The sequence below is a fragment of the Pyrus communis genome, chromosome 16 (genome assembly GCF_963583255.1).
Source record: "Pyrus communis chromosome 16, drPyrComm1.1, whole genome shotgun sequence".
Classification (NCBI taxonomy): Eukaryota; Viridiplantae; Streptophyta; class Magnoliopsida; order Rosales; family Rosaceae; genus Pyrus; species Pyrus communis.
Window position 1 is genome coordinate 13482550 of NC_084818.1, and position 71801 is coordinate 13554350.

A 71801-nucleotide genomic window follows, 5' to 3' on the forward strand; every position below is an offset into this window, starting at 1 on the left:
CAGCCGTGAATCGTGTAGGTCTAGGAAAGTTATCAAGTTTCACCCCTACTACTTCGTGTTAGAGTTCACCTTTCCCATGCCTCAATTCTTCCAATAGGTGATTTGCTCCATGAAGTGTGCTTTTGCTCAGTGTTCTCCAAATGCGGTCCGCATTATGGTGGGGTTCCATAACTTGAGTAGGTTCTTTGACTTGGACCTAACTGCCAACGAGTTTTAGTACTTCTTTGACATAGGCCACATCGATGATGTTGGGCAGCTAAGGACCCGTCATAGGCTCTTCAATCACATGAGCAAAATGGATCATGATTAGGCTAGGGAAACCCTAGAAATCAGCGGAGAGTGGGAATTTGACTCATCGCTTGGGCTACGCGTTCCGACTGCTTTCATCAATGGTAAATACGTTGCTTGGTCTCTAAGCTACTTTATACTTTTGTTAAGTTGCCTTCTTATTTGTTCTCTTCTATTTATGTAGATTCGGAATTCAGTTCAACTCCCAAGACTTCTCCAGACATGAAGAATGTGCACATCGTTCTGGGGATCCCTGTTGAATATTGTAAGCGGCATTGGATGCTCAGTCATTATTATAAGGAGAAAGGTGAGCTACCCCCGCAAGAGGAGATTAGGAGGATCAAGGGTGAGGCGTTCACTCGTCCGATCATTACTGTGGAGCCTGTTACTAATGAAAGTGGGAGAAAAAGATCATTGTCGCCTGCTCGAGAGTCGTCAGTAGGGAAGAAGTCGAAGATTTCCTTTACTACTCGAGAAAGTCTGTGTGCTACTGGGAGGCTCGTGATTGACTTAACTTCTTCCAAAAGGAAGAAAAAGGTTGCTGGATTTGAGACTGTGAAGCTTGCTGCTCCGAGGGTTGCTAGAAAAGTCGTTGATAGGATTGTATAGCAAATGAGTTCCGTTGTGTCGTATCTGCCTGGTTTTATTTCGAGACAGCCTTTCGTGTCCAAGTCCGATCTGATTATGAAGGTGCATGCAGTGGCGAAGAGCGAGGATGGTGATTTTGTTGCCAGGGCTGACCGCTCCTGCTGAGAAGGAAATGTCTGCCTACGTGAGCAGTTGTGATTAGCTTGCCAAACCAGCCTTACGGGAGTTTTTTGAGATCCATGCACTGTTGAAGCCCAATTTGCTTAAAGACATGGAGGCATGTGCCAAGTTTATTGATGGTGTGAGCAAGGTTATTAACTCTAATTTCTTTGTGCGGCGTGAAACTCAGTCACGTAGGGGTTCCCTGCTTGCTCTGATGTATAAATATGTGATCTTGGCAACCGAGTACGCGCGTATGAAGCAGGATGACGCCAAGGCTACTAGGGAGATGCAGTAGCCATGGTATTTAAAGCTTGCTTGGTTGTTGAGAAAATTAAAGAGTTGGAGTCTAAACTTGCCTTTTTGAAGGGATTTGATGTCTTTACCCCCACTACTCTACAGCTTAAGACTACTCACCAAGAGATCAGTGACTTGAAGGCTCAGCTTGACACGATCCAGAGGGAATGCAGCATTGCAGAGAAAGTGATTAATGTCCAAGTGATGCTAGTGCAGGACCTCGAGCGTGCCATTTCAGAACTTCGCTCTGCCCATGATGCTAAGGACGTAAAGTTATTCACCATGCATAATGACGTGGTTCAACTCAAGAAGGCTGCTAGTAAACTTAAGTCCAAGGAAGTAAAGCTGTAATGAGCGATGTCTGCCAATGGGAACCTGAATAAGGAACTAGATGAGTTGTATAGTGCTCGTACTAACCTGTTTGAGGAGAATAAGCAACTGAAGAGTGAAAAGTCTAGTCTTGAGGTTGTTCTTGCCCAAGGTTAAGTTGACTTCTACAAGCTTGGCTATATAGATCATTTCCTTGGCATGCCGCCTGATTACACCTTTTCTAATAAGGATTTCGAGCTTTTTGCTATTTCTTCCGATGATTTGTTTAAGTTTTCCTTCGAGAGCGCCCATTAGTGGAGTAGTTGAAGATCAACCTGCCCAGATAAGTGCGGCCACATGTGATGCTGCCCAGGTAGGGATGGCTTGTGACAATGTTGCTCCTGATTGGGTAGCTGTAGATAAAGCGCGAAAGGTTGATGATGCTGGGAGTGATGCGGCTGTTGAAGATGTAGAAGCTTCTGAGGAGTAGTCTTTTCAAATAGACTTTAGTATTTACTTTCTTTTCCTTTTCTGCTTTGCCTTTTCCTTTCCTTGAACTGTGTTGGCCATCGTGCCAGTTTGCCAATTTGCTAGAAATTAATAAACTATTTTTCTTCGCTTTACTTCATGTCTCTTTGCCTTGCTTCAAGCTTTTGCCGTAGAATGAACAATTAAGCAGGCTATTTTGAATAAAGCAGTCAAGCCCATCTTTATTACTTTAGGCGCCAACTTCGGGTTGTCGGGTGTGAATTTTTGCTTGCTTGAGGCATCTTTTGAAACTTCTAACTTGCAAGGCCGAATGACCTTCGTAGTTGCATATTTCGTATCGATGGCCCATTAAATCTTTAATCACATGGTCGTTAGCAAAAGCATGCTACTTTTTAATAAGCAGATGGGCTTGCATGACCTATATGACTGTCGATCTAGGCTTAGGACTTCTGCTAAGTTGTTAACCAGAAAGTCAGTAACCAAGTGCCTTACTTACAAAAGCAAGCGAGTTTGTATGATTGCTCGATTGTTCACTTTGATCTTTTAGGGCGTTAAATTGATGAGCTTTATCTCGTGTTGCTACCTTTGACTATAGGTTGCTTAGCTGGTCGTCATTTCTCTAATCCTTTGAGCTGCGTGGCTTGCATCACAACATACTAAAAATTGCTGAGACACGAAATTCGCTACCCTTTCCCATCAAAAGCACGTGGTTATATGGAATTTCGTGGGTAGTGGTTTGAAAGAACGTTTTGCACTTTATGTAACCAATTGTCGTAGTCTATATAGCAAGTAGCACATCACTTTAGGAATCAATGTGAATCCAAGGGGTTGTTCTGCGCTAAGCAGTGCATATGTGAGCTAACCTGTTAACATTTCACAAGATTGTGCAATTGTATAAGTTTATGTGGCTAACTGCTCAAAGGGTGTACCATAGTAGTCTTCCAGAAATCGTAGGCTGCTCGTTAAATTGGCAACGACTTTAGGTTTCTAGGGATCTTCCAGAAATCGTATGATGCTCTTTAAATTGGCAACGACTTTAGGTTTTCAGGGATACATAGAAATCATTACTTGGTCACATACAAGATACTCAGCTACTTATGCTAGCTAGTCACATCAAGGATACTCAACCGCGTGGACCCCGTGCATGTAGCCGGAGCTAGAATTTCATACCTCGTAGATATCACTTATGTATTGCACCAGGGATGCTTAGCTACGAACGCTAGTTGGTCACATCGTGAATGCTAAAAAAGGATGTCCCTCTAACGGGTAGATGGAATACTATTTATAAACATGATCGCTAGTTGGTCACATACAGGATACTCAGCCGAGGGTTGCCAGTAGCCGATCACATCAAGGATGCTCAGCTGCAATCCACCTTCGTGGGTAGCCATCCAAAAGGTGAGCTGCGCAGAGTGTCTCCTCCATCTCTGAGGCCCGGGTCCCCACAGATTATGCCAAAGGCCTAAAATCCTTCAATCTAGCTAAGCCTTGAAAATACCCTTGTGGCTACTTTTGGGGATGATGATGTAGGCCATCGTACCCTAGTTACACTTGGGCAGCCTGACCTATCCACGTCTAGATATTTGGAGTGCACAATTTACCCTCTCCTAGGGGGAAGAACATGGTTGGTCCCCAATGGGGTGCAATTTATGTGATAGGTCCCTAATTGGACATGATCTTCAATGAGAATAGAACTAAGCAGTTGTTGCAGATACATAATTGAGCCAAATGATGAAAAACTTCAGAAATCTTCATTAAAAATGAGATGAAGGATATCAAACTTCACTAAAAGGTAGAAACCGCGTAACAATTGGATAGTCTTCGACTTGCAAGGTAGTGCTCGTCAAACTACTTGAGTCTTCGAGCTTTATTTCATCTGAGTAGTGCTCAGGGTGAAGTAGGAGGTCATGCATAGTACTTCCGCAGGTTGTAAGCATTCCACTGTTTGTCGATCGCTTTGCCGTTCCTAATGGTGAGGGTGTAGCTACCCTTGCCGCCTGCTCTACTAACTTTGTATGGACTTTCCCAAATAAGATTTATCTTTTTGGAGCCTTCTCTTCGAGTAATGATGAATGTTTTTCTTAGGACTAAATCTCCGGGTTGAAACTACCTGATCTTTGCCCTTTTGTTGTAGTTGGAAAGGAGTTGCTGCTGGTAGGCTGCAATGCAGGTGATAACCTTCTCACGTTCCTCCTTTGCCAGATCTAGATTTATGGCCATCTCACTCTGTTCTACTCTAAAGTTAACAGTATGGTGCTGATGTTCGGCACGATGACATTGGGAGGGATGATTACTTATGAACCAAATGCCAAGGAGAAATGAGTTTTATCAGTTGCTCGTCGTCTGGTTGTGTGATATGCTTATAAGACACCAAGAAGTTCGTCTGGCCACTTTCCATGCTTGTCTGTGAGAGATTTCTTGAGCCAGTCCAAGATTATCTTGTTAGATGCCTTCACCTGCCCGTTACCTTGCGGATATCTAGGTGTAAACATGTGCTACTTGATGCCTCATTTTTGGAAGAACTTGGCCAAGTCTTTGCCCTACGAATTACGGACTATTGTTGGTAACGATAGATTGTGGGATGCCAAATCGACAAATGATGTTCCTCTATATGAAGCGCTCTATGTCTAATTGAGTAGTGATGGTCATGGGCTCGACTTCTACCTAATTGGTGAAGTAGTTGATAGCCACGATCATCATACCCATGCCTCCAGTAACGGGCGGCATGGGCTTACCAAGTCGATTGCCCACTGCATGAATGGCCATAGACTTGTTTGCGGGTAGAGCTCGCTGGCAAGCAGTGCAGGTACAGGCTTGAAGCACTGGTAGCTGTCCCACTTTTAAACAAATTCATTAGCATATTGATGCATGATAGGCCAATAGTAGCTGGCGTTGAAGACCTTTTATGCTAAGGATCGACATCTTAAGTGGTTTTTACAAACTCTTTTGTGGATCGAGCTCAGAAATTTCAACTCATCGAGAGGCACTAGGCAGCGAAGATGTGGGCCTAAAAAAGATCTTCAAACGAGAATGCCATTCCACATGTAGTAGCATGTCGCCTTTATTTGGAACTTTTTAGCTTCCGATCTTTCTGCAGAGAATGTCCTATTGACTAGGTAGTCGATAATGGGGTCTTACCATCTTGGGGTTGCGTTGACTTATAACACCTCAGTTATCGATTTTTCCTCTATGCCCGACTTTCCCAAATAGTCAATTGGGATAAAGCGTCTGAATTGGTAATCCAAATCAGACCCTAAGGTGCAAATGCGTCTGTATGAACGTTGTCTGCTCGTGGCACCTGTGTAAAGGTGTAAGTCCGAACGCCTTAAGCTGCTTTTGTACCTTCTCGAGGTAAAGTACCATCCTTGGATCCTTTGCTACATACTCTTCGATAGTTTAGCTAATGATGAGTTAAGAATCAGAATAGATTGTGAGCTTCTTGACTGCCAGATCTTATGCCATTCGAAGGCCTGCCAATAAGGCCTTATACTATGTGGCCTGTCAAACTTGATCTCTCAGACTTCTCCTCATGAGATGCGGAATCATATTCTTTAGTACTCGATGGAGGTTGCGGCACCCAGTTTTACTAGCTAAGGTCCTCCTAAAATCCCGTTATAGGGAGACGGGTCGTTAACAATTGTGATCGTCTGCTTTAAGACTACTAGTGATGTTGTCACATCGAGTGTTATGTAGCCAATAACAGTTAAGGTGTATCTGTTGAATCCGGTGAGTACCTTTGCTCGGCGTATTATCATGTTTTCCAGACTTATCTTCTGAATGACGGATTAGCTGAAGTAGATTTATTGTGTTGCCGTTGTCTACCATCACTTTGTCCACTATCACGTGTGCCAATTGAACGGACACTACCAGAGCATCATTGTGTGGGAAGTCAACTCCCTCGGCATCCTGCTCAGTCAAACTAACGATGGGTCTAAGTTTGGCATCGACGGCTTGAACCTAGGAGATTGATATAGCCTACTGGACATTCCTCTTCTTGGTGTTGTGGCCCCCAAGTATTCAAACTCAACGAACATGTCGTTGATTATAATAGTCTTGGCAGACGGTTCTTTGTCTGCGTCTATTTCCTTCTAGATTGTGTAGTTGGCCTGTCCAAGTATCTATTGCATTTACCCTTCTTCACCAGCTTCTTTAGGTATTCTCTTTAAGTATAGAAGTTGTCAGTTGTGTGGCCAGGACCTAGGTAGAATGCACAGTATTTTGTGTGATCTAGCTTGGAGGTGTCTCATTTGAGTTGTCTTAGCAGCTTGAACCAAGGCTCACTCTTAAGGTCGCGGAGGATCTGGTTGATTGGGATCGAGAACTTGGTATAGTTCTTGGTAGCATGGCCTTCTTTTACCGGGGACCGGTCTCTGCGTTTGGCCTCTTGCCTGCTTCGATCGTTAAACTGCTTCTTGTCCACCTTATTCTGAGCTATCTCGAACTCCTTCTGAGGATGCTCAGGTGTCTTGTTCACTCGTCGGGCCTCATCCTAAAGCGCATGCTTCTCTGCTTGAGCAAACGAATCTACTAGAGTTAGGTATTCTTTCATGATCAATTCTCCAAATAGAAGATGATCTGCTGAAGTCACTTTTGGAAGGCTGTGCTGGCCATCGAGTCGTTGCAGCTGGCTATCTTTGCCTTCTCCACTTTGAACCTTTCCGGGTATGAAACCAATCCTACACCTTGTCTTGCAAAGTAGTGGCGCATATCTTGCATATTAAATCATCATTGGCTCTGTAGAGGATCATCATGTTGATGTAGTGCTTCAAGTGCCTTTCTAAGTCTTTGTCTCCCTTAAATAGGGTGAAATGTGGCGTATTGAACTTACACAAGGGCTCCGTCTGCTCGATCTCGTCCATGAAAGGTGATATTCTCATGTGTGCCACGTCCTTGCGAAGGGCATCATTTGTGGTCTCGATGCATTGGAATTCGTGCAATCGCTCAGTTATGAACCTCTCTACTTCTTCTTGAATTTGCCTCTGCAGGGGTAGCAGGGCTTTTGGCTGCCCCCGGTCATGACCTGCTGGTCTCGACTACTCTTCCATATGTTCGGCTCATCTATACTGTGGTTGCGGTGCATGTAGTACATTCCTGGCAAGGGAACAGATTAGTCATAGGTTGCCAGTTGAAGCCAAATTGAGTGACTACTCATCTCCGTCCGTCGTGCTGTCTACTTCGATGTGAGGTGGATGATGCTCCTTGCGAGCTTAGCTGGGAATGAACACTTCGCTTGGAAGATTGTCCATGTCGATTATCGAAGTGTGACCCCAATCGTGAATGTATGCTCATCCGGAGGCCTAACCTAGAATGCACGCTCATTCATGCGCTAAGACGAGAGTATACGCTATCTCAAGGGCCCAAGCGAAAGCATACATTGCCAAAACACTCGATTTGTGGTTGGAGAGAAACATCATCACATACCTTTATCCTACTTCGGGACACCTTGTCTGAGGCATGTTGCATCTCAATGCGCTATAGGAGCTGATTCACCAAGGTAGTCTACTGTGCAAGGGTGTTTGTCAACTCGGCGACCTGTCATGATAGGTGTTGTTCACCATTTGGAGTGGAAGAGCTGGGATGGTAGACACTTGAGTAGTGGAAGTGTAATGGACTCCAGGTGCAAAGCTTGAGCGAGGATGGGTCAGATCTGCAGTAAAATAGGGTGAAAATATCCTTGGTTCTACCGTTGGCCTCAAAATCTGGATATGGGTAGGTTAAATTGGTTTGGGACCATACTGAACCGTCTAGAGTGCGGCGGAAACAGGTTGGGCACATGGACGCTGGGCCGCCTCGGTTTGTTCTACTTGGCCTTAAGCTGGAGGCGCGTTGGGCTCATGTTAGGCTGAAACTTGAGTCGCGGTTAACGTAGCTTGGGCTTCCTCGATCTGGGCAGCTTGCGTCCAAGTGAATGTGGTAGACACCAAGGGTTGCTATGAGGGCGAGCAACTACCTGAGCCTGTGCCTGCTGGCTGCTTGTGCTATGGGCCTCCTGCACTAGGGTTTCCTCATGATGAGTGGAGGTTACCCTGTGGGCCATAGCAGTGACGGCTACCATTGTTGGCAGAGCCACAATACTTCGTTAAGGCAAATGAGCGGTCATTGCCATGGCAACCCTCGATAGGTGACGACGTAGAGCCATGTCACAATCTCCATCGGTGGTCCATGTCTTTCAACGTAGAGGGTCCCATGGGTTGTAGTTTCTAAATTTCCTGACATCGTATTTGTGGATCTACGAACGAAGAAAGTTGAAAGCAATAGTCTTTTTCAAGTCTTTGAATCAGAGCTCTCAATGAAAGCACCAATTTGTGGATGCAAATTTCTGCCTTCCTATGATTAATGAATATGCGCCTACAAAATAATGACACCTAAGATTAAGGCCAAAAGCCTCATGCACCCATGATGAATGGGAAATGGCTTTGTTGAAGAATCTCTGATGCCAAAGTTAGAATTCTAGAAAGAATGTGTTTAGAAGTTTGTGGGTAGCAAAAACCTCCAAAATTTTGGAGATAAATGGTGGATTTATGGGAGAGATGGAGGAGATGGGCCGGTCCTCTAAGGTTTAAGGGTGGTCGGCCCTAGGCTTGTGTTTAAGTGAGAATATTCCAAGATATTTGTGTAAATAAATATCTTAGAGTGATTTGGTAAATATCCTAAATAAATGGGATTATCATTACTTACTTGAAAGAAGCCTTCTTTGATTAGGAATGTATTTATGATAAGAATAAGGAATTATCTTATCATAAATACCTTTGACTTTTCCTATGCGCAAGTGTGCCTTGAACAGTTGTTGATCTCTACCTGCTTTACCTCAGCTGCGCATGGTGAATGAGACTGCTCTCTGCTTATTTAAGAGGGGCAGTCTTATCTTTCTTAGGGAATCATCCACGTGTCAACTCCATAATTTTTTGGATTATTTTTTGCTCCACACTCCTCGGTCCATAAATCCTCCATCGTTTGCTAAATGCTTGCTTTCGATTGAGAAGCCTCATATGGCCAATGTGTTTACTACCCACCTCGAGAGCGAGTCATCACTCACTCAAATAAAGGTGTGCAAAATTGCTCTGTTGTTGGTTTAGGTCTTCGTGCTACCTACTTCTACGGTTTTAATGGTGTTTTGTCTTCTTGCTTTGTTGGCATAAGAAGTTTTTCCTTGTTGGTCCTCGGGTGATGGATATGGTTATTGGGGTGGGTTGCTTATTTCTTTTGCTGAGTATTTTACAGGCAAAATTGTGTATTCTTTGTGCATCTTTGTTGTTGTGTAATTACGGATTAGATTTGTTCTTCAATTGGGACTTATTTGCATTTGTGGTTAATTTTTATGGCCTTTTTTTGTTAGTGCTGATCGCGTATCGGCTGATCCAAACAACGAATTGGTGAGGTACATAATGGTTCTGGCGATGACAACTCTTGTCAACTGACAGAGCCTAATTGGACCATCATGTGATTTGCTTGGGCTTCTTTGTCCACTTGGCCTACTAGCAGTTTTTATTTATTTATTTTTTTTAATTTTTAATTTATTTTAAGTTTATCCCATATAACTTTTTTTTTTTTTTATCAATGAAGATTATGTTTGACACAAAAGAAAAAAAAAAGTAAAGGTTCTTTTTGGACTATTGAAATCTTAATTTCCCTAATATTTCAAGTTTTTTAAGGTTGGTTCGTATTTCGAAATTGCATGCTTTTATATAGGTTTATTAATTTGCTGATTCAACTTAATTATGTGCCATTGATAGGTTTTGTTTGGGCTTTCTTTTTTACTTCCTTCGTTTTGTAATTTTTACAAGGATTTTACCTATGTAGATGTATCTAGTTACAAGTTATTATATGTGGATCGGTTGCGGGAAAGAGGTAACAAACGAGGTATTTTGTAGAGCTTGGTATTTTTTTTTTCTTTCGAACAAATGATAGATTATCTTAGATTAGTCATCAAAGAGGTTTAAACCCACGTCGTTATGCAATGGCTTAACACATTTTCATCACTGTGGTAAAGGACCACTTGTATTTTGTAAAGCTTGGTTTGCTAGCTTGACATGGTGAAAAATGTGGATCAGTTGCCACAGGAACAAAGAAAAGAATGGAACGTTATGTTTTCAATTAAGTATTTGACACTTCTTGTTAGTTATCAATGAATAAATTGATGTTAATTTAAATCGTGTTCGTTTTGAGTTTGGATATAATTATAGGTAGGTTATGTGAAATGAGCAAGGACATGATTCGGGAATAGAGGCATTTAGTAATCAAATTGAATTTGATTCTAATTTGTGTGAATTAGTAAACAATTTATATGATTCAATACTATTAGTACTCAGATTTTTAAAAATTTTAGTACACAATTTCAGCTGAAGTCTTACTCTAATTCCATTTCATTTCAACTCTTCCTCAATTCAATTCATTCTCAATTCCTGTCATTTGGATTACAAATTAGTATAAAGTAATTTTTTTAAATGTTGTTGGGGGTTTGTCTTTTTGTAGTTAGCTTCTGTACGATTTTTATTACTAAAGAATTGTATTCTTTTTAACAAATGAAACAATAATCGAAGTTCCAATCATTTTTCCTTCTTCTCCCTTTAATTTCTTAACATATCAAAGCATGGTTTTCAATACGTATAGAACTACAGACTTTGGTTTTCTGGAGAATACTCTCTTTTTAAAATAAAAGAAAATTAATGATCTCATGCTATAATGGGTTTCATGTTGTAAAAATAGTGTAAATGCCCGCTCTGAAAATTGTGTGAATTGAGACATGATGACTTTGGACATCGGATCATGGATTGGTAGGTATTGGTCGAGAGAGGGTTCTCGCCAGATTCTCTTTGTAAGGATTTCGGGAATCCTCAATTCACATCAGGTTGTAAATTTTTTTATTTAAAATTGAATATAAATAGTACCTGACGAAAATTGACCGCACAATGTACAATGAACGAATGTGATTGGAAGATCTCCGTGATCCTCACAAAGTGTGTGTGTGTGTGTGTATATATATATATATGTTTAGGCTAAATCACTCATGGGCAACCAAAACTACTTGATTTCCAATATTTCTGCCACTAAAAAGTCCCACAAGAGCTGCAGGAGCACTCTCAAGGCCTTCAGCTATGTCTTCCACATACACTATTTTCCCTTCTCTGATGTAGGGGATCACCATGTCCAGAAACTTGGGGTAGAGGTGGAAATAATCAAACACAACGAAGCCTTCGATGCGAATCCGATTGTAGATGATAGAGACGAGGTTGCTAAAGTCTTGCGGCTGTTTGAGATTGTAATATGAGATCAATCCACATACCGCAATTCGGCCATGACGTCTCATGTTAAGGAGCACAGCATCCAGCATTTTTCCTCCAACGTTCTCATAGTAAATGTCAATGCCTTCAGGGAAGTACCTTTTCAAAGCTGCCTCCAGGTCAGGCTCTTCCTTATAATTGAAAGCCTCATCAAATCCAAGCTTGTTCTTTAGTAGATCGACCTACAGCCATGAACGCAAATTGTGGACTTTATGATACACACACACACACACACACACACACACACACACAAATACAGTTATTGCTTATAACATGTCCGTTTTTTTTTTCCTTAAGGAATGGACTCGTTGAGAAAACCTTATTTCTTTCCAATTTTCTTCAGCCTTAGAGTGTATAATCACCTTTCAAAGTGTAGAACTTAAACTTTACGGGTTCTAATCTCGAGTTAGTTGATGGCTTCGATTATGCGTTTTAAGTAGTATCAAAGTTCAATAAACTTTATCATAAAGTGAGATTTTCTCAAAAGGTCCGTCCTTTATAAAAGAACGAACGTGCTACAAAAAGAATCTCTATTGCTTTAACTTGTTTTTGATACAGTAATATTTGACACTAAGTGGAAGGAGGATATGTACTTTATGGAGAGGGATTGGCAAGGCCACACAATGGCCCAACCGCTTACTAGATATCAAACTCAACACAAATATTATACATCCGCGCCATCCATTTAAATCGAACATGAGACCTCTCACTTACAAATGAAGATGAATGCTACTAGACAGTAACACTAGTTGGTTTAGTCGCTTGAACTTTGTTTGCTGAAACTTGCACTTAATGAGGGTTCTCCTTAATCATTAATTTTATCCCAAAATGACTATAAAGCTAATAACTCACCTTCTCTTTACTTCCAACACTTCCAACAACATAGCATCCCATCAGCTTTGCAAACTGCCCAACAAGCTGACCAACTGCACCAGCTGCGGCAGAAATGAAGACATAATCTCCCTTCTTCGGCGAACAGATTTCATGAAAACCGACGAAGGCAGTTATACCCGGCATACCTAAATGATTCAAAGAAATAAAAGATTAATATAGTGATTATACAGAGTATGAACATATATAACTCATAGTTTTGATGAAGAACTAACGCATACCAAGAAGTCCAGTATAGTAGGAAAGGGGAACATCAGTGTAGTGGATTTTAAAGAGCTGTTCTGGTTCTGTGATGATGCTGTACTCTTCCCATCCTGTTGTCCCCCAAACCAAGTCACCTTCCTTGAACTCCGGGTGCCCCGACTCCAAAATTTTAGCCACTCCAAACCCATTTAATGGCTGAAGAAATGCATCAACGAGTATTTATTTTCATATTTTTCATTTAGTGAATTCAGTTCTAACATGCTTAAGCCAGATGATTGAATCTCAACCCTCTAAAATGAGAAAGCATAGTGATTTCATACTCCGTCTTCTCCTTCCCCTATACTATTCTTTGATTTATACAATCCAAAAAAAGAGAGATGAGTGTATAGGAGATAAGGGAGAGTGAGAAAATAATTATCTGATAAAAAATACTTGGGTATGGTCATTCATGCTACGTCAGTCATCTGCCCATGAAAGGCAAGGGCGATTCCCTGCATTCAAGCCCTACAAAGGCCTATTTTGGTGCCCCTGAATGCAGGGGATCCCCTTATGCATGTCTTAGGCAGGACGTGGAACGTGGAACGGGTGGTTCTTGATCACCACTGCCTTGGAGTCCTACAATCTATAAATCACAAAAATACATAACCAAAACAGAACATTGATAATCATGGAACCAAACAGAAAATCAAGAAAGCCAAAGAGATTGCTCACAGAGCCAGGAGTGATTGAAGTGAAGACACTATTAGGAGGTTGAGTTCTATTCATACGAAGCCTCAAATAAGGGTCGCACGACAAGTAAAGGTTCTTGACCACCACTGCCTTGGAGTCCTGTGGAACCTTGAGCTTCAAGGTACTAACTGTCACGTGCATGTCGGACTCTTCGGCTTTTTCAGAGACATAGTTCTTCAGTATCACCTGCTTGTTCCTCACTTCCTCTGCGCCACTCGTCATTGCCATTGCCATTGCCGTTGCTCAACCAAAACCAAACTCTATATCTTTTCAGGTCCTCTGTTTCTTTGAAAAATATGTAGCATTTAATTTACGGGGTAATGCTACAGTGTCCAAAATTTTAAACCAAATTATATGATTGTTGATGATTGGATTAATATGTTGATTAAAGTGCTCATTTTTTTATTGGTAACATGTCATTTGGTTTACTTAGCATTATCTTTAATTTACGTATCAAAGTTTGCTTGATTTTGTTTGTCAACGAGTTTGAGGTGTTGTATGGTGGCACGTGTATGGTTGGATATATCTCCTTCCATTCCATTTCTGCTCAAGAAAGCTACGGTTATGTCATTATCTTAAGGAATCATAGATGGAACTAATACTATAGCTGTCAAGAAAAGTCCATGCTCCTAATCTTTAAGAGCATTCCACCACACGAATACACTGACGTTGCCACATGGGGTCCCTTGTCATTCAAGCAACATAACCAACATAAAGTTGTTCGCGAGACCAACTTACATGACATAAGTACACCGCCACTATAGTGTTTGGTGTCAATCATACAATGCCACGTGGAAATATACTTGCATGTAGCGTTGCCCACATGACACGAAACATCACGGTAACGATGTTGGTTAATACAAGATGCCACAGTTACTGTATAATCGTTCCATGGAAGTCTTTCTCGTCATTCATTCTCCGAAAAATCATCAACAAACTCCTTTTATGTCAATATAGTGAATGAATGTTAAACATTGTGCATATACTAGTTGAGTATTTGTAGGAGTTTCGTCATCTGGGAAAAACAGTAACATTCACAATTTCACACAGAAACATAGCTGCCTGTGTTTGATGTGTAAAGGATACTCTGTCCAGCAACAGCATGGGATTTCTAATCGCCAAAGCGTCGTCCATGAACCTTTACTAGGACATAAATTCTAGCTCATTCAACTGGGAAAAAATTAGTCGTTTTACGCCACAAAGACGACACTTCATTTTACGTCACTCCATATACCCTGAAAATAAATCAATCAAAAGGAGGAAGGCAACCGTTGATTTCGGCAACCCAAAAAGAAAATGTAGAGAACTGAACAAGATTACAAGGCAGAAGTAATGTGCTGCTGCGTACAAAAGCTGAATTAAGGAAGAAATTATATCATAAATATCAATACTGGTGTTTTTCTATTAGACAAGCTAGGAAACTATTGAATTGCATCTCAGACAACTTAATTACATCACAGTCGCCCGCTTGTTTCACCGAGTTAAGGCGAAAACTCTACATATTGATTTAAAAGGGTAACTATAAATAAGCAAACTTTTTTATAGAGAGGCCTAATCTGTTCCCAATAAAAATTTGTTGGAAAATAATTCGATAGAGAGGCCTAATCTGGAAACGGCGGAAGCAGCACTACAACTCTCACCTTGAAAGTTCTACAGATGAATTTTCGAATGGTTTTCAGCACTCTGGAGATGAATTTTGTTGCTCAATTGATCAGGTTACTGTTTAACTCTAGAATTTACTAACCACGAAGATCTTCGTGGAAAATTAACACTATTTACACATTTTCCCAGCATAAATGGTAACAGAGACATGCAAACAATTATCGCATCTGCATTACCTTATAGATGAAAAAAGCAACTTGCAAGCATTTACTATAGTAAATTTATGCTTCAACAGGGTCTTTCGCTCCCACAGTTCTGTTCTCTTCAAGTGGTTTTCTGACTGTCTCAACCGTGGAGACTTCTTCCTTACCATCTTCGTCAGAACTACCCTTGTTGCTAACGAAGATCCCTAAAAAAAGTAGTACAAGCTTATTAACCTGATGCCGCTCAAAAAAATTCACTCCTTTTAAATACCAGTTGAACAAATTATTATAACTAATTGTCCTTGACAAACCTATGAACCATATTCCAGACGCAAGAAACAGAACAGATGTCACAGCAAGAGTTGTTATCCTCCAATTTTTAACATGGTCCTACATATGAAAAGAACAAAACCCAAAACAGGAAAAACGAACACGGTGAGGATGCTAAACCGACAAGACAACCCTTCTATGAAAATTCACTCCAAACTGAACACTGGAATCAACTTCTTTCCCTTGCTGTCAGTATACCGCCTAGGAGCTGCTTCTCCAAATACCAACAGTAATAGAGTGACACAATTATATCATCTAAACATCAGCAGTAATCTCCACTTCTCAAACAAATTATATAGAAACAAACTTTGAAGGCGCACCTGGAGTATTCCAGCAAGAGGTGAGGAAGGAACATCACCAAAGATGTGGATTGAAACAGTTGAGACAGCCATAGCCAATGGCCTAAGACTTGGTGTCACGCACCGCAGAGACACATAATTAACTGGAGCCTGCCAAGGAAAAGTGATTAACAGGGCAAACGTTATATAAAACTGGAATAGTAGGTTATATTTATTATATATCAGTGAGCAGTCATTATCATATTATATGCTTCAGACCAACCACATATGTGTGGGTTTTCATCCCTACTGGTGGTGCTTATGTGCATAATCAAACATTGAGTTATGGCGTTAAAAGTTTAGTAGACAAGATCATACTCATCATATACTAATCCACTCATTATTATAAGCAGACTATTACAAATTCAAGTTTAGCGTGCACAGTATGCATTGAAACCACCAAAGTTCAACCCAAATCGGAGAATGTTAAGATTACCTGGGTTGCAAACACAAGGAGCTCCCCCAATGCGAAGAGAACTACAAAACCATACAAGTTCCTTACACAGAAGGCACTGAAGCAAAATATTGCGCCTAGAAATGTTGCAACAGAGAGAAGCTGTGAAAGAAGCAAAGGGTTTCAACAGCACATTCTAATAAAACATGTTAAAGAAGACCGTATTGTAAACGCTGGACACAGGCAGAACTCACCTTAAAAGCGTTATAAATTGTGGCAGTCACTGCATCAAGGATGAGCCCTCCAGCTAACGTCCCCAAAATTCCACAAACAATTGTAATACCTCCGAACCACATATCTGGCTTATTCTGTCCAAAGTTCCAATGAGCGAGAATACTGTCAGAATTGTTAGAATATTATTTCCTTTATGCTAGACTGCCGTTATTAATATAGTCTATTATATTCTGATAATGCATTTATAAGGTAAAAGAGCTGATCCCATAAGTAATATCACTGGGAGATCATCGATATACCAACGCTTTTGATAGTTAAGGTCAAAATTCAGTTTCCTTTTAGCAAAGAAAGCAGGATTACATGACAAAAAAAAAAAAAAAAAAAAAAAAGAGCAAAGGGCTATACCATATGATAAATGTCATAACCAGCCTTTGGTCCCCAGTACGAGTAGGCTCCAATGACAAAGTTATATGACACATAACCTGCCAGTCAATTAAATTGTGAGGAAAAAAATATAAAAAGTTTGTAAATAATAAATAGTAACCTTTGGTAGCACTCTATCAGTACTTTCTTCAGTTAAATTAGTGTAAGATTGCAAACATTACCACATTTTTTTTACCCAATACAGGTATACACACGTGTAAAAACATGATCAAGATCTATAAGATTAAGTACAATTGAAATTATATCTTACTATATTAGGATAAAATTTTAGAAGAACAAGTAGAGGATGAGGGAGTACCTAAGACATTAGCAACATAAACTTTATCGAGCAAAAGCGCTTTCATATCTCTTGAGAATCTTGAGAGTTGGCTCAAAGACTTTGTAGCAGGGCTTGGCCTGAAATACACAAAAAGAAGAACAATCTAACAGATAAGAAATACCATTTTAGGATGTTGGATGTGTAATAATCCTGTCCTACCCTCTCGATTGATTCTATCACGCTGACATTAATAAACTTTTTTTTTTTGTCAGTTGATTAGGGGGCTAGCGGCCGAAAGATCCAACAGCAGATTAAGAAGCAAGGTCTAGCCACATGAGACACAAGTAAAAAGAGAACAATGTATTTATTTAAACATGTTACTAATGTGCCCATATCTGAAATGGAACTGGCATTTGAATTGCAGATGCATTGCAACGGTTTTTGTTATTTGAGCACCCTACCTGGTAATGCTCAGCAGGTTTTCCCAGTTGACAGAGAGCATGGGAACACTTCTGAAGTGGGCTAATAATTCTATTTTTCTCATAATTACAAAGGACAGTGAAGATAACCAAGTAATAGGGAAAAAGATGGATGCAATCGTTACTTACCAAGAAGCTTTTTCTGTGACATCTGAATCTGCAGTTAGAAGCTAATCAGAATAAACATACAAATTTGGATAACAAATAACTTCTTGAAATTTAAAAAAAAAATATATCAAGCATCGGAGAACTGCTTCCACACTACCATTCATAATCATTACGTTGACCATCTTAGATCCACCCAAAGTTCCTGTCCTTACAAATGCATTTAAGGAAAAGGTACAATGTAACTGATTATATCGATAAAAATGATTGAAGCTGAACAAGGTTTCTCACACATTAATACTTTTTAAGATTAACGAGGGATATCTTTTAGAAATTAAAGAATGGAAAGTTCAAATGCCCCATTGTTATCCTACACTGCTAGTAAATGACAACACAAACTGTTCTTGGGACCATTTTCGAACTAAAAAATACAGAGTAATATTTGTTTTTTGAAACATGAAATCGACTTTGCAAAACAACAATAGAACATGAAATACCTTCAATTAAAGGACTAGTTGTTTCAATAGGTTCCAAAGTTTTTCTTGTGTCAGCAGGAGCAAGACCTAAAGTTACCAGTTAAGTTACATTACAACAAATCCGATGGATCATACATAAAACATAAGCTTCTTTATCACAGACGATGCATCACAGAGTCACAAAAAGAACGAAACGATAAAATTCACCTTTCAACTCCAATGGTTTCACCACAAAAGCCAATACACAAAATGGAAGCATACTTAATGCCTCTCCCCAGAATGCATAACGCCAACTGAAACTGGATCCCACCTAAACATTGATCCAAAGCAGAATATCATTACGACAAGACATCTAACCCAGTGCAAAATCACCATGATATACAAGGATGCTACCAATAGAGAAATTTGATTTATTCAATCTAATGACCACAAATAAAGAGAGGTGTATGAAGGCTAAATTGCAGTTGAAATCAATTGCCCTTACTACAAAGAACTAAGAAGTTGAACAAGCCATTACCTTAGTACAAGGAAAGAAACGCTTAATTTTAAAACACTAGGATACATTCCAAATTCAGAAGTGAAGGGGAACCTTCAAGAGCAGAGAGTATTGCATGTTGTTTCTTGCAACCAACAATTTAAGTTATCAAACTTTTTGATTGGTTTTGTAGATTGGGAGGAAGAGAAAGTGAGGGAAAGGCCAGCAATTGCCTAGATACGTGAACCGCTATCTCTATAATTACAGACCCTAAAATATTGAACTGATTTTGTCAATGATGTCATGGATATCCAACAATATCATGCGAGGTGATTGGTACCATGAGTAGAAGCAGATAGATGAGCCTACCCACAGTAAACCAATTAACAAGCTCCGATAGACCCACCCCCACCCAAAAACAAAACGGAATTTTGAAAATTCAACCAGCAGCCTTTATATATGTACAAATATGAAGTTAGCTTGCAAAATTTAAAACTTACAAATCCGCCGTAAACATAGCCCACGGCAATTCCAGTTGGTATACACATGTAAAACATAGCAAGCCATGCTGTTTTCTGGGCCCACAATTGATAAATATTCAGCATAATTGTGAAAATAATCATCAAATATTGTCTACCTCTGAAACATATTTGATTGTAAAGAACAATAGGGAGGGATGAAGAGAAGGGAAAGAAAACAAACCTGAGTTGCAGGAGCATGGTCATCGATGAATGGTGCTGCAAGACTAATGAAAGATGCCTCACCAACTCCAACCAGCCTAGAATGGTAAACCTCAGTTATAAACTCACAATCTAACACAGGAAGGTGATGCTGATGCAAAGAACAAAGCCAAAGTTGTAAAATCGGAGAATAGTACAGCATTGTTGCACTCACATGCGACAAATTGCAATGGTCCAAAAGTTAATTGAACCACCACACCCGGCTGTGGCAAATGTCCAAATAGATAATCCAACTCCAATCAGCCTAAAAGGATTGTGACTGAAAAGACAACAATGCTTATGAACTTGAAACCGCATCGAGCTGAGGATATCTCCATTGAAGAGATGAAAAAGTTAGCAACTCATCTCATGCATACTGTAAGTACTCACCTTTTTGCCAACGATGCAAAGATGGGTGAGGCCACAAGAAGCCCAACCATAAATGCAGATGACAGAGAGCCGTCTTCAAAATTGCTCAATTTAAAATCTCCCCTGTAAGAAACATGCCACCGTAAACCAAATACAACCAACAGATCAAGGGAATCGTGAAAAATAGTGCAAATTATTCAAACAAGTGACCCTAATTAGATGCTTCACGGATTTTCAAAAACTTATCGGAAATGAATCTAGTTTCTTGATAAACAAATGGATAATAAATGCATATGCCACAACAGCCACTGGATTAGACAGCACAATGCCAGATTAATATTGGCCTCTAAGGCTCCGAAACTCTCATAAGAAACTTTAAAAATCTTACTGAATTCCGGTACCCGCGGTGCAAATGCCGCTAGGATCACAAATCCCAATGCTACCGTTGACACCATTGCTGGCTATTGCTCCTCGATCGACATAATTAATCAAGTTAATCACACAGAACATCACGAGCAACCTGTTTTACATACGAAATAAACAAAATATTTGATCACATTCCACGAGCAACCTCTTCCCTTCAAATGCAGCTTCAAAATTTGAAAATTTACTGGCTCAATTACATTTCCAGATAAGAAAAGTGCAGAAAACCCAAGAATTTTTAATTCAAGAGTAATTTAAAGGAAACTGAGTTGGGAATGTTTACCTTTTGGGGGTGAACCATGATGGATATCGAGGTGAGTCTGAGATGGGGCTCTCCGACATATCTGGGTTGGGAGGATCGGACGGCGGAGTAGGGGTTGGAGGAGGCGGTTGATGGTGCTGCTGCTCTTGTTGCTTCTCTCGTTGTTGTGATTCCGCCATAATAATGATGAGATCATGAGAGAGAGGAGAGGAGAGGAGAGGGAGGCGTGGAGAAAGAGAGCCTTGTTCCGCAAGCAACCTCCAAAGTTTACAGCACCCTCTGCCTCTGCCCCCTCTCTCTCCTCTCTCTCAGGACACATCTTTAACCATGTTTTGAAACTCATTTTTATCTATTTATAGAAAATAATAACAAAAATTTGTTTTAGTAGTATGGTCTACGGGTATTTCTGTTCGAATGGCGAAAGTTAGTAGATTAATAATTATACCATAAAATAATACTTAAGCAAACAAACCATCAATATATATCATAAGGCCATAGTTAAGAGTATTTTTATTTATGAGTCACACTGCCATGTTGGGTTAGTACTGATCCACCTATACAATATTTGGTGAGCAATAAGATTAATGTTTTGTGAACCTAAATTATAGAATTAGTGAATAGAAAAACGACTGCAAGTAGTGGATTGCTTTGGTAGTTAGAACTTTCCTCTTTGTTCCTCGTGTCTCGGGTTCAAACCTTCCCTCACCCCTCCAGTGTAGAGAAATGTTGGTAATTCTTTCCCCCATTTGACTTCTTGTTTATTTATCATTTTTCAATTGAGATTAGAATAATAATGTAGATGTCTGCGTGGCCACATTAGTTAGAGCGTACGTGCTCTCCTTAGAGTTCAAGTCCACCTCATGACAATTTAGATTGGTTTAAAACGGTCCGGTTACAATTTCGTACTATATAACATAGAACTTGTTTTAGAAATGCTTTTAAAACTACTAAAAGCGCTATCGGAAAAAAATGTTTTTGGGTTTCAAAAGCACTTGAAGTGCATTTAGGAGAAGCACCAGTTATGTGCTTGAAGTTTAAAAAGCACTTCCAAACACACCCACAACAGAAGAAGAAAGTAGGTTTTGCAGTAGACAATTACATCCACACTCACCCAAATTGCGTAAATCTGTTTCCACTAACTAATTAAACTGTAACAACTTGACACCATTTTACACACATTAAACAGATACAGAAACCCAACTTTCTTATTCACCCGCTCATAACTACTCGGTTTCGAAACTGTACATCTCTAGAACCCAGCTCTCGGCAACGGAAAACCTGCATGGAGGAATAATCAAGCTCTAACATACGCGTTTATGTACACGTTCACAAATTTTTCAAGGCTGTATACGCAGAAGTATGGATGTCGCAGCACTCAGCATCCCACGAGAAGTCCATTTCCATGGCATCCGTTATCTTTCTCTTCCACTTCGACGGGTTGTTTTTCTTCAAATAACAGCAAATTTCAACAACTTTAGCATCTTGATAATAATTGGGAGTTTAGAAGATAATCTGAAAGTTTAATGACCAGGTAAAGAATCGCATACAATTTCATCCAGGGCTTGGCTTAGAGTCATATTTCCAAACGTAGAGCTGATGAAACGTGAGAAATTAGTGGTCTCGTAGTTATGCTCGACAAAGTTCCTGTTCAAAGTTATAGCCAATGAGACATTTATAATTATACTTTCAAATGAAATAACAGCACAAGAAAATATAAACATCTGTACGTTTTCATTCCGAATAAGAAAACTTACCCAAACCCCTCGTCGTTGGAGTTTACTGTAATTGGAGCAGCTCCGTATTTTAAAGCTTTTAGCTACATACAATGAATAATTGGACATCAGACAAGGAAAATTATTTCCGTAAGTACATTTCTCCGGAAATTTTAAAAAGTATTAAAATCAAAACTAAAAGGAAACTAATACTAGGGAGACGGAAAGAGAGAACTAACTGGAACTTGAAGGTCCGGGTCATGAAAAGATTGGCATAAGATAATATCAGATCCCGCGAAAACCAAATGTGATAACGCTTCATCATTCCCGTCTATCAATTGTACATTTGCCTCCTGCAGCCAAAGGAGAACACAAAATATGTATAGGTGACGCGAAAGGCATGCAAAGATCAAAATAGAAAAGCAATATTCTAAAATGATTTGCCACAAATGTCATTAACACAATGAACAAGAGGCAACCTGTACCTTCAAGGGTTCATGCAATGATCCCAACTTGTTTACACTTGATATTTTGCCAATCCCCATGACGATGAACTGTAACAAGACACTTAACCATCACATCCATGAGAAACAATCTAGAAAAACAACTTAAATACCAGGTTCTTTAAGGAAAGTTTTCCGGAAGAAATGGCTAGTTATTTCTTCCCTTGCTACCAAGCACACTGACCATTTTTTTTTTTTTTAAATTACCCTTTGCACATCGTAAAGGCGTTCAGCAAGTCTCGGCCACTAAGCCATACATTTTTCTGATGAGAAAAGAAAAAGGGGAAGTAACTACCTGTACATCAATCCTGCTATTTTTCGAAAATATTTCCCTCAGCTTCTCCAGATCAACATCTGATACTTTAGAGAAGACGCATCCAACCTGATAAAATATTCGTAATTTGTTGCATTTCCAGTAAAAATCAGAAAACAAGTATAAATCCTTCCATAAAAAACATAGGTAAAAGAAACATAAAATGAAAAGAAAATTAAGTTATTCTGAAGACAAGGCTTCCCTGAGCAAGCAGTCCCATACCATAGATTAATTAGATTAATTTCTGAAAGACAATCAAGGCTTAACTCGTAATGTGGATTTTGTCAGATAAGTTAACACACATCTAACCAAAGAATGTTAATTTTGTCCGTGTTTTCAAATTTTCACCCACCTAACATGGTTACCTAAGAAATAACAGGTCGTATCACACCAAGTACAAGCTAATGAAAACTAGGTGTTCACAGCTCAGATAACCTCAGATGCATACGTACAAGAAAAGTAGAAGCATGCTCGGATAACCCAAGGTGCTGCTGCAATGCAGCTTTGCAGACTGTTTTCCCTTTCATATCCTTCGCATTATACTGTACAGGAAGAAAGTTGTCCGTGGACGGATCCCAGGTGGAGTTGTCAAATCCACAAGGGGCAATAATCACTTTGTTTCTGAAAGAAAATGGGAACACTAGGTGAATTTTCTTTCAGTGTAAGAAACCAAAAGAATCTGCATGAATGTTTGAGTGAGCTACTTACTTGTGAATGTTCAAGGTAGGATCCAACCCATGACTCAGACTCTGAATAACCCTGCCTTTTGAAAGTATGGATGACATAATGACAACTTTATTGGAGTAAACAACTCCACCCTGCAAATTTATAGAAAATAAAACTTCCAGGGGAATCCATGCCGAATATCAAAGGAAACTAGGGCTTCCAATAAAGAAGGGACTTTGAAGTATGGGAAATAATATTGAATAACAAATGAAATGAGCTGGAAACCAGGACACCATAGCAATGCTCTTTTTATGTGTTCTCCAAACTTATAAATGGAAGCTGAAATTTGAGGGAATACAATGAAAAAGCAAGCACAAAAGAACTAGAGCCTATGTATTGCAACCGTTATAAATAAATATACTTAATTACCTTGGCCTCCTTCACAATTGTATCAAAACCAAGCCAATTTCCGTTCAGTTGAAAGTTGAAATGATATATTGATTCTCATTTGAATATTTTAAATTTTATGTATCTACAATCTGAATTAAACAGTAAATCATTCATAAAGTCACCACGTCAAGGCTGGAATGCATTCTTATTTCACATCATACTCAGGAAAAACGGAAACAATACTCAAATCCTAACCCATGTTGTTACATTGTCAAAATTGGAAAAATTGCGGGAAGTTTCTCAGACATAAGATAAAATAGTGACTTTAACGTCAGAAGGCTAATACATGCAGTCATTGAAAAATATCTATCCAACTGTGTATATTATGCGGTAGTTACATGACATAAGATATATAAAGGACGGTGAATTCCTGTATTATCTTGCAAAAAATTATCAAGAGAAGAGAGACAGAATAGCTATGGAATATACCTTCAAGATATTAACAAGATGTGCCTTGTTATTATCTTGCAAACGATCAGGACGGTGAAGTCTAGCAGGATCGAGTCCGCATAACTCTAGTTTCTCTGGATGCTCAAGACACTAAAGTATCGAAACACAAAGCATTATAAATTGGATCCATGTGAGCGTGTAAAGTTAAAAAGAAAAATATACAGCTACTTGCCTGTGAGTTGAGGTCATGGCATGTCAAAAGAATTCTTGTACCTTCAAGTCCCTGTACAGATGTGGAAAAAAAATTATACGGTGGCACGAATTCCATGCCAAAAATAAATAAATGTTTTTCTCTAACCTGCAACCACAAGTTGGGAAGGGGCAAGAAAAATACAACAAGATACATTAGAAAAATTGACCCTCATGTGACGGAAAACTAAAGCAGCCTGTGACATCAGTACTGTGATGGACATTTAAGGTACTTAGATTGGCTTCCATGTTGACCACATAAAGTTTTCTGCCTTTCCACATCCTTTACAAATTTCCTTAAGCAAGGTGCAAGTTGTATAATGCAGGACAGACATGTTACCACATAAGCAAGCTGTTAGCATCATACCATCTTCCCCACTACATATTTTCCATAATTCACACTGAGACATTGCCCTCAAATTATATCCATAGGAAAAAGAGCTTCCTTATTCGGTCCTCATTAAGTAGCTAATTAAGTTATAACATCTCAACCAGGAATCAAATTTTAAGTATGTATGGCTAAGTACACGATGGGCTGCGCACACTTAGCTACTTATTAGATCACTCTGTACACATGCATTATAAATTTGTGTAAATATATATTAAATAAGTCTTCCAAGTTGCATTGCATTAAGTTTCATCAAATGAAATGAATTACTTGCAAATTTATTCTTTGAAAATGAATATTAAAAGAAAGGTTCATGCTTGGGAGCAAGGAGAAGGATGCGGTAGTACTTATTTAATGGTATTCAATATAGAGCAAAGAAAATACAGTTTTAAGCTGTACCTGTTTAACAGTAATATCCCAGAAAAGTGGCCCAATAATAGCAGTCTCCCAGTTGTGGATATGTATCACATCAGGACGCTTTCCAGATTTTACAATATAATCCAATGAAGCACGGGAGAAATAGGTAAACCTGAATGCATCAAATACATGAACCATCATAGAAGAAATTGTTCATGGCAGAGCTAGATACCATATTAGATATAATCTACTAAATATGGAGATACGGCACCACAAAAGTTAGGCCTTTTCATGTATAGAGAGAGCAAGATACCCATGAGTATCTGAATTCATGATGGTTTTAAAAGCCCAAAGTGCTCAATATAATTTTATTTCTATGAGAGCACACTAGTTCAAAGTAACCCACTTTCAGTTCATAATACTTTAAGAAAAGGCCAATCTTACCAATCTTACAATCTTATGAATATGAGTGAAAATTATACTGACCTTTCAAAGTCATCTGAATAGCCATATAGCCTCTCACGATTGAAAAAGGATGAGTAGTATACTGGTTGAATTAAAGTAACTCCAATGCCATAGACAATGCTGCATAACAAGTAGATAAAGCTAGATAAATACAGATTTTCAAACATAACACTATAACAACACAGATGCTTTTCTAATAAAAGAGCTAGTTGGAAGTTAGTTGGTACTTTGGATCTAGAACACAGATGCGCACACGCACGCATGCACCCAAACAGACAGACAGACAGACACATGTGAAGGACCTCACCACCACACAGTCCAAGTTGATCAACGTACTAATCGGGGTTTCTTAATTTTCCCCTTTTAGTCTTATGATCCTCAGCAAGAGAGGGCCCATTTAAAAAATAAAAAACATAGCCACGATAGGCTCGTGATCATAATACCATGGCCAGTTAATGGGCAATACCCATGAGCCTGGTCAAGTCTGACATCATATGTTACTGTTAGAACTCAAGTTGTCACCCAAACGGGGTTAGCCAAATGTTGTCAGCGGTGTACCTTGAACCCAGATATATTCAACTATTCCAAACTGAATTTTCTAAAGCAGACATAAATATAGTGTACAAAGAAACAACTCAAGCTTACCCGGTCCAGATTTTGTTCCCATGCAACTGACCATTGTAATACGAATAACATTCTGCCTCAATTTCTTTTAGGCCTTGAACTTTGTTTAAGTCCAAGCTTGAAAACCTAATCACAAGGTACAGTCATGAACAAAATCATTAATAATTGTCTAGTTTTCTAGCAAAATTTATTAAAAGGTTTATAGGAACTCGTGTACAAAATAAAGTCCAACCTTTTCATTGAATGCACTTTTTCTCTATAAACCATCATTTTAAGAAACCATTAGATCCTTCTTTCCCAAAATTATATCTTCGGAAACAACAATTTGAACAAAGAAAAAGAGAATATTCACATTTTCCATATTCTGCAATCCTACAGTCTTTCTATCTTCATGACCGCACATTCTAATGAAATAAGTGGCAAGTCTAGAGTACTTCAGATCCCATGAGAAAATAACAGACCTAAGTGAACATACATGGTGTAACTATCTCTTCCATCAGCATCACTACATCAGACTCGGTTTCCTCTATCTCCCTTGGCCATTAGGAATGCGGCAGGCAACTGAATTAAGCAAGAGCTACCTAGTAGATTTCTTGGACTACACGAGGATATGTCAAAAGCATACTACTGCCACAGGGTACCTACAACAGGTTTCACTAAACCAATATTATAGTCACAGTTTCATCTTTTCTTCTAGTTACCAACTTATGATCATCCACGAATACTCATAAGAGCAATTTTTGTCTTAAAGTTCTCTATCAAAGAAAACAATATTTAGGTCTTCCATAGTTAAGCACTCTGAGTAAAGAGAAACAAAAATTACAAAGGAGGTCCCATAATTACTTTGGAAGTATCACCTCCACCAAATTCCCCTTCCTTTGTAGTGCACAAGACAAGCCTGTCACATATGAAGCCAAGGATCGGAAAGAGACCAGGGGTGCCATTTCCGTGCATACATGGACAATGTGAAAGCCATTCCTGAAAGTTTCAAAATAAAACATAACATCACTTTTTGAAAGAGAAAGAAGCGACAAAAAGAATGAGAGTAAACTGCCAATCTCCCCCCTGAACTTTCACCAAACTTTTGATTTACCCCCTAAATTTTTAAATTGGAAAATCAAGGACTTAAACTAATTTTTTTGGCCGATTCCCCAAAACCACCCCCCCCCTGCCGTTAGTTTTCCATAGATTCCAGCCAAATAAATGTTAACTCTTATTGCGTGCACACCACATGACTTTCCCTTGAGAACAAAAACGTCACTTCGCTAGACCTTCAGATGCAAAAGCTATAGAATCACACAGATTTGCACAGGTCAACATTTCAGAAATCTAGGGTTTTCAATTATTTTAAAGAATGAAGCGACCTAACTACCTAATATGTTGTGCATATGTTTTCATTTAACAGAAATTTGGATGGAAAAATGAAAAACTAACAGCAGGGGGATATCGGCCAAAAAGTTTCAATCCTTAATTTTCCAATTAAAAAGTTTTGTTTTTTTTTTTTTTTTTTGGGGGGGGTGGGGGTGGTGGAGGGGAATTGAAAGATTGGCATATTGTCTTCCAAGTGTTCAAAATGTAAAACTTTGTTTGTCAAATATGCAAACCACTACCTTTTGATTCTCTTGGAGAAGTGACGGAGTTCAGCTAGAATCTCAGTGTCTCCTTTCTGCAGCGTGTCACTAAATACTTCAGGTAAGCTAAATTTGTTATCCATAACCAGCCTTCTCAAATCAGATGCCTCCACGGTGGTAACCATTCCATTGAGGACCATTGAATCTATCCGAAACAGTAGCTCCCAACAGCTTACCCTATCTGGTTTACAGTACATCAACAGAAAGACATTATTAAACTAACCCTCATGAACTCTAAATACTTCTTTCACTTTCGAAGAATATGATCACCGACCATTGTCCAAAACAAGTAAAACAACAAAGATTTCATCACATAATAGTACATAAGCCTAAATTACACCTTTAGTTCCATAGTTTAGGCTCAATTCCACTGTACTTTTTATAATTCCAATTTCAATAAGTTCATTTGTATAGATTAGTTCCCCAACATTTTCAACGTGCTCCAAATTTACATTTCTGTCACATTGTTTGACAAAAACTTTCAAATTATAACCAAAGCATGTTCATCATGACCCGACTTCAAATTGTTAAAAACACCACACCAAATTCTTAGAGTTCAGAATACAAGAAATATTAATACTTATCAGGGATGATTAAGGTACCTTGAGGTCTTGCAATGGCAGCCTGCTTTTCCAGCTCCAGTTGCTCAATCCTATCCACCAACAGCTCTTTCTCTCTGGTGATTTTGTTGAGTTCTTCTACCGCCTTAACTCGTTGCTGGTTTAACTGCAGAATATCTGAATTTTCATTCCAAATTGCAATGGAATTAAGACAAGTTAAAAATAAATAAACAGAAAGAAAAAAAAACACAAATAACATGAATTGCAATCGAGGAGTTTGGTTTTGGCTTACTCTTCTGAGCTTCTCTGAAGAGTTTCCAAATGTCTTCGGCCCGAGAGACGGACTCCGCATTTCCATCGCCCTTAAACCTGAAATCAATTGAGATTGGAGTGATTAGATCAAAGTAAAGCAGAAAATTGAGGTTTTAGAAAATAATGATAACAATTAAGTGATTGACTGACTTCATTTCTGAGGAGGAGGAGGAGGAGGAGGAGGACGCATTGACGGCGGAGCAGCAAACTAGTGGAGTTGGAGGTTTCTGATGCGGTGGTTGCCACTGCCACGGGCGGAGGATCGAGCTGCTCATCAGCGCCTTCATTTTTGCAACCAAACTGTGCGAGTAATGGAGGAGGAGACGATAAAAGTCGTGATTTTTCTTTTCTGTAATTTATTAATTTTGACTTAATTAGATTTGAAATCACAACAACTTTTATTAAAATATTACTTACCTGCATCCGCAACCCAACCGTCTAACTTTACTGAATTCGTTCTTTTTTGTTTTTTTTTTTTTTTGAAACCCAACAGCCGATTATATAGAAGCCTACAGGAGGCAAGCAGCAGAACAATACCAGGCAGTGATAATGGAGATACCACAAGACCCCCCCCCCCCCCACCAAGTAGAGGCGTCATCCCCATCACCACCATACCCAAATTAGTGAGGACACGGTAGCCCATCATTGTTCAATACAAAGACCAACGAAGATGGAGGCCTTTCGACCCAAACAACATCACACATCTCCGGAAAATCAACCGACGCTAACTCATGCGCCACACAATTAGCTAATCTAGGCACCCAAGACCAACGGCACTCAATAAAATCCCTCCCCAATTGCTTAACCCGAGCCAACATAGGGAAAGCCTCCCAACTACCCACAGACATCGAACTAGAAAGACATTTTATAGCTTCCAGGGAGTCAGATTCCAAGATGACATACCTTAATCCCAAAGCCGCACCTAACTGGCATCCATGCATCAACGCTGTGGCCTCCGCAGCAGCCGCCGAAAGAGCCCTGATAGCGTACCTCGCGGCTGCCACCATCCTTCTATCCTGTCCTCGCGCAATTACACCGGCAAAACCCAATTTTGAGGCCTTGGACCAGCTAGCATCCACATTAATCTTCACAAAAGGATCGACCGGAGCACACCACCGCACAACCTGATTTTCCTTCCTCCCGTCGCCCACCTTTCTATATCCCGCCGCAGCCCTTGCACCAAAGAAAGAGCTCACCGCCATAGTGATCGCAGCCAACACTTTTGGAGGACATAAGGGCACCCCCTTGAACACAAAATCACATCAGGCCTTCCAAATACACCAACACGTAACCACAATGTAAGATCTCCTCCATTTCGTATCGCCCGTGGTGCACATGTTCGGGGAGAAGACCGCCTGGATCCAGTCCACCCAATCCGGGAGAGAAAGCCGATCCACTTTGTAACCCAACGCCCCACCAAACCATATGGGTTCCACCCAAGAACAGGAGAGGAACATATGCTCCGTGGTCTCATCGTGGCAGCAACATATAAGACAAGTGGAGGTCTGAGAGGATCTCCTGCGGAAAAGAGCATCCCGAGTAGGAAGACAACCATGCACAGTAAGCCACAAAAAATGCCGCAGCTTGGGAGGAACCTCCAACTTCCAAATATCTTTCCATAAACTCCTGGGGACCCCTCGGATAGAAGGCCGACGAGTATCTCTCAACTCTAACGATCTATCTTGCAGCCATTTATATCCCGACTTGACCGAGTAACACCCGTTCTTATTAAACTCCCAGACAAGCCGGTCTTTACGACTTAAATCCCCCAGAGGCGTCTCCTCAATAGCCTGCATATCCTCCCCCGAAATGATAGGTTGCAAAAATCCAAGGTTCCACCTCCCCGACTCCGGGCAAATAAGATCTCGAACACGTAAGCCAGGAGTGACCGCAACCGGTCCAAACGGCACCGGATGTCCAAGGGGCAAGGAAGGAAGCCATATGTCCTGCCACACCCGAACCTCCTGACCCCCCATAATCTGCCAGTGAGAGCCCTCCCTGATCAAGTCCCTACCACACAGAAGGCTACTCCACGCCCAAGACGCCCGACCACCCTTCTTCGCGTCCCATATCGTACAATGGGGAAAATACCGAGCCTTGATAACCTGAGCCCAGAGCGATTCAGGTTCAGTGATTAATCTCCAGCATTGCTTAGCAAGCAAAGCATCATTAAACTCCTGAAAGTTTCTGAATCCTAAGCCTCCCAACTCTTTCGGAATACCCAAAACCTCCTTAGACACCCAATGAATCTTATGGGCTCCCTCCTTACTTCCCCACCAAAATCCAGCCACCAACGCATCCAACTCATTACAAACAACTTTGGGGAATTTGAAGATACTCATAGGGTACGCCGGAATAGCTTGGATTACAGCCTTGATTAAAACCTCTTTACCGGCCCGGGAAAGCGAACTTTGTTTCCACCCTTGTAGTTTTTCCATAATTCTTCCCTTCACATAAGCAAGACCACGTTGCTTCGATCGGCCCCAAATAGCAGGAACCCCCAAGTAGGTCCCTGGATTATTAACCACAGCCATGCCAAGAGATCCCCCCAACTGATCAGCGATCCCCTTAGGCACATTTACTCCAAACCCTAAACCCTAATATATGTATATTATTTCTTTTGATAACGGGTTAAATAGTTAGTTGTAGAGATTATTTTCTGTCGGATTGGATCGGCAACAAATATTTCAATACTAATTTAGAAAAGTTTTGAACTCAAATATTAGTTTTAATTTTGAGTTATCATAATTTTTCAGAAATTTCGAAACATAATTTAGATGTCCTACAGTTTGCAAGACTTTGACCAATTCATACATGATATGCAATTCATGCTCATGGTTCATCTCAAACCATCATGTGAAGACCACTTCATGCACCTAAACTCGAAATTAATTTTGATGGCTCGATAGTGGGTTCTAAAACTGCTGCTGGGTTCGTCATTAGAGATGCTAATGGTTCACCGTTGTGGTTGGCGCCTACAATCTAAGAGAAGTTGCAATTTTTGTTGCTGAAGTTCTTACTCTTCGTGATGCTTTGAGATTTTCAATAGTCAAAGGTTTTAAGAAGGTGTGTGTTGAAGGAGATTCCAAACTTATTATTGATGTCATTTTGAACAAGTGTAGTACACCTTCTGACAATCATTGACGACATTATATCTCTTGCCAGTTCTTTTTCTTTTATCTCTTGGTCACATGTATTTGTGAGGTGAATTTTCTTGCTGATATCATTACTAGTGTTGACCACTTGATACAGGATACTTATATTTGGGATAGTCGTTTCCCATTACTACTACAAATACATTTTTGCTTGATTGTACTGGGAGCAGTTCTATACTAGAGGTTTTTCTCTTTAATTAAATTTCTTTTTAATAAAAAAAATTTAATAAAAAGGACTTCAAAAATCATCAAATAATTTTATTTAATTAAAAAAAACATAAAATATAAACATGTGTCAACGCACATCCCCCCAACCCCACCCTCCTCCAATATAATTAAATAAGAAAAATACATGAAAATATTATATTATGTATGAATTAGCTAACTATAACGACCATTTTTGGATCTTTCACAAAGCAAGATAACACAAACACACGTCAGGTACTATAATCTTGTAAGGTGTATTTTGATGCATATAATAAATAATATATAAGAATGATATATGTATATTTCACTTGTACCTACTTAAGGCAAAAGAAATAATATACATATATACAAAGTGTAATACCGTTAAGTTTCATAAATAATGTAGTATCATTATGTTTTCTAAACAGTGTGGTAAGTTTCATAAACAATGTAGTAAGTTTTAAAAACAGTGTAATAAATTTCATAAACACTATAGTAAGTTTCATAAACAGTGCAATAAGTTTCATAAACAATGTAATAAGTTTCATAAACGGTGCAATACCGTTAAGTTTTATAAACAGTGTAATAAGTTTTATAAACAATATGTGTGAGGGCACGAGGGTCACGTGCGTCATTTTCTTTTTAATCTTTTTAATAAAAAAATTATGTCTTTTTTAATTAAAAGTTAAGTTCTTTTGTTATTTTTATTAAATTTAAGTCTTTTTCATTAAATAAGTTATAGCATGATTTTTTTTAATTAATAAACTTGACCCAAACCTTTTTCATGAAAATTTCTCAAAAAAAAAAAAAAAGCTTTAAAATTTTTCATGCAATCTTGCACTTGATGTACTCTTGAAATTTTTGTTTAAGAATGCAAGTGCTGCTGCAGGCAAAAACGTATTAATGAACTTGAATGCCTCCTGGAGGATGTAAATGGCGCAATGTGAACTGCAATGGGAAATTTACCCGACTTTCAGGATGACAGTTTTGCGGACAGGTTGAATGAAGAAGCATGCAACGGTGATAAGGTAGTCTTTATCCTTCTTTTCTCTTATCCTAAGGAATATCTTGATGCTGTTAGTACATTCAGTTCTGATATGTTTCTCATCTTGTTTGTTCATTCTCCTAGTAGAACTCTGTTCTAACCTTTGCACTCGTATGCTAATACTTCTCTGTATTACTAAATACCAATGTTTACAAAATCACAAATCACCTTGCATTGCACGGATGACAAGTATTAATACCTGACTCGCAAGCTAAGGTTAGCCATAACAGCTATAACCAACTCCTAATATCCATCTAACAAACACTAAACAACTAAACCAATGACTACATGACACTTGGCAATCAATATCGACAGATTATTTTTACAATTATCAGCATCGTATCATCTACCCTCCCTGCCTTCGAGTTCAGTAATTATCGTTGCCCATCATTGGACTTCTGTCCAATTGTCCGTACATTTCTGTTGTATTTGTACCCGTATACGCACAGACACATGTATCAGTGGTAATCACTGATTTGAATGTATTACTAAATTACTCTGATAATTGCATGCTTGGAATTTTGTTAGGGTTTTAGGCTTTTAGCTGTGCCTCTTTGTAGCTTTGGTGTTTAAGGAGTTATTGTCTTTGTTATTTTATCGGGTTGGAGATTTTTGGCAATCTTTACTGTTATTGAAAATCAGAGTGCCTGCACTTGCCTATAAGCATGGTTTAATCTGCAGAGTTTCGGTCAAAGTTATATGATCCGTCATTCACATGTCTCCTTTCACTAGAAAATTCTTAGTACAACATTTATACTGTGTATCCAGCTTAAATATCCTCCTTTCTTTACAGTTTTGATTTCACTGCTTGCCTATTTTGAAGGTGAACCCTTAATATCTCAGATTGCCAGATTATCCTTTATTTTACAAGTTTTTCTATTCATTTCCTTATCGAGTTTGCTATGGTTGGAAAATAGGAAGAGGAGCGGTACATAGAGTGTTGAATGCATATTTCTGTCGCAAAATACTATGATTAAGAACGTGTAAAATTTTTCGGGAATGAGGGAGCTATATCTTTGAGTTCTAAGATATTTGGCTGATCTTTCCATCACCTAATTTTCTCTTCTTTTTTCTTTTCTTCCTGAATGTTCATTCCACACTAAGTATTCCGTTCCTAGTTCAGATTTGCATACTGCTCAGTAAAATTGTTACGCCAATTCTGATTTCTTATGGTTGATGATAAATTCGAAACACCTCATAGTGATGCCTAACTTCTATATGAGGAATTTACGTCATCATTAACCATCCCAAAACCCATCTGACAAAATTAGGTGATATTTTACACTTCTGTTAGCTTGTTTTCCTCACCAATCCGATAGTGAAGGTCTCAAAGTTGTTCTTGAATAGACCAGCCAACTTCATCGGTGTCTAATTGTATGCATTCTTGTCCGACCACTGCGAAACCCGAAAAAAAAAATGAGAGAGAGAGTGAGAGAGGCAAGTCGGATTGGAACTTCCTATTCTTACCAATTCCAATTTGAAAGTCATTGAGTTTGGAACACCCAAATCAAATTAGACATTTGAAATTGGGTTCGGAGTTGGACTATTAGTATTAGGAATACGTTGTTCTGAATTTTTTTGAAAATTCTGAGAATTCATGTAAGGGTGCTACTGTACCCACCAACTTGGCAAATTTGCGCACCCACCTTATATTCATTTGTTACGAACATTTGCACTATTGGATAGGTGGGAAAGTAAGACTGGTGAGTACGAACATCAGCACTTTTCTGAAATTGGAGTCAATGTTGAATTCAAGTAGTGTCGGCTTAGAATTGGAAAGCAATTATCATTCAATTTTTTTGGATCCGAATTGAAACCCTTTGTTCGATCTGACTGTCCAAAATTCAGGCCTTGTTATGAAGATATTTGAAAGTGTATTCATACCTTCCACCAAACCAGTCAGTGTTGACGAGCCATCCAGTACTTGCACCATGCTTCTGTGTCTTCTCAGTCAACATTGCTGCATACTTAGTAGGATGCAACATAAAAATGATGCCCCAAAGCAAGCTGAGAATGTTGCCTATGGCTCCTTAATACCCTTTTCGGTTCTAGCAACCTTGTAATTACTCAATAATACAGATAATAATAATGTATTTGATGGGGTAGGCTGCACGATCGGATATGAGAAATGATTTTCACACTCTCTCGTTACCTGTAAGATATTTGTTTGAATAACCCACCACCCGGGCACGGTCGTGTTCATTTGTTTGAATAATCCACCACCCGGGCATGCTCGTCGAACACGACATTTTCCAACACTGCCCCAAACTTGATGGCATTGAAAATGTCAGGCTCCTTCTCCCTTGAGAGGTCAATGCACTTGGTATAGCAAGCACCTTCGATGTTCGACACACCAGTCTCACTCCAACAGTGCTCATCGTCTCCAATTAAGAACCTATTGTGATCCGTTGACGGAGTTGCCTTTCTTGTACCTAATTATTCAAACATGCTAGCAAACATTTATCAGAACCAACTAGCCTCTTAGCATGCATCTACGATCAAACATCAGTTGGTTCTATATCCCGACAATCCAAACAAGAGCACGACATCTCCGTCTTTCCCCATATTGCAACCAGAAGGTAGGGAGAGGATCTGTCGCTTAGGGATGAGATAATGCATAAAACTGAAGAGGCCCTGCGTCCATGGATCCGAGGATGACCATTTCTTTCCTAGCAAGATTGATGTCTATGCTGGTGGAGGATGTCACGTGTTGAGTGTAACGATTGCAGGGAAACTGTCCGGCACTGTAGATGGTGAAGTCCGAAGTTCCAAATTCTCCGGCTCTTCAGGAGTGGGTGGGATGCACCTGCAAACGTACACTAATGAAGCTCATGCACGAGTTTTACGATGACATCAAAATCAATCGTTCGTGAGTCTTATGTATCTTCGTGCAGGTTTCCGACGTGGAACATGCCTCAAAACTTGCATGTTGTGCATGAACAATGAATGGAAAGCCCTGGCAGACATGATCCGCACTTTGATTTTGTTTTGTAGATCGCATCATCCCAGTTCAAGAATTGATCATTTAGAAAGACCTGCAAATCAAAAATTCAAGACACAAACAATGATCTTGTACCCTGTTGAGAAGTACGACACCATCTTCGCTTGCTACCAATGAGGGAGGAGGGGCACTTGCAAAAAATACATTTTTAACACTTTAGTCAAATTTTTTTTTTTGATAAAATACAAAGTACATATAGTGTGTCATACATTCTCCACTCACTTTTGGTGGTAGTGAACCCACTGGCTTTTTATAGCCACTGAAATCTTGAGCTCCAAGTCTCACATCACATCCTTTGATTTTCTCCAGAGTCCACAAGTTATTTGATCATTGTAGTGAGATATTCATGTTGCATGCACATTTTAGCTCCACTTTCCCATGTTTAGGTTAATTGCTAAAGGATTTGATTGCTTGGCTCCTGCAAAGGTGAAATGGATTTGAGTCTAAATATTACATTTTCTGTCTCCAATGCATCGGAAACTTGAAATACATTTTGAGTGAAATTAAAATATTTGAGTTTCAATATAAGATTTGAGTCTAAAACGGCGCTCACACCAGTTTAAGAAAAATACAAGTTGAGAGTCAGGTGCCCCTTAGCTAGAATATAGTAGGCATTCTATTATAACTCCTAAATACTGTCCAAAACTACTCAATTTTGTAAATTGGTGACTGGAAACTGCCTTCTTTTCTTTGTTTCCCTTTAAATTTGTGTCCAGAATTTCAAATTAACTTCGAAACAGATGAATTTTGAAGAAAATGAGAGGGGAAGGAAATGGAGAGAAACAACATCCTTTGATTATATATATTAATAGGACATAAAAAGGGTACAAAAGAACTATTTAGCATATCTAGAATAACAATACGCCTACTTCTGAATCTGTCCAATTCTTATTTCCATCAATTGCCTTGACCCCCAAGCTTCCCTAGAGTTTCTAGTTATTCTTCTTTTCTGCCAAGGTTTTAGAAATTTGGTCCGGCCGCAAGTATCTCCTCGGTCAGCTTGTTGTCCTTCCCAATCTTGTAGTTTGTGAAAGTCTCAAAGTTCCTCTTGAAGAGGCCAGCCAGCTTCATCAGAGTTTCATTGTATGCATTCTTGTCCGACCACTGTAACCACATATAAGATTCGGATATCACATTAATGATGAAGGTCAAGACCGAACAGGGAAACGGTATATAAAGAGAAAACCAACTTACAGTGTTCACTGGATCCAGTATTTCTGAAGGCACTCCCTCGACCTCAGTGGGGATTTCTAGTCCAAACACTTCAGTCTTCTTGTACTTCGCGTTTAAGAGGCTGCCGGAGTGGATGGCGTCAATGATTTTCCTGGTGTAGGGCAACTTAATGCGCTTTCCTGATCCATAGCTGCAGGACAGAAAGATGTTTGTTTGGTTAAGATTTTCTCAGGGAAATAATTCTCTAAAATTATGACGATAATCGATTGCACATATACCTTCCACCGGACCAGCCAGTGTTAACCAGCCATCCTGTTGCACCGTGCTTCTGCATCTTCTCAGCCAGCATTGCTGCATACTTAGTAGGATGCAACATTATAAATGCTGCACCGAAGCATGCTGAGAATGTTGCTGTTGGCTCCTTGATACCATCTTCAGTTCCAGCAACCTATAAATTTATCAACAATTAGTTAATATAGTAACCGAAATGTTACGAGTACAAATAGAGAAGTTGAATTTACCAGAGCAGTGTAGCCACTGATGAAGTGGTACATGGTCTGAGCAAGGTTTAACTTGCTCACAGGAGGGAGCACACCAAATGCATCGCATGCCAAAAGTATGACATTCTTTGGATGTGGACCAACGCATGGTATCTTTGCGTTGGGAATGTATTCGATGGGGTAAGCTGCACGAGTGTTCTCTGCAACCAGAAGAAAAACAGCTCAATATATTATATGGTCCATCAGAATTATGTATAAGCATAATCAATCACCGTATGAGATTCAAACTCAAATTGTGTAATTTTTGGGATTAAAACAATTGATATTTACCTGTAACAGATTTGTCAGAATAGTCCACCTCTCGTGTGTGCTCATCAAACACGATGTTTTCCAACACTGCCAACGAAGAAAAATCCGATAAATTCAAGTCAAATTCAAAAGACCAAACAAATTAAACACTATTACTTCTTCATCATCTTGATTCTATCATATCCACATATCCAAGAAATCAAGGTGATATATTACCAGCGCCAAACTTGATGGCGTTCCAAATATCAGGCTCTTTCTCCCTTGACAGGTCAATGCACTTGGCGTAGCAACCACCTTCGATATTTGACACACCATTCTCAGTCCAGCAGTGTTCATCATCTCCAATCAAGTACCTATTGTGATCCGTAGACAGAGTCGTCTTTCCAGTACCTAAATGGTAAAATGAAAAGGAAAAGGCAAATAGCATCCATAAGAAACAATTAAACTGTCATAGCTAACAGAGAGTGAGAGAGAGTAAGAGGGCACATATCATATGGCTGCAAGAGCAAGACGACAACCGCGATCTATTGACGATACTATACCTGACAATCCAAAGAAAAGGGCAACATCTCCATCTTTCCCCATATTGCAGCCAGAATGCAGGGATAGGATTTGTCGCTTAGGCATGAGATAATGCATGACACTGAAAAGACCTTTCTTCATTTCCCCAGCGTACATGGTGCCGAGGATGACCATTTCGCTCCTAGCAAGATTAAGGTCTATGCTAGTAGAGGATGTCATGTAGTGGGTGTAACGATTACATGGGAACTGGCCAGCGTTGTATATAGTGAAGTCCGGAGTACCAAAATTCTCCAGCTCTTCAGGAGTGGGTCGGATACACCTGCGACCCACCGAGTTATAGAATTGTACGTACACTAAGCTAATATCACACATGTTTTCACCTACCTAGACGGAAACCTACGTGCTTAGAGACGATACATAGGTAATACTCGGAAAAGATTACGTGTCAAAACTCATACGCAACGTTAAGAGGACTTATCTGGCAAGCTTACCCAAAGGAGGAAGGAATGTATACAGAAACATACACTGCAGAGAAAGCAAATTGTTCATAAAAACTCCTTAGCTTTACTTACATGTTGTGCATGAACAATGAGTGATAAGCTCTGGCAGACACAACCCGAACTTTGATTCTGTTTTCCGGATCCCAGTTCAAAAATTGATCATTTACAAAGACCTGTAAATATCAAAATGTTAATCATCCTTACTCCCCGCCACTCATTTCTTAATCAACAAGGTACGAAAAAGAATATAGCTATACACAAATTATATATCCGTACTCAACAACTAATTTCTTCCCCCAAACATTTTTCCCATCTTATAAACAAGACATTTTTTCAGCTACTTTCTTAGTTCATTAAGCTATTTTACATATTTGTAAACATCATAACAGTATGGACTGTAGGGAACATTCTGACTGGTAATAAATTATCAATGCATCATAACGTGTTCTAATATATCTATGCGGTGTTTCAGTGCCAAACAATAATTTCTCAACAAAGTGCACAGTTGACTGGTATTAATGCATGCTCTTTATGAATAATTCCTTCTTTCCCAGTGAAGTAGTGATGAGGTCGAGTACAACACAGCAAGCATATGATAAATACACAGAGCACCGCTCAAACATGTATGAGTAAATTATGCACATAATTGTAACCGATAATATCGAAAACATTGCCACTCCCAATGAAATGTTGGCCAAGTTGTGGAAAAGGACAATGGAAATACCACGCATCACTATCTCCTAAAAGCAATATATTCTAAGGATACGAACATGCATGCATTTTTCCACCACCAATCTTTTTCCTCCACATGTAAATATTCTAAACCAGGCATAAAATCTTTTTACCTGTTTTATAAAAAACAAGTAAATCTAGTTTCTAATACAATGACGTGGGATCGAATAAACGCGAGTCAAATTCTGAAACTTATTACCTATAAATTCGTCGTTTCTTAGCAGGAAAAAAAAGAAAAAAAATGAAAAAGTAAAGACCTTGTCCAAAGAATTCAAGTAATCCACAGCTCTTTCTCTGTTGACCATGAACGTATGCTCGTCCATTTCAATGTTAGGTGAGCCCCTACAGATGAAAAGTACCACCACGTTTAAATATAATAACACACAGTAACAAAGGGTAAAAGTGAAAAATGCGGGCAGTACTAGTAATTATAATTAGTTATTACCTTCCCCACCAAAGGTCGTCCTGGGTGGTGTCATCCTTGACGACGCGTTTATCTCTTGGAGAGCGACCAGTCTTGGCTCCAGAAAGAGTTGCTAGCGCGCCAGTTGACGTAACGAACGACCCTTTCTCATACTTTATTGCCTGCTCATATAACTCTGCACCGCATACCACCCAAAACCAAACATCAATAAAAAAAACCCTAATGCTCAGGGTCCTATCTCAATCAGTTTAGCATATAAATCGAGGGTAAAGATCTCACACTATCTTTTTAGAGTTTGGTACTCTCATTGCAAAGTGTAGAAAAATTATAAAGTAATCAATTCGAAATCTCATAGGTTCAAATAGGTGTCAAAAACGCAACCCTAACCCTAACAAACTTTGTGTGCATCTGTTTCCGTTATTTGATAAAGAGAAATGTTCTTTTGTTAGACTGGCAACGTAAGTATCAACCACAAATTTAAATTATTCGTTAAATGTGTATAGTTCATATTAACGAGTAGCTATATATATAGATGTCGAATACAACGTAAATCTGGCAAAGCAACGTTATCCTATTTATCCATAGATGCAAATTGTGAAGGATAATCATATAGTAGTGGTAGTACCAGCTGGAGAAAGGTTGTAGAGGACATGTGTGAACTTCAAGGCGCTGTCACTGACGCTAATGGTGGGCGTGAAGTGGTGGTGGTGCGACACGTGCGACGAAACCTTGGGGGTATCGGACTGCTTGGCCGGGTCTCCTCGAACAACCTTTGGTCCCGTCTCTCTCGTCAGCGATGCCAAAGATGCACTACCACCCACAAATTCAGCATAAACAGATCAAAAACCACAAAGCACGGAAATCAAGCCAAGGTATGCGAATTTTCAAGGTCGTGACTCGTGACATCAAGTCCATTTTCCCGGAATATGACTTTCCGGGAAAATTCGAGGTCTGTTTGTTTGTCAAAATTAAACCAAGCAGGAAATTACGGGCCTGTCCCACTATTTGGAGATTATTTTTTTATTTGAAAAACACCTTAAAAACCCAATTTCATTTGATCTTGAGGGAGGGCCCACATAATCCTGGGATGTACTGCGGGTCCATCTATGGAATTTATGAGTTCATTTGAAAACAACAAAAATGCATCTCAACAAAATGAACAAAAATTTACTTTTTAAATTTAGAGAAACTATTCACTTGTTAAATGCTAAAAAATAATAAATTTAACCTTGAGAAAGGAGAAAATAAAAGAAAAGACAAGGTTGTTTTAAAAAAAAGAAAACTAATGAAAAAGGCTTAAAAACTTTGAGTTTTAATGATAATGACAAAATAAAGGGTAAAATGAATAGTATCAGGATTGACTTTTTAGTGTAAAAATATGATTTTTCGTTAAAGTGAACAATACCGTGAGCTTTTTATTAAAACTTCCTTTAAAAAATGAGCGAGTTAGGTTTAGATTGTTAATAATAAAATATTTAACGTTGGTTAAAGTAGACTGTTGTGATGAATAGTTAAAACACTTTTTTTAATACTTTTTACTTGCTAATTTAATAAAAATTTAGAATTTCTCTTATAAATGTTACAACTAGAGCGCAACAATGATATATCAATTGGGTAATATTATGTAAAGAAAATCAATATACACAATAATTTGTAATAAAATTTAATTTCAGATACCGTTATTATAGCATCTCAAGTGCACGTAAATTCCCAATTAAATCACAATACGGCGTGCTATGAAATTTTTGGGGTGAGGTTCTAAAATATTTTCCACAAAATAACTTGAAATAAGATAAAAGTTCTAAAAATTATTTGGACTTGAAAGGGTGACGTGGGTGCATGGGTGTGGCGACAAGTGTATACCTGATGGACTGGAGCTGCTGCTTGTGTCGCTCCTCCTCAGAGAGGGTGACGGCAAAGGCACCACCCTGAGTGCCCTTGATTGGGGTGGTGGGTGCCGACTTCTTCTTCTGCAGCGAGTGGAGCTCGTCGATCGTCTGCGCCTTCACAGGTGGCGTGCTGTCGTCGTGACACACCCCATTGTCCTTCTTCTGCGTCTGGATCTTCGCCAGCCCGTTCCTCGCCGTTCCGTTACCGTTCGCCGCCGGTGCCACCGTTCCGTTTCCGCTCGCAAAGCTGAACTCTCCGTTCCCGTTCGACGCCATCTTCTTCTCTGTCACAAAATAATCATCATAATTCAGTTCCATGTCAGATTTACGTGTAATAAAATTGTAGTTAGTACAGAGCCTTAATTAATTAGATTTTGCGTCCATTTCTTTTATCACGCGATAAGAAAAGTAACAAATGACAATTAGAACAGTTTTTTTATTCTCTTTTACGTGTCTACTTCTCTTTTCATATCACATATTTAAGTGATCAGAAATAGACACAAAAAACTAATAACACCACGCCATGATACAAAAGCCTTTTCTGAGTTATTCTCATGATTAGAGAAAAATACAAACACGAAAATAACAAGATTATAGAGGGAAGTTACCAGAAACTGAGAGGTGGAGGAATAAAAATGAAGAGGAGACTAATGGAAAATGAAAAATAATGAGGGAGTGAGAGAGAGCATCAAAGTTGAGAGTAATGAGTAATTGGTGGTGAGAAGCAAATGGTGAGGCAATAGAGGGGTGAGGGGTGTCGTTATATAGGGTTGAGGGAGAACTCTGGTTACAATCTAACCATGGTTAAATCCTATCTCTCCGAGTCCTTAGCTCACCTAAAAGGTAAGGATAAAGACCACATGCTGCCATCGCCATTCTATTTCCAACCAACTGTTAGAGTCAGTTTCCTCATTTGTCCTTTTTTGATTAATTGGTTGGAGAAATATGTTTTTGTGGAGTTTTTACTCATTTTAAGCGCTAATACGTAGCGTATTCTATATTTGTGCATTGAAACGCGGAAAAATTTATCCGCGTCCTTGCCGCAAGAATAACGTTTGGTGATGTGGAACCCGTCGCTGGTTGGTTCAATTTCAGTCGTCGATTGCTTTTCAGTCGGTCCTATCAGTTGATGGGTAGCAGCTTTATCCTCACGGGTGGACTGAGCAGCACTGTAACATGAGTAAAATTAGGCAACTGAAGTATACTTGGTCTTTAATCATATCCATAATCCAACTAGTAATTTGCTAAAAAAAAAAGAAAAAAAATGGTAAAAAAATGTGGTCGGTAACTGAGAGAGAAAAATGGGTATGGTTTTGACTCCTTAAATTTAGATATGGTTTTGTCTTTGTAATTTTAACTCCTCAAATTTCGATAATCTGTGGATAAGATTAAATAAAACTTAATATGTTTCCACCATAATTTGCAGACAGAAAATTGCTCCTTAATTGACAAAAACAAGAGAGTTGAAAAACAGAAAGGGATATGGAGGATGGCAGTATATTTCACACTGGTACTAATTGAGACGGAACATGATCACTGATATAGTGCTCCGTTCTAAACACAACGAAATATATTGAATTGTAACGTTACAAAACGCCGAATTCATGTATATAAACTGTTCTCATAATAAAGAGATTTTTTATTATGATCGGTATATATGGTTGTATATCACGTGTTATTATACAAATGGTAGGATATGTGTGTTAAAAAGTTAATAACTTAAAAAAAAAATTCTCACTACTACTTATATAAAAACACATGATATACTACCCACCCGTGTTCCGATAACAATGAAAATTTTCTCCTCATAATAATTCTCCCACACAGTCCAATGCCATTTGCCATTTTTTTATTGTGATCGGTTCAGGAGATAGTACATCACGTGTTACTATATAAATAGTGGTGGAATATGTGTGTTAAAAAGTTAATAAATTTTTAAAAAAAAAAATTTTCACCACTTATATAAAAATACATAATGTACTATTCGTATTCCGATAACAATGGAAATTTTCTCCTCATAATAATTCTCCCACACAGTCCAATGCCATTTGCCATTCATGGTGCATCAATAACGAAGAATCATGGACACAGTTGATTTTGACACAAGATGAGATAAGGATTAAAATTACTCCATTCAAATATATTACTAAATATTCTTGCTTTTACTACTGTCATGTGCTAGCTTAAAACTTTTTGTGGATAATATGCAAGGTGCATGGACTCACCTTTATTCAACAATGCAATGTAAGTGCAATTAATAAAGTATCTTGCTTTCCAAAAAGAAATTAATAACCTGATTTGGCAAGCGATCGGTTACTCTGCGATTAGAACATTCTTCTTTAATTCATTGTATTTTGAGTTTAATTTTTTTTTATTGGTAAAAAAATAAATCAATTAAAAATAAATTCTTTTATGTTATAAATAGGTAAAAGTTAGAGAGATACTATTATTAGTGACAGAAGTGAAGCAGGTATTAAATATCACATTGTAATTATAACATAAGGGGATGACAATTAAAAAAAGGAAGGATAGATATTGATGTTATTGATATTTTCTTCCTCTCAGTATATTTTGATAGCACATTGAGTGCTCTACTTATAGAACAACTCTAAACAAACGTATTAATTACATCTTGAAATTTACAACACACACTTTTTAAAATACAATCCTCATTCACTTCCCAAGTCCACATTACTGTGTGGGCATTCATTAATCCACCAATATTTTCAACACTCCCCTTGGATGTCCACATATCAACATCAGTTGTCTCGTTAAAACCTAGTGGGAAAAAACCATAATGAAGGAAAAAGAGTACAACTTTACCTGGATTGTTGATATAGCGTTAAATATGCTTATGTTGTCTCGTTAAAACCTTGATAGGAAAAACCCAGTGGGAAAAATCCTAATCGAAGGAAAAAGAGTACAACATGTATGTATCATGGATGCTCCCCCTGATATGTATCTCCTCCTGATTTCGCATTTTCCAATTTTATCTGATTGGTAAGTCAACGTAATCCGATACTTTGCACTAACTTCTGAAATGTGCACTTTGGTAGAGATTTGGTGAACATGTCTGCCAGATTTTCATTGGAACGGAATTGTTTGACTTCAATAACTTTAGCCTTCTGAAGCTCATGTGCATTGAAAAACTTTGGAGATATGTGTTTAGTCTTATCGCCCTTGATGAATCCTTCCTTCATTTGGGCAACATAGGCTGCATTATCTTCATGGATGACAGTTGGATTGTCTGTCTTCGAAGTTAGACCACATGAATTCCGGATATGATGGATCATTAATCTTAACCAAGAACATTCACGACTTGCTGTAAAGTTTTTGAGTGATTTGAAGATGTAGCAACTAATGTTTGCTTTGTTGAGCGTCATGAGATTTTTGTATCTTCATTCTTGAACACATATCTAGTTTGTGAGTGGGCTTTATGCGGATCAGAGAGAAAGCCAGCATCTGCATATCCAACAAGGACCTTGTCATTTGTGGATTTCTTTGAGTAGAAGAGACCCATGTCTATTGTCCCACGAAGGTATCGCAATACATCTTTGACTCCCTTCCAATGACGAATTGTTAGAGTAGAGATATACTTTACTAACAAGTTGACTGAAAAAACTATATCTGGTCTAGTACATTATACTAAATATAATAAAGCATTGACGTGCTGAGTAGATAAGCCTTACTCATGCCAAATCGCTTCAGGATTTTTTCAATGTAAGCTGATTGATGGACCAAAATTTCACTAGCACAATGCTCGATCTGCAGGCTGAGACAATATTTTTTTTTTCAAAGGTCTTTCATTTCAAATTCGCTTTTCATATATTCAGTAGTTTTATTGAGCTCTTTAGGTGTTCCAACTAGGTTCATATCATCGACATATACTACCACTATAGCAAATCCAAAGTTGGATTTCTTAATGAACACATAAGGGTAAATGACATTGTTGATATACCATTCTTTGATCAAATACTCACTGAGACGATTATACCACATTCGTCCAAATTGTTTCAGCCCATACAATGATCGCCTTGATTGGATTGAGAGCATACCTCATGATTTGTTAGTTGTTTCATGCAACTTAAGTCCTTCTAAGATTTTCATATACATGTCAGTATCTAATTCTCCATATAGATACGCTGTGATGACATCCATAATTCGCAATTGGTACATAAACAGCATAACCAAAAACTCGTAAATGTGAAATGTTTGGCTGATGCCCAAACACGAGTTGTACTAAAGAGTATTGGTGGTTAGCTATAAGTCTCAATCGAACCAATGATGCAACATGTAAAATGGCATGTCCCTATGCAGAAACTGGCAATTTTGTTTTCATAAGCAGAGTGCGAGCTATTAACTGAAGTCGCTTGATCAATGCTTCTGCTAAACCATTTTGAGTATGGACATGAGGAACATGGTGTTCAACATCAATGCCCAATGTCATGCAGTAATCATCAAAAGTTTGAGACGTAAATTCACCAGCGTTATCAAGTCGGATTGACTTAATGGGGTAATCTGGAAACTGTGCTTGCAACTTAATTATCTGGGCAAGAAGTCTTGCAAAAGCTACATTCCAAGTAGACAAGAGACAAACATGTGACCATCGAGTAGATACATCAACAAAAATCATAGAATATCGAAATGATCCACAAGATGGTTGAATAGGCCCACAAATATCCCCTTGAATTCTTTGCAGAAATGATGGGGATTCAGCATCAACCTTTAGTTGTGATGGTCTAATTACCAAATTCCCTTGAGAAAAAGGCTTGCAAGGGTTATCATTTGAGATAGCAATGTGTCTGCTCAATAATGGATGTCCATTAAAGTTGGTAATGATCCTACGCATCATGGTAAATCCTGGGTGACCCAGACGGTCATGCCAAAGCATGTAAACTTTTTAATTATCAAACTTCTGGTTCATGACAGTATGTGATTCAATTGTCTTTATGTATGTATAATACAATCCACTCGTCAAACCACGCAACTTCTCCAATATACGCTTCTGGGTATCATTGGAGGTAATGCATAGATACTCCACATTTTCTGCACTTTTCGTTTCAATGTGGTATCCATTTAAATGTATATATTTGAAACTCAACAAATTTCAAGTAGATCGAGTAGCGTATAACGCATTCTGTATGGATAGTATTGTTCCATTTGGTAACATAATATGGGCTTTCCCTCAGCCTTTAATTACATCTAATTGGCCTGATATTGTTGTTACGCTTACTTTTGTAAGCATCAATCTTGAGAAATATTTTCGATCTTGAAGCATTGTATGCGTGGTTGTGCTGTCTGCAAGACAAATATCTCCATCATTACTCTTGTTTTGAAAATGACCATAATGCTTATCCATGCTTTCTGAGTAAGGGGATCACGGTTAAAAGCAATTTATAACAGGAAATTTAAATGCGACTTTTATTGAATTTGAAATGCTAGATTTAAATTACAAGTTTAGTACATCAAACATAAATGATTCAATCAGACCGGTACAATTCATTCCCCCTTTCCACAATGAAGTCTGAGAGATCTAGGTGGGTTGTGTTCAAGTGCCCTGATAAGTTGCACACTGGATCAGGTATATCCATTGGTTTACCTTAGTCGAGAAAATTGGTCTCAACACCTTTCTCCTTGATGGAAGCTTGATATAGATCCACCAGATGTTTTGGGGTACGACAAGTACGCACCTAGTGTCCATTGCCACGACACCTATGGCAGGCTCTATCAGAGTTTTTGGGAGCATTGTTTATATGAGCTTTGCCTTTGTAGCGATTTACATTTTTGAAGCTCGGGCCTGAATTATGCCTTAGAACCTGGTTGTGAAACTGGACACCATGATTCTTGCCTTTCCTGTTTCACCTTCTTTGCTTGTGGCCACGTCCGCGTTTATGATTATTGCCACTAGAGGATATGGCGTATATTTCAAGGGAAGCAGCATTCACTTCTTGGAATGGTGCAGATTTAGTAGGTCGGGGCTGATGATTTTTCATCAATAGCTCATTGTTTTGTTCAGCTACCAGGAACACATGTATCAGCTGGTTGTATTCAATGAAACCCTGCTCTTTATACTACTGCTGTAGGAGTACATTTGAGGCATGAAAAGTGCTAAAGGTCTTTTCCAGCATATCTTCCTCAATGATGGTTTCCCCACAGAGTTTCATCTCGGAGCTAATTCTGAACATCGTAGAATTATACTTAGCCACTGACTTGAAATCCCGGATCCTTAGGTAAGTCCACTCATAACAAGCTCTTGGAAGAATCACCGTTTTCTGGTGATTGTATATGTTTCTTAATGCCTTCCAGAGAGCTAATGGATCTTTAACTGTAGGTACTCACTTTTTAGTCCTTCATCAAGGTGGCGACGGATAAAGATCATGACCTTTGCCCGATCTTGAGAAGATGCACTGTTCTCCTCTTTAATTGTTTCTCCAAGATTCCATGCCTCCAAATGGATCTTGGTATCCATTACCCAGGTAAGGTAGTTCTTCCCAGTAATGTCCAGGGCAACAAAATCAAGTTTTGCCAAGTTTGTCATTTTCTATTCTAAAAGAAAAACTAAGATGTGTAAGAACTTGGAATAATATGTATTCTGGAGGTATGTAGTGTTATAACTTCTGATTCTTACAAATTTTTTATTTTGATCTTCATGCCAAAATGATAAGCACTCAAAACTTCTAGCTCGAGATTTACATAATAAATGAGGAGGGCGATTGTACCACACCATTCTCATTGAAATAACATAACATAGAATGGGCAATTATTCCGCACCACTCAAGTAGCAGGCAAATTTAAATATGCAAGGTAGAGTGAGCAATTATACCACTCCACCTAAAATTTGCAGTAAAATTTGATCTGCAGTCCAAGATAGGCGATGATACCGCACCATCTTGGATTGCAATAAGATTAAATTTGCAGTTCAAGATGGACGATTGTACTGCACCATCTTGGATTGCAGTAAAATCAACATAAATAAACATTGGGTTAGTAATCAAGAGCTACACCAAACAAGAAATCAAAGATATACGTAACTGTTAGGTTGAGAACTAAAAGCAGACATGGTGCAAATAGTTCTTCGCGAAGGTATATCCAACAGTTGAGGCAAAGGAAGAAGAAGAACAGTAAAATCCTTAGAGGAAACTTTTTTTTTTTCTTTCGGCGAAGAGAAATGAGAAATGGTTAGATAGTCGTGCTGATAATGTGTTATAAATACGTAAAGGTTAGAGATATAACATTTACTAGTGACTTGAGCGAAGCATGTGTAAAATATCACATTGTAACTATAACACAAGGGGATGACAAATAAAAGAGGGAGGGATAGATACTAATGTTATTGATCTTTTCTTCCTCTCAGTATATTTTGATAGCACATTGAGTGCTCTATTTATAGAGCAACTCTAAACAAACGTATTAATTACATCTTGAAATTTACAGCACACACTTTTTAAAAATACAATTCTCATTCATTTTCCAAGTCCACATTACTATACGGGCATTCATTAATCCACCAATATTTTCAACATCTAATGGAATTTTCTCATTCTCTCTCAAACCATTTTCATGTACAACAATTATATATGTATCACCCGCATGCATGATAGTTAATCACAAGTTCTCTCATATATAGGATGAGTAATATTGGGGTTGCTGTCTTTCAAAAATTGGTAACAAATTGTTACATTAATTATTGGCCACTCGGGCTGTTTAATTATCACGTCGACTGTTATTTTTTTTATGTGACACTCCTTGGATTCATTTTGTGCTTGCATGGATTCTACATTGAGAGAATGACACATATGACACTTATGCAGGGTATCGTGGCATCCCATACCAATAATATAGTATCATGGGTAAATCTTTATCCACATGGCATTAGATCATTGGCATTGAAACCACGATGGTGGTGTAATAATACTATGGAAGATGCTCTTCTACATTGGACCTTGGCAACGAGTGTATTCTTGAATGCCATATGAACAATAATCGCATCACGATATAAGAAGGATTACAAGCATAAATCCTTGTAGAACTAAACTATGGAATCCACCAGTTGTTTGAGAGAAATCTCAAAGAGTTTTTTTTTGAAGATTGAATTGATGATTACAATGGGAAACAACCACAACTTAAAAAGTTGTTTACAACATGTCGGGACAACTCAAAAGCCTTAAGAAATTAAAACGCAAATAATAGACATTAAGTGGAAGCAATTGAAAAGTCTAAAATTTATTACAAACTTAATTTTGTGGTTCTGGAAGTCTAAACTATCGTTTTTTGGCTTAAACACGATGGGCTCATGGTAAATTATGAGTCTTGATCTGCCCACAATTTTCTTCAAAATCAACATATTATATGTCCAATTATGACATTTGAATTTTTCTTGCTGTATTTTCTGTAGTCATATTGATTGAATCCAATATTTCTGAACTTTAATTCTTCTTTTCTAGAATTTGAAACATTTTATTTTCTTCATCTTTCTTCATTAGAATTGATATGTATCTTGTCCTAAATCAAATAAATAAGAACTTTTTGTCAAAGAAAACCTAACCTCCTATAAAGTGATGAAAAAAATACCCAAGCGTGGCTAGTCGAACATTCGTATAAGCAAGAAACAGCTTTACTAGTTGTCAGGTCAAGTTGTAGTAGTAAATTAACTTGATAGTTTGATGGACTGAGAATCAGCTTTTACAGTGAAACATTTTGTAACTTTAAAAAATGTTGTTGTCAATTATTAAGAATCAGAGACCAAAGCGTTATAGTCCCAAACCAAGGTCCAAATTAAGTGTAGTTGCCCTATGTAATTATTCGAGGAAGAAGCGTCCTACTTTTCCAAAAGAAAAACAAGGTGTCGTAGTCAGCAGCTTATCGCTCGATCTGTTTAAAAAAGCAGGCACAGCAAATGAAGCACCACATCATATCGTCGGTTGTCCTGTACTGAAAATTATCCGAGGTTTAAATGAGCATACAATCCCACCCGTCCTAGATACACCGACACCGGTTATATTATAAAGAATTTTAATGACAAGTTTATAGTATTGTTTATTTTAATAAAAAATTATATTTTTACACTAAAAAATCAATCTTGATATTATTCATTTTACTCTTTATTTTGTCATTATCGTTAAAACTCAAAATTTTCAAATACTTTTCATTAGTTTTCCTTATATTATATCCCCATTTCTTTTACACCTTTCATTTTTCATTTGTTTTGAAATTTTTTATACTTTTTGTATCTTATAATTAATTGTAAACTCCGGCATGTGGTCCGCGAGCCATCATAATCCATGCAGACTGCTTATACCAGCAGTGCTCAGGAGTACGTAATAAGTGCGGGAGAAGGACCATTAGTGTTATTAAGGGGACTTTTAAGGGGTGAGGTTTGCAGAACTAGCCTTCGCTGCAGTTGAAACTCTTGGGTTTTTGGCAGAGGATCAGCATCAACTTGCTTGGACAATTGAATGAATACGTAATATTTGATTCGTTGTAGATAATAAATTCGATTATTAGATAATTCAAGGTTTGCCACAATCAGCAGTGTGATGATTTGTTTAACTGAAAGTAGGAGGTCATGGTGGAGAGAAAATCTGTACTTAACTGGTATATTGCATTTGTGTGTATAGCACTCACCACGTATTATAGATATACAAGAGGATATATCCTCGACTATGAGGCATCTATGGTAGATATTTCAATACTTACAGCAAGAGTTTAAATCTCATTCTCTTCACCGTAATAATTTAGGAAAAGAAAAGAATGGACACATCAACTTTTGCATCATGTGATTAGCTAATATTGTGAGACCATATAATAATTTTCAACGCGTTAACTTTAGTGTAGGATTTTCAATTGAATTCTTGATACATTGATTATTGTCTTAGACTTACTCAAATATTACAAATGAACAACCCACCCACCTTCGATTCCCCTTCCATTTTCACTCAATATATATCAGGAAAAATTATATAGGAATTGATTTGATGAATGGGGTTTCATGTTTATCTCAGCTAGCTAGCTAGGCGTCCGTTTTTATTGAATGGTAAACTGGTAATGCGCCGCAACGACCAACGGTCAGGGACCAATTCTGACGATTCTGCAGTTGTCAAACCGATGCTCTCTTTTCTAGTACTAGGCTTTATTTAAGCACAGGAGCACGAGTCCGTGGTTGGTCAGGCTTTAGATTTCTAGATCTTGTCTTCCAAATCCAAAATATTGTGCTTTTGAAGAATAAAACTTTTCAGATAATATATTATGCCACTTAGTGCTAATACTACGACATTCATGTCGTGTTTTATGTGGAACAAAAAATAATCACAAGGCGACACGTGGATTTTTGGATAAAAGAGAATAAAAATACCCTTGAGGCATACCGAAATTCCTACACACGAGCAGCGAGCAATCATCTCTCAATCAAGTCAAAAGTGCCCAAAATAGATAACAAATTCAAAATTATTTCATCCACCCTCATCCTATATTCTCCACTAGATAATTATTCCATAAGCCCCAAAACATTTCTTTTAAATTATGTTAATTAGTCAATTAATGGATTTATTATCTAATTAATCTATTAATGACTAATTAACTACAAATTACACCCAAAAAATACCATAAATGGCCGGTCCCTATTCTCCTAAGAGGGCCGACCATATCCCTATAAATAGCTCTCCATTCTCGCAAAAAACTACTTCCAAGTCTCTTGCAAAACTCTACAAAATTCTCTAAACACTCTTCCCTCAAAATTCTAATCCCCCCTCCCAAAATTCATTGTCGGCGCGTGAGGCTTTTTGGCCTTAACCAAAGGTGTGATTTGTTTTGTAGGTGTAATTTTGTCCAAGAAGGAGAAGGCAAAAATCTGCATCCACAAATTGGTGCTTTGATTGAGAGTTGAGTCCCACACTTGTAGAAGACTCTCGCATCAAAGGTTTTCTATTTTCGTGTCCATTTGTAGATTTCTCATACGTTCTTATTATTAGAATTTTTTAATTGCAAACATTCTTTGATAAAACATAAAAGAGAAGTACAATGGTTAGAAATTTAGAAAATTCAACAAATGAAAATTTCAACACTCAAGAGATGGGACCACGGCGATCCACGAGGCTAAATGTGACAATAGGTGGAGCGGCACCACCACCACGAGTTTCCACCACGGGAACCACCGCGATGGCTACCACGGTAGCCATCCATGGTGAGGTCCATAGTGTCACCACCACGGCCCGAGCCGTGCCATCCAAGGCGGCTCACAGCACTAAGGCCACGACCCAAGCCATGTCACTCCACGCTCAATGCGTTACCAAGCCGAGCCCAAGCCTTGCACCCACGTGCATCATATGCTGAGCAACCCACTCCCGTGACCTAGCCTGTTCCTGCCGAGCAGCCCACTCTCGTGGCCTAGCCTGCTCCAGCCTATTCCCGCAGCATTCCAAGTAGCCCAAATCGGCCCAAGACTATCTCAACCATTCAAACCAACCATCAAGCCGGGGGCATTTTCATCACGTTTCTCCGTAGATTTCATATTTCCCAATTCAAATCTCGTGCCTGGAGCCTACCACACTTCCACTGCTCAAGGAGGCATATTCCTTCCAAGCTCTTTCAATCCAAATGGCGAACAACACTTGTCTCAACAAGTCATAGAGTTGAAAAGCGCTTTTGCACAATAGACAACCTTGATGAATCAACTATTGCAATGCACCGAGATCTAACATGCTCCGGACGAGGTGTCCCGAAGAAGGACAAGGGCATACGAACTTCTCCACAGCATCCCAACAAGCAGTCACTTGACCAGTCACGAACCGAGTGTTCTAACGGAGTACACTCCCGACTGGACCCCCGAGATAGCGTATACTCTCGTCTTAGTGTGTGGAGGAGCGTGCACTCTCAGTTAGGCCCATGAACAAACATACACTCACAGTTGGGGCCATACTCCGATAATCAATATGAGCAACCTTCCAGGCGAAGTGTTTATTCGTGGCAAGGCCCGCAAGGAGCATCATCCACCTCACATCAGAGTAGGCAACATAGCGGGCAGAGAGAAGCAGTTACTCAATCCAGCTCAGGTTCAACCAGCAGCCTGCGAGTTACCCGCTCACCTATTAGGAACATACCACACCCACCGCAGCCGTGGCATAGATGAGCTGAACACATGGAAGAGTAGCCTAGACCAGCAGGTCACGACTGGGGGCAGCTGAGAGCTTTGCCACCCCCAATAAAGGCAAATTCATGAAGAAGTAGAAAGGCTCCTGACCGAGCGATTGCTCAATTTCCCGCGCAACGAAGCTATTGATAAGGCGCTCCAATGAGACATAACCAACATAAGCGAGTCATCTTTCAATGACAAGATCGAGCAGACGGGACTACCCCATATAGATTGCTGGATATAAAGACTACTTCTGTTTCGACAAACGTAGCAGCTCAGCCTAATGGCATGCTGAGGGCAGACGAGTACCAGAAGGACACACCAGCCCAACTACCAAGAACCAGGGGTAGGCTAAGGATTATTTCGGTTGTCCCAGCAGTCTAGCTTTCCTCAGCTGCACTCACGACAATGATTTCCATGCTCTTCTGTGTGAAAGGATAAACTAATTGCTCTCCAGTACGAGAGGGTAAACTAATTCCCCGACACCCAAAATGGTTTACTCTCCAATGCGAGAGAATAAACTAATTGCTCTTTAGTAAAAGAGGGTAAACCAATTCTCCGACACCCATATGGGTTTGCTTTTAAGCGCGAAAGGATAAACTAATTGTTCTCCAGTGCGAGAGGGTAAACTAATTTCTTGACACCCAAAAGGTTCTGCTCTCCAGCGCAAGAGGATAAACTAATTGCTCTACAGTGTGAGAGGGTAAACCAAATCCCTGACACCCAAAAAGGTTTGCTCTTCAGTGCAAGAATATAAACTAATTGCTCTTCAATGCGATAGGGTAAACCAATTCCCCGACACCCATATGAGTTTTCTTTTCAATGCGAGAGGATAAACTAATTACTCTCCAGTGCGAGAGGGTAAACTAATTGCTCTTCAGTGCCAGAGGGTAAACTAAATCCCTGACACCGATCTGGGTAAGCTCTCTAATGTGAGAAGGCCACATAGCTCAAAAGATCGAATGCTTAAAGATCAACTAGGTAACAAATGGTTAAGAGGTAGCAGCCACTTTTACACTTAATAGTTTGCTCATCTGACACTTCATCTTCAACAACTCTGATATTGGCAGCTCCATCCTTGACTGTTCCATCTACGGCAGTTGAGAAATTAAGCCAAAATCGTTGCCCATGCCATGCCACTTCCTCAGCCCATGCCAAGCCAATTTATGGCTTTAATCAAGCCAAGCAGCACAAGTGGCCTCTGCCAAACCATCTCCTTAGCCCATGCCAAGTCAACTTGTGGCCCCTACCAACCGACATGTCGCACCACCCTGACAGCTGCCCCGCAACAACACTATCCATGAAGAAGACAAGAAAAATGAAAATTTTCTTACATCAGTGCGGCATGGAGAAAACGAAGAAAGCAACGAAAGACAGTCCTTTGCATGGGCAAGATGTAGAAGATTGCTAGAGGAGGGGGAACAAATATCCTATAAGTTTTCTCTCTCTTGTAGGGTATAATAAATCACTCTTCAAAGTTAATTTAATAACCCACTTAAGGTAGACTTAAATAGGCTTTGAGAGAAATTTATTTCCCTTTCCTAGAAGGATTTAATTTCCTATAAAAAAAAGGGAATCTACATCAAAATAGGAAGCAGCCCAAAGTTTCCTAAAGTAAGAAAATCTTTACATCTGTTGCCTTTTTTTTTCAAGCAGCCCAACAAGTGTGGGGGTATTTGTGGAGCCAAAAATAATCACAAGGCGGCACGTGAATTTTTGGGTACAAGAGGACAAAAATACCCTTGAGGCATACCAGGATTCCTACGCGCGAGTAGCGGGCAATCATCCATCAACCAAGTCAAAAATGCCCAAAATAGGTAACAAATTCAAAACTATTTCATCTACACTTATCCTATATTCTCCACAAGGTAATTATTCCATAACCCCCAAAACATTTCTTTTAAATTATGTTAATTAGTCAATTAATGGATTTATTACCTAATTAATCTATTAATGGTTAATTAACTACAAATTACACCCAAAAAAATACCACAAATGGCTGGTCCCTATTCTCCTAAGAGGGCCGGTCATATCCCTATAAATAGCTCTCAATTCTCTAAAAAAACTACTTCCAAGTCTCTTGCAAAACTCTACAAAATTCTCCAAACACGGAGGTTCTTCGGCCAAAACCCCAGCCCCCCCCCCCCCCCCCCCCCAAAAAATTCATCGTGGGCGTGTGAAGCTTTTTGGCCTTGACCAAAGGTGTGATTTGTTTTGTAGGTGTAATTTTGTCCAAGAAGGAGAAGGCAAAAATTTGCATCCACATTTTCCATGTTCGTGTCGTTTTCGTGTCATGCCCGATATCTTAACAGGTCGTGTCGTGTAACATCCGTTAAAATAAACGGGTAAAATGACCCGACCTGAAATCGACCCGATAATATTAACAGGTAATATGACCCGACCCGTTACCCGTTAAGGAAAATATATTTTAAACCAATAAATAATCAAATGAAAAACATAATACTAAATAAGTATATACATACCATATTGTCACATCCAAAACATAAAAATGCAATTTTCTTTTAAGTATATATTTACATACCCAAAATAAGAGCATAATAAAAAAAACATTGGAACTTTGGCTTGATATATTGTCTTCAAGAGTTATATTGATAATGTTTTCAATGATGCTTTCCACATTAGCACTCTCTTCCGCATAAACTAAATATAGAAAAATCAAACATTGTAAATCATTCAATTATGGTTACTAGTTGAATGATTTACAATGTTTGATGATTAGGCGCCAAGTTCATTGGAATATTTGAATAATTAAGACGAGCAAATATTTCCGAGTACATATTAAAAAGAGCAGTCAATGTGCCATAAACATTTTTATATTCCATAGAATTCACACCATGAAGCTTTGTGTAAGCCCAATCCACATAATGTAGCTTATAACGAGGATCCAAGATGATTGCAATTGACATAATCAAACTGTAATCTGACCAATACTTCTGAAACTTCATGTGCTTATAATCCCCCATCTTATTCATGAAACTATCACAATCATCAATGGCTGCCTTAATTTGAAACTGAATTACAAACACTTTAGGGAAGAATAAATTTGATGTGGGGTACTTTGTCCCAGAGAATAAGTATGTAACATCATAAAAGTACCCCCAAAAACTTTGAAATCTTCACCACTTTATTCCACTCTTCAAAAAAAGGATAACTTTCAAAATTTGAATCACTCAATCCTAAATTAATAAAAGCATATCAATAGAAAATACCACCATCTAGCATAAGATAGGTTAAGTTCCATCTACTAGGGACATCTTGTCTTAAACCTCTTTTACTATCCAATATCCCTACTTGCCTAACACATTCATGAAACTTTAGTTTCCTAGCCTTAGAACCCTTTATATATTTGATGCATTCACGGATTTTTGCCACCGAAGAATCAATTTCTTTAAGTCCATCTTGGACTATCAAATTCAAAATATGAGCACAACAACACACATGAAAGAAGTCACCATTCATCAAGAGAAGACCTTTAATATTTAATTGATTCCTCAAAATGTTAGCAAAACAAATATTTGAAGAAGCATTATCCAACGTAATAGAAAATAACTTCTTCTCAATCCCCCACTCAGTTACCAACGCACTTATTTTCTCACATATGCAACACCTGTATGCAGAGGAGGCATGTGATAAAAACTTATATTTCTTTTATTCAATTTTCAATCCTTGTCTACAAAGTGAGCAGTAAGTGCAAGATATCCATCAGTGCACTGAGATGATGATGCGTGATTTATACGCACACAAATTAAACCCTCTTTTTGTCAATTGTAGTATAAGTATAAGTAGGGATCGTTCTGGACCGGGGATTAGGAGGGATTGTTAATCACTTGGATTTGACTCAAAAACATAAAAACAAAGTTAAAAACGTTCACAAAGACTCAAAGGACTTAAAACAAGTTCAAAAGACTCAAAACTGCCTAAAAACACTAACTAGGCAGTTTCTGACCTTAACCCCAATGTTGGACGAATTTAGGATTATGGCTTGATTCAAACGTAAAATAACAATATAAAACACTATACTAGACTCAAAGAATGCAAAACTAAACTTTAAAACACTAAAACAAACCAAAAGACTCAAACATCACCCAAAACACTCAAAACAGCCTTAAAATCACTTTCTGGGCAGTTTTGAGCACTTTGGTGAATTTGGACGAATTTTGGGAAATAAATTGAATCAAAACACTTTAAAACATAAACTAAACAAAGTCTAAACACTAAAGAACAAGAAAGTAAAGGGGGGGTTAGGTTTTGACGAATTTAAACTAAAAGAACAGATTGTAAGTAAAAGCAAAATGTAAATGTGAATGTGTGATAGAATTGAATGGAATGAAGGCTAGCTAAGGGGTTCATCTCCATACATGTTATACTTGCATAATAAAATGATTTCCAATTGCATTTCAATAAACTATGATACTCAACACCCCAAGTTAACCGTGATGCACTAATTAACCTTCAAATCTTCCTAACGTTATTGAATTGGATGATGCATGCGACAATTCAAAACATTCCCCACAAGTCCTCAACATGAATGCATAGAAGAGGTACAAGCAAGAATCATTACGCTCTATGAAAATTATAAGTGTTGACGAGGCATTCGTTACTATGATTGCATGAAACTTATGCCAAGAATTTGTTTAACGCGATTGTTTATAAGCAACCTCCACTACTTGTGAATATAAGTTCGTAACTATTAGGTGAAACTCACTTATATTCTAGCGTCATATTCATGCATGAAAATTAAGCGCGCATTCTCAATAAACATACATAAATAAGTTATCAATCAAACGGTTAAACAAATTGAATCCACAACTTATGAAACGCAATTAGAAGTAATCAAATCAAAATGCAAGCATAAACATATATTTCGAATTCCCCCCTAGCCAAGGGGGGTTTAGTTGAATTTAAACATTGGAATCAAAGAAACACCTAAACATTCCAACAACTCAAACTTGAATTGTATGAACGTTTAGGCACTCTTCTCTTCCATTCCTCATACGTACAAAACAAAGAGTATTGAAATTAAACATTGAAATCAAAGAAACACCTAAACATTCCAACAACTCAAACTTGAATTGTATGAACGTTTAGGCACTCTTCTCTTCCTCTTCGTTGTAGCACAAGGTCTAAGGATAGTTTGATGGTGTGAATGGTTTGGGGAGTGGTTGGAGTGGCTGCAATGGAGGAGAAAAGTGTTTTGGTGGCTGCAATGAGGGTGTGGAGAGGTTTTGACGAATTTCTGGAATATGGAAGAGTGTATGAATGAAATGTGTATGCAATGGATGCTTATTTATAGGTGAAATGGGGGGAACATGACAGCTAGGAGGGAATGTGGCTGCATGTTTGAATGATTAAAGGATGCATGTGGGTTGGAATTGCATGTGCAATGAATATGTGGCTGCATGTGCAAGGGGACAATCTGAAAATGCATGTGAATTAAAGAGTGAATGCATGTGCAATGACAGCTAGGTTGAATATGCATGTGGAATGGCTGATTTATTTGAAGATGCATGTGCAATGAAGTGGAATGACAGCTAGGTTATGATGATGAATGCATGTGGCTGATTTAATTGAATAGGAAAGCATGTGGATTTAATGGTTTAAAGGGTGAATGCATGTGGATGCATGTGTTGATGAATGGGATTAGGAAAGGTTTAAATGTCCTAAAACTAAAGGGAACAAGGTTCCAACACTTTGGTCTTCAATTAGGTCTTCAATTTCGTCCAACACTTTGGCTCCAAGCATAAGCTATCCATCCTTAGTCCAAAAGTGCTCCAAAAGTCTCCAAAATGCATCTTTTTGCTCCTTTAGCCCTTTGGACCTACAAACACACGAAAATAGCTTAAAGTACTAAAATAACTAAAGAAACATAACGTAAATGCACGAGAACAAGCCATTTAAGTCGCATGAATATGCTCCTATCAGATGACCATAAGTATGATGTCTAACAAATTCTACCTTCAACCAAGCCTAACAAATTATGCAGTGCTTGTTTTTCAGTTTTGAACATCCTCAACACACAAGCTTTGATAGTATTTCGACATGGTAGCTTAATATCAGGAGATACGTATGCAAACAAAGCCTTAATTCCCTTATGTTCAACAAAACTAAAAGGAAGATTATCCTTGATGATTGCCTTTACTAATAAGTTCCACATGATCAAACTTTTGGGAACACAATTCAGATGTCGACATAAACAAGTCAACATTATACTTTGCAGGGCATGTATTCAAATGTCTTTTCATATTACCTGTCCCATGATGACTATCATTACTTTCTTACAATCTTTGCATTCAGCACGACTTTTACCATTTTCAAAAATAGTATCCAATTTAGTGTAAGTGTTCCAAACAAGAAATTGAAGTTTTCGATTACCTAAATTGATTGCTCTAACCTTTTTCTTTGGAAGACTCGTATTTGTATTGTCTATACTTTCGCTTCCAAGATCTTGTTTTGTTCCTATTATAATCTCCATGGACACCTCATCACTAAGGTTTACTGAATTTGAATCTCTAGCATCCATTGCTTTTGAAACAAAATGGGTATAAATTAATTAATAGCTTTTTAAACATGTAGGATTCTAGGAACACTCGAACTTAATCCAGTTTATAAAAGCATGAACAAGCAGGAACACACACCAATAATGGATATATACACTCAACTTTTTGGAACGTTCTGCACACATTTTAACCATTACCGCATGTAAATGATTTTAGGACATGGGGAAGCATAAAATTTCAATCTATTATGTTAAAATTTCAATATGCAAAAATATCCAGGTTCAATCTTGAATTTAAAACTTTTCAAATTTAGTTTAATTTGTGCAAATTATGCAAAAATATCCAGGTTCAATCTTGAATTTAAAATTGTGCAAATTCAGTTCAATCTAATCTTCTTCATAAGCCTGAAATTATACAACTATTATTCTTTTCTCTAATAGTTCTCATTTACACCTTTCCTGGAATTATACAACTAATGTTTTTTCCCCTAATAATCCTCATTTGTAAGTTGCATATATGTACAAACGTGTGGGTGTGTGGTAGTGAAAGATAGACTAAAAAATGCAACGGTTAGGTGTGGTGATCCTTTACCACCCACCTACTTTGTGCCTTCAAAGGCAACGTGTCATCATCCTCACTCAAACCCATCTTAAAAGATGGCATGAACAATGGAGTTTCATCCAATCCAAAATCCACTAGAGACCCAAATTTTCTTGTCTACCGGCATTTCCTACATCTCTATCTAGATTTTCCGGGTTCTTAAAAGATGGTAAGCTATTAAAAGATGGTAACCCTGCATCATAGACTGACCATTTTCCCATACCAACTCAAGAAAATCATTTATGCATTAAAATCCCACAACAAATCCATAAAATGTTCAAATGTTAAATGGGAAAACACTCAAAACACAACACAATTCAATGGCATGAATCAAAAGGAGCAAAACTGCAAAGATGTAAAATTTAGGAACAGAAGCTTACACAATTCAATGGAGATGCAGAGATGCAGAGATGTAGAGATAACCAGAGATGACAAGGATGATTCCGTCCACGGCACGAGAGAGCAGAAAAGAGAGACTGAGAGAGGCTACCGGAAGAACTGAACATACGGCGGGAGAGAAAGGCTAGGAAAAACAGACAACGAGATCGGGAGAGAGGGTTACGGGAGTAGGGAAAGAGAAAGGGATTAGGAATTTTGTTTTGATCAAATGGTAAAATTGGAAAATAATGGAATAGAGAAAGGGTTTTTTTTGTCCAAAAAAGTTCCAATAATATAAGTGAAATAGAATCCAACGGTACATATTAACTTTCATTTATATTACGGCTGTAATTTAAGTAAAGTCTTTAATAGTTTTTTAATTAATGTAGAAGTGTAAAAAATATAGAAAAAAAATATATAAACGCTCGTAATGACAAGCTTTATAACTTTCATGAAGAGCTTAACTTCGAAATTCGCCACTATAATCATATAAATCATAGATCAAAATTTAACTGTTGATTGTTGTTTACATTTACGCTTCATTTTTCTCATCAACTTTTGTTTTTTTTTTTGGATTTTCTTTTTTGAAAACATGATCTATTAGAGGATGTAGGAAGATGAACGGTTTGGATCGTTGATATTATGTTCAGAGTTTTACGGTTTGTGAAAATATTGCTTGATGTTTATAAAGTTTCAACAAACTATATGACATCGACTCATATTTCAGCTAACCATAAATATCGAAACGTGATATCAAAGATCTGAATTGTTCATCTTCTTACATCCGCTAGATGATCATGTTTTCAAAAAAGAAAATTTTAAAAATGAAATTCAACAAGAAGAATAAAACGTAAATGACAATCGACGATTAAATATAAATTTAAGGTTTATGGATTAGAGTGTTGGATTTCAAAGCTGACCCCTTCATGAAAGTTGTAAAGCTTGTCACTATGAGTGATTGTGTGTGTGTGTGTGTGTGTGTGTGTGTGTGTGTGTATTTTTTTTTACATTTTTTACACTTGTACAATAATTATTATTAATTTTTCCCTCGAATAAAAAACATTATTCATGAGGGTTTTGAGGATTTAAAAAATCTAAATGATAATGTAAGTGTAAACATTATCTACTTGTGGAGGAATAATGATGAATCACGAGTGTTTATATATTTTTTCACATTTTTCGTACTTGTATGTATGTCATCTTAGTTCTTGCCTATACAAATACTATACTAGTTTATTTTAATTTTGGACAACAACATATTAAGTAAAATTTATCCTAGTAATGATAATAAGGAACTCTCATAATAAAAATAAATAATGACTAAAACTTTTATTTTTTTTAACTTATATCGAATAATAATACAAAACTATATATTTAATATAGAATATATTGTATATATTAATATGGCTATTGTATTTTATAATAAATCTTTTAGTAATTAAACTTTAAAATTATCAAAATAATTTTTTTCTTAACGGGTCGAAATGGGTTATCCACGTGTTACTCGCATGTATACCCGTTAAGAACCTATTATTAACGGGTCATCCAATAATGACCCGATTAGTTATCGTGTTGATCCGAAACCCGTTATTTTTGTGTCATTTTCGTGTCATATCATCATGTCGTGTTAGAAAGTGCTGGGTTTTTCTTTTGCGTGTTACAAGAAGGGATGAGGTGTTCAATGCTTATTCGTATAATAATAAGCCTTTTCAAATAAATAAGAATTTGCCCATGAGCCTCAACTCTAATGACAAAAGATGAAATGAAAAACTGAAGGTAAGAAAATACGCGTTCATTTTACTTTGTAAACAAATAGATTACAAAAGCCACCATCCAAATTTCACTGTTTATAATCCATCTATACATATATATACAGGAATTTTTTTTTTCTTTGAAAGCAGCGGCATATATTCATTAGAATAGTAATAAAAGACTGCAACATGCAAAACGAGCTGGACACCAGCAAATTAAGGGTTAGAATCAGGAAACAAAACATCAAGGAGGTTGTCTGGGGGTTCCTCAGACTAAGGGCAAACGCAGGAGAAGGAAATGGCACTGTGAGCGAGAGTAGCTTTGGTAGCTTGGCGACGCGTGTGGGTAGTAGTAGCTCCTGTGATCCCAAGCAGCAGAGCCTTAGAGTCCTCCATATATCATACAGGATCTTTAAGGAAAGAGATTTTTATTTTTTATTTTTCAAAAATGAGGATAAGTTGTGGGATCCACACCACATTGAACTTTAACGATTTGAACCATCTATGTGGAGCAAAAAATAATCAAAAAAATTATGGAGGCGACACGTGGACTTTTGGGTTAAAAGGATAAAATTACCCTCGAAACACACCGGGATTCCCACGCGCATGCAACGGACAATAACGGCTCAAATCAAGGAAGAGTCAAAGGTGATCAAAATGATATTTAATAAAATCCCTCTCATCACTCTTCATCATATCCTCACTCAAAAGGTAACTCTCAATTTTCCTATTCAATTTAGGATTAATTGACATAATATCTTGCAATTATACTCATATTTCCATCACATATGGGCAGTTCCTATTCTCCAAATAAGGCCGGCCACTCCCTTATATATAGCTCTATTCTCCCACTAAAATGCTAAGCCATTCTCTACCCAAAAATTCCCAAACACATTCTCTTTCAAATTCTAACTTTGGCATCAGAGATTCTTTGGCCGAAGCCCCCCCATTCATCGTGGGCGCGTGAGATTTTTGGCCTTAATATTAGGTGTTATTATTTTGTAGGTGCATTTTCGTCAAATGAGAAGAAGGCGGAAATTTGCATCCAGAAATTGGTGTTTTCATTGAGAGTTTGATTCACACGCTCGAAGAAGACTCTCGCATTCAAAGTTTTTAATTTCTCGTTCATTTGTAGATTTTTTGTATGTTCTTATTCCTATAATTTTTTATAAAGTTCTTTGAATAAATGTAAAAGAAAAGTACAATGAATAGAAATTTAGAAACCACAATGAACGGAACCTCCTACGTTCAAGGATTTGAACCATGACAATCCATGAGGCTCAACGCAACGATGAGTGGAGTGGCACCACCCCCACGGGGCATCACCATGGCAGCCACCACGATAGCAACCACGGCAACGGCCCTTAGCGAAGCCCAAGCCCACAGGGAAGGCGTTACCTTGCAGCCGCAAGCCTAGACATGCGCCACCTTGCAGCAGCGAGCCCAAACTTGTGCCACAAGGGAGCTTAGCATGGCCCAACTTGAGCAGGCCCATAACCACGCAATTGTTGTAGGAGAAGCGGTCCAGCACTCGTGGGCCTAATGCCAGCGCACTCTCTAGCCGAGCCTAGGCCCAGAGCCCACTTGCACCGCTAACGTGGGTTGGGCCATGTGCTTACTTGCTCTGACGACCTAACTCGCTTCCGCTGCCCAATTTAAGATCTAACCCACGCACGTGACCTTCCAAGCAATCCAAGACCGGTTCAACTATCCTGGCTTCAGGTTTCTGGACCGACAATTGAATTGTGGGTATTTTCTCTCCATTTTTTTGCAGATTTGACATATCTCAACTCAAATCTCATGCCCGAAGTCCATTACACTTCCACTACTCAAGGAGACGCATGTCGTCTAAGCTCTTCCAACCCAAATGGCAAACAACACTTGTCCCGACAAGTCATAAAGTTGACAAGCGCCCTCGCACAGCAGACGACCTTAGTGAATCAGCTCTTGCAACATACCCTGGACGAGATGTCACGAAGTAGAACAAAGGCAGACGATAAACCTCTTCAGCAACATCCTAGTAAGCAACTCTTTGACCAGCCACGGATCGAGCGTTCTTGTAGTGTACACTCCCGATTGGGTTCGCAAGATAGTGTATACTCTCGTCTTAGCGCGCGGAGGAGCATGCATTCTTGGTTAAGCCCATGGACGAGCATACATTCACTGTTAGGGCCACATTCTGATAATCAACATGAGTAACCTTCCAGGTAAAGTGTTCATATATGGTTAGGCCCGCAAGAAGCATCATCTACCTCACAGCAAAGTAGGCAACACGATAGATGAAGAGAAACAGTTACTTAATCTGGCTCAAATTCAATCGGCAGCCTGCGAAGAACTCACTCGCCTGCTAGAAACGTACCACATGCACCGTAGCTGCGACATAGATGAGCCAAACACATGGAAAAACAGCCTAGACCAGTAGGTCACGACTAGGGGTAACCGAGAGCTCCACCACCCCCAACAAATGTAAATTCAGGAAGAAGTAAAGAGGCTTTTGACTGAGCAATTGTGCGATTTCCAACGCAATGAGGCCACTGACGAGGCACTACGACGGGACATGACCAACATAAATAGGTCACCATTCATAGACGAGATCGAGCAGGCAGAGCCTCCATGCAAATTCAACATGCCACATTTCACATCCTTTAAAGGAGATAGAGACCCAGAGAGAGAACTAAAGCACTATCGAAGTGCAATGATCCTTTATTGGAACAACGACGCTCTCATGTGCAAGATATTTGCCACTACTCTACAAGACAAGGCGCAAGATTGGTTCCACACCTTGCCACCACAATCCATCCGGATTTTCGATGAAATTTCTTTGGTTTTCACCAAGGAGTATTCACCTTATCACTCGATCAAGAAGAAGTTTGATCACTTGTTCGACGTGAAGAAGAACCCAAAAGAGTCGCTTCGTGATTATGTGAAAAGGTTCAAAGTAGAGAAGGAAAAGATAGTCGGATGCAATAACTCGATAGCTACTGCAGCTTTCCAAAAAGAACTCCTAGAAGACCAAACGTTGTTCAGATAATTGATCATGAAAGAAGATCTAACTCTAGCAGACTTTTTCGCTATGACAGAGAAACATGCACTTTGGGACGAGGCTCGGCGAGCAGACAAGGCGCCTGAGTAGCCTTGAAAAGAATCAGCAGTAGCTTAAAAGAAGGAGGACGGGAAGTAGTACAACAACAAAAGCAGGTAGGAGGCCAAGCGAATGACTGATCTCCGACTAAAAGAGGTCTGATACCCAAGAACTACTTTAAGTTCTTGATCCCGATCCACCAAATCTTCCACGACATCAAGAGTGAATCTTGGTTCAAGCTGCAGAAGCAATCAAAGGGAGATACCTCCAAGTTGGACCATAACAAATAATGCGCATTCCATCAAGGTCCCGGTCACATAACTGATGATTACTACACTTGGAAGAACTACTTATAGAAGCTGGTGAAATAAGGCAAGGTCGACATATACTTGGACAAGCCAACTACGCAGCCTAGAAAGAACACAGACACTGACAAAGAGCCGCCAACCAAGACAATTCGGATTAATGGCATTTTCACCAAGTCTGAGCACTTGGAGGGCCACCAACAACTCCAAGAAGAGAAATATCCAGTATGCTTTGCTAGTTTCACAAGTCCAAGAAGTTAACACTTAACCTGGACCCATTGTTGGCTTCACTAAGCAAGATGTCGAAGGCGTCAATTTCCCACATGATGAAGCAATAGTGGTATTCGTCCAACTAGCCCACGCTACAGTCAACAAAATGATGGTTGACAATGGAAGTGCGGTCAATCTACTTCAGCTCTCAGTAATTCAGAAGATGAGCCTGGAAAACACAATCATACATCGAGTTGAGGTACTCACCAGATTCAACAAACACACCTCGACTACCATCGACAACATTACACTTGACGTGAGAACGTCGCCAATTGTCTTAAAGCAGATGTTCATGATAGTAAAAAACCTGCCTCCCTATAATGGGATTTTAGGGCAACCTTGGCTAATAAAGCTGGACGCTGTAACCTCCGTCAAGTATCAAAAGATCCGATTTCGCATCTCGGGATGAGGAGTCGAAGAAATCAAGTCTAACCAGGCCACATCTCAATGATGCACTATTCAAGTATTGAATGAGTAGAAGAAAAAAAAGACCTTTAGCCCCGTAGAGGTTACCGAGGTCCAAATGGACGATGAAGCTACCAAATAACAATACAGCAAACGGATTAAGAATATGGTGTCCAAATCAACAAGCCAGTAGACAAGACGGGATAGAAACCCAAAGAGGACGCCGAGCACATCTTCTTTGATCCCCAGCAAGTGAAGAAAACTGCTATAATAGGCTAACGTTTGAGCCCGAAAGAAAAAGAGGAACTTGATAGAAGCATATTTATACGACTTTGTTAGCTTATTTCTTTGCATTTACTTAGTTAGTTTCTATTTATTATAGTGATTTAAGCTATTTTCATGTGTTTGTAGGCCCAATTGGTAAATGTGACAAAAAAAAGGGCAAAATGGAGCAATTTGGAGCAGTTTTGGACTTGGATTGGATAGCATATGTATGGAGCATAATGGATGGACGTTTTTGGTGACAAATGATGCTAAAAATTTGCTACAAATCTGGAAGAATTAAATTAGGGCTTGGAAGACAAGGAATCAGCTAAAAACAATGAGATCTTATCCAACCTTATCCTATCTTATCCAATCTTATCTTATCCCATATTATCCAAATATTATTTTATTTAATCCAATATTATCTAAACTCATCTCCAGCTGCAATAGGAGTCCTTATCCTATTCTAAACCCTTCCCATTTGAATTTAGGAGTCCTTATCATGTTTTAACAATGCATATCTGATTTTAGAAATCCTGAAATCATGCAAACAATTTAATTCCTTTTCTCCTAGAATTGTGCCGTGCTCTATCCTTGTCCTCCAAGGATTGGTGCCGTGAGTCTGCATTTATTTAAATTACATTGTGCCACTGCTTTGAGGGGGATTTTTGATAGAGAGAGTTTTAGAGAGAAAATACATCAATGTGCACAGATTTCTGAGAATTTTAGAGACTTGTGCCTTGCTTGCAGGGAAGGAAGGAGAGAAGGAGTTTTGAGCTGTGCTACATCCAAGGATTGTACAATCTGCCATTGGATTGCTGGAGCGTCTTGGGTTCTTTCTATCCTTAGTTTTAGTTTCGATGTTTATTTTAGATTGCTTTTCAACTATGACAAACATGTGTAACTAAATTTCTTTTTAGCTAAAGGTGAATTCGAAGCCATGGACATATGTTTTATATGAATTGATTTCCTTCAGTTATTGTTTCATAAAGCATGAATGTGATTTACTTATCTATTTTATAGAGACCTTATTCTTGTATGTTTATTAAGGAGGCCTACTTAGTACGCATGCAGGGATTTGATGCTAGAATATAAGGGAATTTCACCTAATCGTTATGAACTTATATTTACAAGTAGTAAAGGTCACTAGTCATGATTGTGTTAAGTAAATTCTTGGCAGGAGTATCATGCAGTTCATAGTTACGAATGCCTTGTCAATGCTTATGATTTTCACATAACTTAATGATCCTTGATATGTATCCATATCATGCTGTTCATATAGGAAACTTGATAAGAATAATTTGATTGCATCGCTGAGTCCAAGTCAATGAACTTAGGAAAATCTGAGAGTTAATTAGTGCAGTTCACGGTTAATTTGGGACATTGTCATTCATGGTTTATAGGAATAATAACTGGAAATCGAATTATATGCATATAGTTCATGTGTGGAGAAGAATCCTCTAGCTAGCCTTTCACCCAATTTTCGTACCAAACTTAATTTGTTTCTTCAATTTACTTGTTTTAAGTTCGAATTCGTCCAAAAACCTCCCCCCCCCCCATTGTTTTGTTGTTAGTTTAACTTCAAATTGCTTTTCATGACTTATCTTTGAATTACATCACCTATCACTTTCAATGTTATTACTCACGGTTTTTAAGTGTTTTTATTGTGTTTTAAAGTCAAAATTTGAACATTTTGAAAAAATAAAAATTGAAAAAAAATCAAAAAATTTTGAAAAAAAATACCAAAAAGAGTCGTCTTTGTTGCTTGTGTGTGTTTTAGGGTACCTTCCAACATAATGATGAGGATTTGGTTTTTAATTGCATGATTATTAAAGAAAGTTACAAACATGGGTGGAAGTTTGGTATGCTCTTTGGTTAATACTTAGTTGTAGTTGTCAATTACGAATTCACATGTAATCACAAAAAGAAAAAAAAAATCAGTTTTTGTAACATGCTTAAAAGAAGAAACTCAAACTAATGCTATAACCCTGTGAGAGTTGAGCCTATTCTTTGTTTGGAGAGTTATTAATCTGTTATATTGTTGTTTTCTAAAGTTGTTGCATGATCTCATTATTTCTTTGCTTGATTGCTACTTAGAATGCTTTTTCATTATTTTAGTTCCAAATACCAGAACTCATGCCCATTTCATTCAAAGCATAAAATTGATTGTGTAACAAATAACAACATGAAGTCGTTTAGTTACCACCAGAGCCAAAAAGTCTTATCCCTTGCATATGTATTGTAGGTTTAACCCCATTGAGCCTTATTTAGCCTATTTTCTTTGTTAGCCTGCATTATCCCTACCTAGCCTAGTATAGGACTATCCATACCCTTGTTCTTAAAGAATAGTGGAGCATGACTTGTTGGGAATTCCTTTTGATCTACAATATGCAGAAAAACAAGTGTGGGGGAAGAATTTGTCTTTGTGAATTGGAGAAGGAGTACGTTTTGTGTTTCAAAAGAAAGAAGAAAAAAAAAGAAAGAAAAAAAAACATGGAAAAAGAAAGAGAAAGAGAAAAAGTTGTGTAGAAAAAGAAAAAAGACGTTGAAAAGAAGTGAGAATGAGCTCACAAGTGTTGGTTGTTGAAGAAGGGTCCAAAAATGTGAATCTAACCCTAAAAGTTGTATAAATCTTCCCTTTATGTTTAAAGTTGGTAGCTGCAATCAAAAGTTGAATTCTAAGTGTTGATTTCATTATGTTGCTTACTATCACTTTAAGAACCCTTGTTTATTCTTAACCTTTCTTTATTAGCCAATACCTTAGCCCCATTACAACCCTTAGACTTCTATCTCGATTGTTATATGTTTCAATATGTGGAGTTTGAAATTGGTACGAGCATATGGGATCCCTGGTTCTCGCTTCTAAGTAGTGGCATTCCATTCATGAGATCATATACATGTTGTATTAATAATTCGAGAAAGTGCCTTCTTTGTTATAACATATGTGAGTGTTAGTCTACATGTTTACATCAATCTTCTCACATATATTTAGTATAGGGAATGTAGTCAGAAAATCTGTGTGTAAATAGAGAGTATATCCAGTGAGGAATTGAGTGAATTCTCTAAGGCATGTTACTACATTCAAAATATTGTTTTAATTGATTAAATGCGAGCTAGTGAGTGGTGACTGCGGTTTAGTGTATACTCAAGAATAAGGATGGCTAAAACCTATGTGGGTAGTGATTTTTAACATGTCATATTTCATTGGGAATCCCTGAGGCAATTGTTAGAAGGTTTAGGTTTTATTTTGTTTCTTTGTTTTGCTCGAGGACTGGCAAAAGCTAAGTGTGGGGGAATTTGATAGGAGCATATTTTTGCAACTTTGTTAGCTTATTTCTTTGCATTTACTTAGTTAGTTTCTATTTATTATAGTGATTTAAGCTATTTTCGTGTGTTTGTAGGTCCAATTGGAAAAAGGTGACAAAAAAAGGGCAAAATGGAGCAATTTGGAGCAGTTTTGGACTTGGATTAGATATCATATGTATGGAGCATAATGGATGGACGTTTTTTGTGACAAATGATGCTAAAAATGTGCTACAAATGTGGAAGAATTAAATTAAGGCTTGGAAGACAAGGAATTAGCTGAAAACAATGAGATCTTATCCAGCCTTATCCTATCTTATCCAATCTTATCTTATCCCATATTATCCAAACATTATCTTATTTAATCCAACATTATCTAAACTCATCTCCAGCTG

At 38.3% G+C, this 71801-nt stretch overlaps 5 protein-coding genes and 1 pseudogene across 6 annotated transcripts; all 6 read right to left on the minus strand.

Moving 5' to 3' along the window:
- Window positions 1-10960: 10960 nt before the first annotated feature.
- Window positions 10961-13541, minus strand: LOC137720717 (2-alkenal reductase (NADP(+)-dependent)-like). Its single transcript, XM_068459824.1, has 4 exons — window positions 13218-13541; window positions 12524-12701; window positions 12264-12430; window positions 10961-11593 (listed from the first exon to the last, which is right to left on the minus strand). The coding sequence occupies exons 1-4, from the start codon at window positions 13467-13469 to the stop codon at window positions 11132-11134; spliced, it is 1059 nt and encodes a 352-aa protein (XP_068315925.1). The 5' UTR covers window positions 13470-13541; the 3' UTR covers window positions 10961-11131.
- A 384-nt stretch (window positions 13542-13925) lies between these two features.
- On the minus strand, window positions 13926-20624 carry LOC137721281 (probable sphingolipid transporter spinster homolog 2). The gene is made up of 17 exons (XM_068460387.1): window positions 20369-20624; window positions 20051-20182; window positions 19684-19785; window positions 19469-19573; window positions 19277-19352; window positions 19075-19149; window positions 18307-18409; window positions 18121-18186; window positions 17648-17675; window positions 17079-17176; window positions 16742-16818; window positions 16357-16470; window positions 16145-16264; window positions 15691-15819; window positions 15352-15430; window positions 15074-15246; window positions 13926-14470 (listed from the first exon to the last, which is right to left on the minus strand). Exons 1-16 carry the CDS (start codon window positions 20524-20526, stop codon window positions 15119-15121), a joined length of 1590 nt encoding a protein of 529 aa, XP_068316488.1. The 5' UTR covers window positions 20527-20624; the 3' UTR covers window positions 13926-14470; window positions 15074-15118.
- A 674-nt stretch (window positions 20625-21298) lies between these two features.
- On the minus strand, window positions 21299-29306 carry LOC137720348 (probable starch synthase 4, chloroplastic/amyloplastic). The gene is made up of 18 exons (XM_068459407.1): window positions 29118-29306; window positions 28948-29024; window positions 28698-28832; window positions 28075-28276; window positions 27308-27442; window positions 26486-26590; window positions 25862-25960; window positions 25418-25547; window positions 24614-24664; window positions 24421-24531; window positions 23584-23693; window positions 23328-23496; window positions 22858-22944; window positions 22545-22613; window positions 22299-22412; window positions 22102-22163; window positions 21895-21991; window positions 21299-21793 (listed from the first exon to the last, which is right to left on the minus strand). The coding sequence occupies exons 1-18, from the start codon at window positions 29252-29254 to the stop codon at window positions 21674-21676; spliced, it is 2010 nt and encodes a 669-aa protein (XP_068315508.1). The 5' UTR covers window positions 29255-29306; the 3' UTR covers window positions 21299-21673.
- Window positions 29307-29587: 281 nt separating this feature from the next.
- LOC137719839 (uncharacterized) lies at window positions 29588-30169 on the minus strand. The gene has a single exon (XM_068458845.1). The coding sequence runs from the start codon at window positions 30167-30169 to the stop codon at window positions 29588-29590; it is 582 nt and encodes a 193-aa protein (XP_068314946.1).
- Window positions 30170-35197: 5028 nt separating this feature from the next.
- Window positions 35198-36565, minus strand: LOC137719840 (phosphoenolpyruvate carboxykinase (ATP) 1-like; annotated as a pseudogene).
- Window positions 36566-37149: 584 nt separating this feature from the next.
- LOC137720457 (phosphoenolpyruvate carboxykinase (ATP) 1-like) lies at window positions 37150-43119 on the minus strand. Of its 2 annotated transcripts, XM_068459528.1 has the most exons (13): window positions 43012-43119; window positions 42378-42687; window positions 41140-41324; window positions 40536-40689; window positions 40348-40432; window positions 39431-39531; window positions 38879-39177; window positions 38553-38726; window positions 38358-38423; window positions 38049-38227; window positions 37806-37975; window positions 37549-37717; window positions 37150-37458 (listed from the first exon to the last, which is right to left on the minus strand). In XM_068459528.1, exons 2-13 carry the CDS (start codon window positions 42677-42679, stop codon window positions 37315-37317), a joined length of 2028 nt encoding a protein of 675 aa, XP_068315629.1. In that variant the 5' UTR covers window positions 42680-42687; window positions 43012-43119; the 3' UTR covers window positions 37150-37314. The 2 variants fall into 2 exon arrangements, with proteins under 2 accessions (XP_068315629.1, XP_068315628.1); XM_068459527.1 differs by having other exon boundaries at window positions 37150-37717.
- Between the last annotated feature and the right edge of the window lie 28682 nt (window positions 43120-71801).

Bases quoted from the DNA above. Each gene is read 5' to 3' on its own strand.
- LOC137720717 (XM_068459824.1), bottom strand. From the start codon at position 13,469: ATGGCAATGGCAATGACGAGTGGCGCAGAGGAAGTGAGGAACAAGCAG. The intron at 12,431-12,523 runs GTATGCGTTAGT...TGAATCATTTAG, and splicing joins CTACTATACTGGACTTCTTG to GTATGCCGGGTATAACTGCC. The intron at 11,594-12,263 runs GTGAGTTATTAG...TCATGGCTGTAG, and splicing joins GTGTTGGAAGTAAAGAGAAG to GTCGATCTACTAAAGAACAA.
- LOC137721281 (XM_068460387.1), bottom strand. From the start codon at position 20,526: ATGGCGGAATCACAACAACGAGAGAAGCAACAAGAGCAGCAGCACCAT. The intron at 20,183-20,368 runs GTAAACATTCCC...TATGTAAAACAG, and splicing joins TCATGGTTCACCCCCAAAAG to GTTGCTCGTGATGTTCTGTG. The intron at 15,820-16,144 runs GTAATCTTAACA...TTTCCTTGGCAG, and splicing joins TCCTTGTGTTTGCAACCCAG to GCTCCAGTTAATTATGTGTC.
- LOC137720348 (XM_068459407.1), bottom strand. From the start codon at position 29,254: ATGAAGGCGCTGATGAGCAGCTCGATCCTCCGCCCGTGGCAGTGGCAA. The intron at 28,277-28,697 runs GTACCTTAATCA...ACTGTAAACCAG, and splicing joins TGCCATTGCAAGACCTCAAG to ATAGGGTAAGCTGTTGGGAG. The intron at 26,591-27,307 runs GTAATTATGGGA...CCTTGTGATTAG, and splicing joins GTGGAGGTGATACTTCCAAA to GTTTTCAAGCTTGGACTTAA.
- LOC137719839 (XM_068458845.1), bottom strand. From the start codon at position 30,169: ATGGCGGTGAGCTCTTTCTTTGGTGCAAGGGCTGCGGCGGGATATAGA.
- LOC137720457 (XM_068459527.1), bottom strand. From the start codon at position 42,679: ATGGCGTCGAACGGGAACGGAGAGTTCAGCTTTGCGAGCGGAAACGGA. The intron at 38,424-38,552 runs GTAATATATCAC...CTTCGTTGGCAG, and splicing joins CGCCATCAAGTTTGGCGCTG to TGTTGGAAAACATCGTGTTT. The intron at 37,718-37,805 runs GTATATGTGCAA...TCTGTCCTGCAG, and splicing joins ACTGGCTGGTCCGGTGGAAG to CTATGGATCAGGAAAGCGCA.